Source organism: Medicago sativa, chromosome 2 (genome assembly GCF_051527215.1).
Source record: "Medicago sativa cultivar Bolivia chromosome 2, Bolivia_mono, whole genome shotgun sequence".
NCBI lineage: Eukaryota > Viridiplantae > Streptophyta > Magnoliopsida > Fabales > Fabaceae > Medicago > Medicago sativa.
Window position 1 is genome coordinate 62,310,534 of NC_140750.1, and position 72,089 is coordinate 62,382,622.

A 72,089-nucleotide genomic window follows, 5' to 3' on the forward strand; every position below is an offset into this window, starting at 1 on the left:
GTCAGAAGAATTTTAAGACTTAGCACAACATCTCCACTCAAAATTTTAAGACTCTGTTTATGAAATTGGAGCATATATTATAAACTGATTTGAAATTTAGATATTACATGCATATAAATATAAAAAACCATGATCCATAACATATCAAATCCTAGATAGGTCTACCATAAACGAAACCAAAACAGAAGTTATACAACATAGATTCTAAAGTAATTGTGTTTGATGGAAAACAAACAAAAATCTAAAATTAGAAAATATAACGGGTTGAATAACGTATTTTGTAAAAAAATTGTTCTAAAGGAAAAATGAGCAAATTAAGGAAGATAGTTGCATTTTTCTAAGAGATTGTTGTTAATTATAAATGTGAGAATTAAGTAAGCATATTGCACAGACATTAGAAATGTGCACCTTTTTAAAATATTTATCAAAGCATTAAAAGAGCATATACTACAATCAACATTCGAGGTAGTAGTCAGGTCTATCTATTTAGATACAACACTAATTATCTCAAATAGCTAAAATAGACCCGTATATATACATTAAAGACATTGAAGAGATCTAAAGACAATCGAATTTTTAATAAGAGTACTTAAAAAATGCATAATAATTGTATTTTTAGTGGACAAAAGATAGAATACTATCACAAAGTGCTTATTCGTTATTAGTAAGAAAATATAAATGGGATCTGCGGTGTCCTGCGTAACAAAAAAAAGTAAACTGATTCCAAAGTGCTTATTTTTCATTAACCTTTCCTGTAAATATTTATCATACACGGGTTGTCCACATGAAATTAACCTTAGTAACTTCATAACCTTAAGTGATGCACGGGTTGAATTACTTTTCCTGCAAAAAAATTGTTCCAAAGGAAAAATGAGCAAATTAAGGAATATTGCACAAACATTAGAAATATTTATCAAAGCCTTACCAAGTCTTGATTCATGAAAAGAGCATATATTTTGTTGATGAAATCAGGAAAACAACATAATAATTAAGATTAAACTAATTGGAACCAATGAAGGAACCAATGATGTGCAAAGCTAAAATTATAAAATCGAGCGCTACTGTCGTAGAGTTACCAAAAAGGGATTAACACCAATATTCACATCACACAAAATGAACCAAAGAAACAACATTCCCAAGTTAATATAGCTCTCAATTTTGTAAAATAATTTGAATGAAGTTAAGACTTAAAACAACTACTTTTCTAATTCATATTCAGAATCAACAGCAGCAAACAAATTAACATAAGTAACTGTTAAAACACATAGTAATCAGTACTCCATTGAACCCCAAAAGAGTACACCTCCAAGTTGGTTATAGCTCTCAATTTTTGTCTAAACCGTATTAATCATTTAAAGCTTTGAGAGATTTGGTAAGAAAAAGCCAAGAATGGAGAGGAATGGAGGTTTCAATGATATTTCTAAAATTAAACTGAAGTTATTTATATATATTTAGATGTTTTACCTGTGTCATAAAAAAAAAATCCTAAGCAAACCAAAAGAGATAACTTGTAAAAGAGGTCAAGCGCATGCTACAAAGTACGACACTCACATTTAAAATTTCATATCAAATAACTACAACACTCATATTACGAATCTCTGTCATGATAAAAGATGGACTGGAACATAGCTTATAAACTAAAGTTTCTGGAACCTCTTGCGCAGTGTGCCCTTTGCTTAACCAGTATGATGGCCTATTGTCCGTTCTATCTCCAGGCTCCAATGTATTTTGAATGCTTTCTTCTGGATCAATATTAGTGCTTGATGCAACAACGGCTTCTGAGATGCAGTTTTTCACATAAAGAGATAAATCAAAAGCCAATACAGCATAGGCTTTGTTACTTCTTTTAAGACACTCCGAATTTCTATAACCTTGAAGCATGTTGCTAACAGGTTCAATCATGTCGTCCACCTCAATGCTATGAATAACATCAGATATTGCAGGAAACATTTTGAAGCAAAGTTGCTTGCAGAGGCCATTTTCAATAACTGCAAATATATTACGTGTGCAGATTAATATCATTAGAAAAATAAACTAAAGCCGAAGAGCATCGAGCTGCTCAAGAAAGAACCTGATGAAGTCAAATTTACAGGACAACATAGCATCAACATAAGTTCAACTATACATCATGTAATTTTCTTCCTCATGAATTTAGCTTATGTGTTAACAAAAGAGAAACCTCATGAAAGATGAAACAACATAAACCTCATGAATCTCAACTTTCACTGCCATCTAAAATTTTAGCAAATTGATTATAAAGATATGTTATATGATCCAAAGATATCAAACCAATTTAAAAAGCACAAACAATGTTGGCCTCTAATAAACTATAGCCTATAGCAAGTGCCAACATTATACATCCCACTAATAATAGCAAATGTCAACATTATAGTCTACCAAATCTTTCCACAACCCTAACATCAAATTAAGTATGCTTGTACATATTTGAGCATAAACAAAGTGTATCTAATGTCCTGATTTATAGAAGACTTCACTAAAAAAGATTGCAAAGGACATATTCAAACTAAAAAGAATTACAGATGCAGTTGCATGTAAGAAAACAGGTTCTTATTCATGCACCCCATCATAACAGTAGCAGTTTTGTATCATGTTTTTCTCTTCATCTTGATAGTAAGAATAACGTAAAATAATCCAACATACCCACACCCCACCAAAATAGCTGCATAACAAAATCCTGTGATATTTACATGTATTATATGTTGTCTGTCGCTACAATTTATATACCAAGTTAAGATTGATAAATGCCTAAATGAATACAATTCAAAATTCTATATAATAAACTAATCTAATCATGTAAACAGAATCTGTGTAATCTAAATACCTTCAATGTGCCATGGAACTCTACAACGTGCACAATGGACTGCATCAAATACTCTCCCAGGGAAGGGAAGCCTCTTTGTGCAGCAGATATAGCAGGAATCCTCCTCTCAAGTGCAAAATGAACCTGAGCTTCATGTTCATCCTTTGGTGCAAGTGACATTGCAAGTACATCTCTATCAAAGAGAAAGCCTCCGAAGCTGGCAACTCCACATCCAACATCTAGTATAACACGTGTGCGTTTGCCCCAAGCAATGTCAGGCAGAGTCTGCATCATCAAAGCTCTGTTAGGTAAAATGCTTGACTGCTCGTCCACAAAGAGTAAACACTGTAAATTCTAGAAATCTAAAAAATGTTTAGGATGAAAGTATGTAGATTTTACATAACTTCTTCTGATAAAGAAGTTGGTTTGTAGTAGATCATTTAATGAAGCTAAATCAATATTATGGTAAGTTTTGGTTGTCATCTAGTGCCTAACAGATGTGCAGTTCATAATGTATTAGGATTTGTATGCACTTACACCCCATAAAATTAATATTATTTAAAAGGATCTTCACAAAATTCATTTTTAGAAGGATGATTATATGAAAATCCAGACACAATCCAGACACAATCGAAAAAATAACATAATCAAAACCCAGAAAATCAAAACAACTTCATTTTAGAAACATCCAATTCAAAATAAAACCATAAAACAAAAATCCAATTCAAAATAAAACCATAACCTAAAAATGAAAAAACACAGAAAATTCTGGAACAATAAAACAGAAAATGCAGAAAATGCATTCGATCATGATTTGGAATACTACCGCAAAACTTCATCATGCCGCCGGAACAACTCGACGTCGGCGACCCAGTTTCCTGCAAACCAACTCCAGCCCAGTTCACGATTCCCGTAATCGACCTTAAAACCACCGCGCCGACAATCATGCGGCACTGAAAAAAAATATGAAATTACAATCAAATATGAAATTACAATAAAAGCAAAGATATCAACATTCATTAAAAAAAAAAAAGAACAAAATCACAGAAAAATTAAAAAAATCTAACAAAAAAGGGACATGCAAAGCAATCAAAAGCAAAACACAAACCTTTATGCTTAATGGAAAAGAAACCTGAAGAAGAAGATGAAAAACACAATTAGAACAAAACCAAAACACAAAGAAATGAAAAAAAAACCACAAAACAGAGACATGCAAACGATCAAACAACAACAACCTTTGAACAACAGAGAACCGGTGGTGAAATGGAAAAGAACCGGACTGAAGTGAGAAGAAGGAGGTAGTGGGAATGAGGAAGAGAATTGAAATCATATGCCTCGATATATATAGGGAAACACTCCCCTAATTACCAAATGACAAAAATACCCCACAGGGGCAAAATGGTCAAAAAAACAGACATGTATTTTTCTAAATAGTTTAGTAGATAAGTAGATTGATCCATGTAATTATTTCTTGTACAAGACTTTTTTCTGAAGGGTTGTACAAAGGCTTATAGAAGATGATTTTCCCTATGGCAACAACAAAGGGTGGCTTTACACCATGCATCTGAACTATAACCCTTCTTTATACAGTATTGAGAGCAATATTCCCAGACATGGTCATCAGTAGCATTACAATATCCACTACAAATTCCGTCTGCTCCACCTGCAATCAATAGAGGGTTGTTAAAATTTTTGGGTGCATCAAAATTTCAAATACTATGATTAACTCATTCAAATTTGAAAAGATTAGTTAGTGACAATTCTACATGTGCCTATAGTTATGTCTAGAAATTATAACAAAAGGAATTTCGAACAAAACTATTGATTTATATACATTTATATATTAAGTGATTCTTAAAAAAAATATATAAAATTGAAATAAGTTAAGAATGTATTAAATTTGTTACCGGGAGTCATAATAGAAGCAATGCACAAAATTGCAATCAAACAAAGTAAACAATTGATTCTTGTAGCCATATTCTCTTCAAAGATAAACAAACAATATATGTTACAAACTATTTATAGAGCCAGGAAAACTAATTGCTCCCTCCCTCTCTTTGACACAGGGAAGGTATAACAATAAATTGAGTCAAAAATTAAACTACAATAAATATTTTCAAATAATATTTGGGTAATTTTTCTTCTTAATTTTAAAGTGTAATAATAAATGCATTCATTCCATTCAATATATTTATATACTTTTTCACTACTAAAAAATATATATACTTTTTATAATTTTATTTCCAAGGGATATTTTATATTTTTTTTGAATCCGAGGGATATTTTATATTTAGAATGTCCTACATAGATAATAATTAATTTATTAAGATAAACGTTAAACTAATTTTTTAAAGCATAAAGTATATTTCCCTAAAAAAAAGCATAAAGTATATTAAAATAAAGAAAAAGTAACAAAAACGACGGTGACATAAATCTACCGTAGAAAAAGAAAAATCTAACAAAAATATAAATAAACAAAAGGGCAATAGCTAAATCAAAGATTTTTTTAGTTTCGAAAAAACTTCAATGAAATCCAAAGAATGTTAAGAGACTATTATATGTTTCTTAAAAAAAAAACAGAGACTATTATATGTATTAGGGGTGGGAATGAGACGAGCCGAGCCGAGCTTTGTTTAAATAGGCTAGGTCTAGTGGAAAAACCTAAGGCCTAAGCTTTGCCCTTTTACCTGTCAAAGCTTTATTTTAAGCCTAGTCTGACCTTTTTAAAAGTCTGGCCTAGCCTATTAGCCGGTCTAAAAGCCTAGTTTGTGTTACAAATTTCAAACATAGTTGGTTCATTAATTTTTTTCCTTTAAAAATAATCATGTCTGATAACAACAAGGATTTCAAACTGATCTACTAACCATACTTGACCTTAGGCATATTAGTAGCAAGCCTTAACAGTTCAAACAAATCAAATAATCATAGGAGTCTTAAATGATAACTTAACAAGCTTCCAAACAGTACGAAATTAAAAACAAAATCAGCAATTTAACAAAAAAAAAATGCATAAAATCTTCAATGTGATAACAAAATCAGCATATACGGGCTTCTATATAATTAAAATGCATAAATATAAATAATAATATATGTGGAAAAATATAATATACTCATATACGTGCCGGCCTAATAGGCTTGATATGTTTTTTTATAAGCCTAAGCCCGGCCGATTTAAATTAATAGGCTTTTTAAAAAGTTCAAGCTTGACCCATTTATTAAATGAGCTAGGCTGAGCCGAGCTTTTGCCATAGGCCCCTGACGAGTGGCCTGGCCTATTCCCATCCCTAATATGTATGTTATGTGTAGTGGTGCAATCTAGCCTACTTGAAAAAACTTCGGAAGTACTCCTAGTGGGACACAATTAGATTGAGATAGTTTGTGTCAAGCTTTTAAATTGTAAATTAATAACAACAAAATTTATAATAAAATGGATAACTTTTCAAGAAGAAGAAATGCCAACCAAAATAATAACAATGAGAATAATGATTCGAATGAGGATGATCAACAGATAAGCTTGTGTCAAAAAATTTATTCAATACCTTTGGAGAACTACCTTCAACCATTTAATAAGTCAAATTATAACTAATTTTGTGACAAGTACATTAGTTTAAAGGAAAAATGTCATTGTTTACCTTTAAGGACTCCCACCAGGGTATGTCCCTAAGAATATTTTGTTGAACTTATTCAAATTGTTGATGAATTTTTAAGCATTAAATGATGTGTTTGAATGTTCAAGTACCAAATAATGTATTCATTGAATTATTATTTTTAATTTTTCTTGGAATTTTTATTTTGGTTAAGGAATTCAATATACTTATCAATAATTATACGATTTATTTTTCCTTTTCACTAAAACATTCACGGGTGAAAAGTCTAGTTGTTATCTAATAGAAGAGTCGACACAGGTGGTGTGAAGCAACTATTGGAGCATATTATTCACAACTACGGGGGTTGTAACTACGAACACACTTTAACTCTCAAGTTAGTGATGATTCAATGAACTTTTATGAGACTCCTTAGAATGAAAGAGTGTACCTTGTTATAAGTGTCCCACACCCTATTTATAGACTTTGTGTGTAGATATGTTGAATTTACCATTGTAGTAAAATGGTAGGGCGATCCTTAGATCAAATTATGGGCTCAGCGGTGCTCTGAGCATATGATTTTGTGTAATGCAACTCTTCATTAGTGAATGTATATTATAACAGTGTGTGGACGCTGTATTGGGTGTTGCGTGTAGTAATGGATTCAGGTTCCATAGGATTGATCACTGGCCTAGTTAGAAGTAGCGCTCCAAGTCGTTGGCTCGTGAATCTATATGACGAATTTGTTGCATTCGGATATCCAGATGGCCTTGGTTCACATTTTCCGTTTCTAACTTCTTTAACCGATCACTTATAGCGTATTTTGGTGCCTCTTTGATTTCAAAAAAAAAATCCCTTCCTGTTTGATCGTATACCTTTCTCTGACTTCATTATTTTTTGTACTATGATGTATTCTCTTAACGAAGAATTACAGGACTCCGGTAGAGGAGATACCCCTAGTTCCGACTCTTGAGATTTGGGTGTCGGATGGAGTCCTGTTTGTGGCCCTTTGATCCTTATACCTCTTTGCCTTGTTCCTTCCCTCTTCCAGTCCTAAGAGGTGAAGGTTGTGTTCTGCTTCCAGCACCTTTGAGGAAATTTTCCCTAAGGAGTGTTTCAAATCAGGAACCCAACAAAGTGGAGGTGGGTCAATGGCATGTGTACGAGAGTGAAATTTCAACTTTTGTTTTTTCTTATGATTGAAACGATTCCATGTGGAAGAAATGAAAGATCTCCATCAATGGTGACGAGTGATACCACTGCAAGTAATGATATTTTTTAGATTTATACTTTACGGCTATGAGTTTAAATTAGAATTAAGTAACAAGGGGATTGCATTAGCAATGGTTAGTTGACGAAAATACAGAGAAAAAATGATTAGGTCATGCTTGATTCCCCTATATTTCACTGCTTGGTAACTATGTCATTTTCCTGCAATCCTCTAGTTGGTTTCAAGACATTTGAAAAAATTTAACTGCCTCTTTCTCTAGTTACAACACCCTAATTTCTTAGGTCTTCCTATAACCTTTGATAGGTATGAATGAGCGTCAAACTATTGTCAGCTCTATAAGAAGGTATTCCTGACCACTAAACTTTGACCAATTACTATATAGTCCAAGTCTATACAGCCAGGGTTAGTGGTTAGCGATATTAGATCATGTTATGGACTTCCATAGACGGATGAGAAGAATTAAAATTATAGTATAATTAAAAGATGAATGATTAGTAACTAGTGAAAATCCCCATTGACAGGGTTAATCCTTAGTGAGATTGGATCATTTTATAACATCCGTAAATGGTGTTAGTGAGCTGCATCCCACCCTTGTGTTCAGGGGCGGAGGGTAGTGTATACATGGGGTAGCTTTGGCTACCCCAATTTTTTTTATTTTGTTTAATTAAGTGGGTATGTTTTATGTCTTGCCACCCCAATAATATTTATTTTGCTACTGCAAATAAATTTATTTGTCAAAAACTGATAGGAACATTAAAATTAAAAGAATATCACATAATTGATTTATTTATTTCGTGTTATCTTGGCACTTCTAGTCTATTCAATAATTATAAAGATAGTTTTGTTATCATTGAATTTCTTACAAATGACACTCCTAAATAAATTTGACTCTTTAACGCATAGCTGAACTCTAACATTTTTAAATAGTTATTGTAATTTTTTGTTTTTTTAGTGTTGTTTTAATTTACATTTATATAAGCAAAATTATATATATTAATTTTTCTTCAAAGTTAATTTGATATATTAATTTTTAATAATTAAATTTTTTTCCTATATATTTGGCCCCTTTGTGAATTTATTGCTAGCTTCGCCGCTGCTTGTGTTATTGTTGATCACCATGTCTGACTACCCATAACCACCACTACAAAAAACGCGCATGGATTGCGGCGGTTTTTTCACTATTTTGCGGCGGTTTTTAACCTCCACAACATGTTTTGCGGCCGTTTTCAAAACCGCTTATTCTAATCCCACAAATTATTTGCGGGAGTTTTGGCGAACCGCTGGTATTGCATCCAAACAACCCCCGCAGTATGTCAACCATTTTGTGGGGGTTATTAACCTCCTCAAATACGATAATATTTTTTTTAATTTAACTGAGCATTTTTATACTTTTGTGGTTCTTTATTTTTTTTATTCTTTTTTCTTCTAATTTATTGGAATTGTAAATATCTAATAAATTATATCATTACACTCAAAATTCCAAAATAAATATATAACCATTATAACACATATGTAGTTAAACATATTCATATATAATGAAATATCAAATGTAACAATACAACACATAATTTATAATAGCATAAAAGATGTCTTCCTCTAAAAGGGATATCATCACAACTAAACTTGCAACTAATATTACTCTTGTTCAACTTCCCAAATAACTACTTGAACATCTAATTACCAAGTGTGATTTGATGTTTGATATAAACTATAAAACTCTAACATATAATCTTAATTATACTCTAAAAACATCAGATGTTGCCTCCACCAAACGATCTTCTTGCGTTCAAAGATGAATTAAGCTCGACTGAAATTAAAAAAGAAAACACTTCATTAGTTAAAAACAAAACAAAATTACAGCAGTAAACAAACACAATTACGAACCATATGATAATCATGTTCCACATTAAAAAACTTGATAGACCATATTAAAATACTTCATAGAACCCTGCTAAACAACAGTTCTCAATTCTAAAACGTCTTCGCTTGAAATAACAAGTGTAGAGTACCAAAGAATGTCTAACGCATATGTCGGAATATATATTATAACTCAGAAGATATGTACATTCTCTAAAAGATGAAGGCAATCTTGATTTCCTTCAAATTCAACTTAGGCCCAATCAATGTCGTCTTGAATATACAGCTGAAAACACTCAACAAACACAAAGAATATATATTATAATAACAATCAACATACAAATATGTGTCATTAAAAAAATGCAAAAACACCGTCGTGGTGGTGATAGCATAGGACCGGAGTATAATCACCATTCAGACCATGTGAAATGAATGATAACAAACAAATAGGAAAAAATAAAATAGAAAAAAATACACCAACTTTTTGAGCCGGTAAACAAGTGGTAGGTTGAGAAAGTTTGACAATGTGGCACCACATATAGAGAGTGTGTTGATGACCGAGCATCGAGACATTTGATACTAGTGTTTCTCTAGATCGTAAGTTCATATCATAAAAATTGTTTATGTAAAATTTTACACAAACCTAAAATGATTTATATGTTGTCGAGACCCATCATTAAGGGCTTATGCGCTTTCATTGAATATCGTTATTTTATTATCATTTTATAATTTTTTTATTTGTGTCGTAGGTTTTTGGTCTGTGATCGATGATTGAACATGACATTGTTTGCGGATCACGATTAGCTTCGTATATGATAGGTACACCGTGATAATAAATTGTGAGTTAAAAACAATATTTTTCAACAAAAAATAGTACTTAGACAATGCATGTAAATTTTAAAAACTGAATTTATCCATGTAATTATTTCTTGTTTATTTGATGGATGTCACAAAGATAGTCTTCTTTGTACATAAACTTGTACAAAGACTTTTTTCTGAAGGGTTGTACAAAGACTTATAGAAGATGCTTTTCCTTATGGCAACAACAATAGGTGTTTTTACAATAGGCATCTGAACTAAAACCCCTTTCTTTACAATATTGAGAGCAAAATTCTTCGGCATGGGGATCAGTACCATTGCAATATCCACTACAAATCCCGTCTGCTCCACCTGCAATCAATAGAGGGTTGTTAGAAATTTTGGGTGCATCAAAATTTCAAATACGATGATTAACTCATTCAAATTTGACAAGATTATTAGTTAGTGACCATTCTACATGTGCCTACAGTTATGTCTAGAAATTAGAACAAGAGGAATTTGGAACAAACCTATTGATTTAATGAAAGTGATTAAATTATTATAGTCTTATTATTAAAATTAGTTATTCATACCTACTTTATTTATATAAAAAAAAAAAAGGTTAAACAAGTATCTGGACTTTTAAATATATTTATATTATAAGTGATTTTGAAAAAAAAAATTGAAATAAGTTACGAATGTAGTAAATTTGTTACCGGGAGTCATAACAGAAGCAATGCACAAAATTGCAATGAAAAAAAGTAAACAGTTGATTCTTGTAGCCATATTCACTTGAAAGATAAACAAACAATATCTATTGCAAACTATTTATAGAGACATGTAGACTAGTTACTCCCTCCCTCTCTTTGACCGAGGGAAGGTATGATAATAAATTGAGTCAAAAACTACAATAAATATTTTCAAAAAAGAATCTTTTTTCTTAATTTTAAAGTGTTAATAATAAATGCATTCACTCCCTTCAATATATTTATATATATTTTTAATAATTTTATTTTCAAGGGATATTTTATATTTTTTTTTTGAAGGAAGGGATATTTTATATTTAGATTGTCCTACATAGATATTAATTAATTTATTAAGATAAACTTTAAACTAATTTTTTAAAGTATAAAGTTATTAAAATAAAGGAAAAGTAAAAAAAAAAAACCTAAGTGACATAAACCTAATGTAGAAAAAGAAAAATATGATAATTATAAATAAACAAAAGGGAAATAGCTAAATTATAGATTTTATTAGTTTTGAGAAAACTTCAATGAAATCCAGAGAATGTTAAGAGACTATTATATGTTTGTTGTGTGTAGTGCTACTCAAATTTATTGTTTGAAGCAAAATGTTTTCTGATCCAAACACAAGGACTGAAAGATTATATTCAAAGGCCGATATAGATGGATCCGAAAGGAAGTACTTATATAGACACCGCAAAATTCCAAAATAACTACCATGTTGAATAATGAAAAGGAAATTTTAAAAAGTGGTTCGGAATTTAAAATGTTAGAAGAAACATGCAAAAGAAGTTTTCTAAATTAGTTTATTCTATATAGGAGAATTTTACTCTAGGAGTTCATTTTCGTTCTAAAAAATTGTCTATTAGATAACACATCCTCCCTCCCCGGGTAATACATCTTACCGAATGTTAATTTGAACAATGTATGTAATTCATGCGTTTCTATACATTATTTATAATATTATCATATATTGTATTTGTTACTTCTATACATTTTATAGTAATTTCTTATCATCATGCGTTTCTTGCAAGAAAACTAAAACATGAGGCTTTAAACCTTTTAAATAGGAACCCCTTAAATAGGAACAGCCTAAATTAATCATTGAGTTCATTTGTTAAAGAGATAAATTTCCACGTTAAGAAATTGGTGTGCCTAGTGGGACATAAGATTGAGATAGTTTGTTTCAAGCTTCTAAATTGTAAATTTTATAAAAAAAAATTCAAATAAAAATGGATAATTCTTCAAGAAGAAGAAATGCCGACCAAAATAATAACAATGAGAGTAATGATTTGAATGAGGATGATCAAGATCTAAACTTGTCTCAAAATGTTGATCCAATACCTTATGGGGAATTACCTTCAACCCTGTAATAAGTCAAATTATAACTAATTTTTTTGACAAGTACACTAATCAAAGGAAAAAATTCATTGTTTGGCCTTATGGACTCCCACCGGGGTATGTCCATAAGAATATTTTGTTGTATTTGATTCAAATTGATGAATTTTTAAGTATTGAATGATGTGTTTGAATGTTCAAGCACCAAATGTATTCATTGAATTATTATTTTCATTTTTCTTGGAATTTATATTTTGGTCAAATGTAGGTGGTGCAAAGCAACTATTGGAGCATATCATTCACCACTATGGGGAGTGTAACTATAAAGACACAATTTAACTCTCAAGTTAGCAATGTTTTAATGAGTTTTGATGAGACTTCTCAAAATGAAAGCGTGTACCATGCTAAAAGTGTGCCACGCCCGATTTATAGATCATGCGTGTAAATATGTGGAATTTACCGTTGTAGTAAAACGGTTGGGCAATCCTTGGATCAAATTAAGGGCTCAAAGTGCATATGATTTTGTGCGATGTGACTGTTGAGATTAAGCTGTTGTGCATTCTTTACCATGTTTTCTGTCATGCTTTAATTCATGTGCTTCAAGTGTGCATTGGAGATCTTCACTCTTGATTCCAGCCAGAACCCTTGTTTCCTCAAATTGAGATGTCAAATTACGCAACACTTTCTCCATTATTGCTACTTATGACATTGTTTCTCCCTAGTTCTTCATTTGATTGGTAAGTGTTATCAATCTTGTTTCCTCTGTCCTGATTCTGAATGGGCTACTGGTTTTGTCCATATTGATTATCGACATATAATTGATTTCTTTAGGATGTGTACAAAAACAAGTTTGGTGAGATCATGACATAGTTTGGTTCTGTCCATTAGGATGAAGGGAGTATTAATGTGTTTTTCAACATTATTATAAATGGCCACTTAAAAAAACATTCTTATAAATAATGTATAAAACATTATTATAAATATAAAATAGTTTAAAAATAAATAGTATACAGTTGAAAATTATTGTAAAGTAAGATGATATTCATTTTAAAATAACTTTTCTTTGACGGTTATTATGGAATGGAACGAGTATTTGAAAACTTTTCAATTTTGTTTTATTTTTTGTTTGCCTTCTCAATTGGTTGAAGGTTTTTTTTAATGAAAATGAGTCTTTGTTAGTGGATTCAATGGTAGTTTGTGGACGCCACTTGAAAATGTATGTATGTGGCTAATGTTCATTGGTTGGATAAATTACCCACCACATTTAAATGGGTAGCCTAAGTGTCACCTTTGTTGAATGAAAACACATATTAAAGAAGCATCTCGACGACATAGCTAAACTGCTTAAAACCACCAACCCACACGGTTTTCAAGGTTGAAACGGCTGAATTGGTGGGGTTTGATTTACAATTCAATTCACTCAAAATCAATTCATGTAAAGTAGAACCAAACATACTCAATTCTAGTCAAAGTAGAACTAAACATACACTTATGTTTTTGAAAATTATTATTGGTGTCCTGTTAGATATAAATATAGTTTATGATAGAACATTATGACGTAATTTGATCCATGTAGCAGACTCCACTAAGTGAGATATTGCTTGGTTGATGTTGTATTGTTGGTGTCCTTTATGTGTTTGTTATAATTCCTGGCTGGGGCATACAAATACATGCATCTATTAGTATATCCATTTTCTGAGTTTTGTCCCCTAATCTTATCTATTATGTCATTTTCCTCATTTAAATATATATCACAACATCATTGACTAAAATACTTTGACTTCAACTTCTTTTGTATTAATGTGGACTGTTAATAACTGGTTTGATTCATCAATCACTTAACTTTATTGTATTAAAATTGTACAATCTATCCACCACTCTCATCATAATCTCTGAAAATCTATCTTCCTTGTTAATATTAAGATGAACACTTCCTCTCAATTTTTCTTCCTTTCACTCATTTCCATTTGGTTCATATCTCTTGCAGCTTTTGCTGCTACTACTATTCACCCTGATGAAAGTATGATATATATATATATTTCTACCTTACCTCCCATTTTTTACTTTATATTTTATGTTTTTTTTATCTAATGATTCATGTATTTTTTTGCTCATAATTTCTATAGAAATTCTGTATATTTATTTGTTGATATGCATCCAAAGGTGTCAACTCCATAATAAGAGTTTGACTTTATAATCTCAAAAGATATGATAGGTTTGAATTGTATGTATATTTAGAGAAAGCTCTTGAAGTTATAGCTAAATCACTTGGTAAGAAGGATTGGAACTTTGACATTGATCCATGCAGCAACCAACCTAACTGGGTTACACCTACGATACCGAATGTCGTAGAGAACAATGTAATTTGTAACTGCTCTGTTGCTGGGGACAACTTCTGCCATGTTATTGAAATGTAAGTATCTTTTCGGTCGAAATCACCCTTTTGTATCAGCATTTTTAAGCAATTTGATTGTTTTTTGTGGTATTCAAGTATTTACATTGATATAGAGGTAGGAATTTGCATTGTTTGTGTCTGTGTGTGTGTACAATATCTGTAGCAAAAACTGATATCCCTTATAATTATCAAATTAAAGTTTGAAAGTAAATTCAATATTGTCAATGTGATGAACATGCCTTCAAATCAGCCTGCCTAGGTGATTCGAATCATGTGTCATTTTGACTGTCTTGATTCGAATTATAACAATGAATTTTTATGATGTTTGGAATCATGGTACAGAAAGTCAATTGCTGGAGTTTTCTGCCTTAGGTGATTTGAATTAGCTTTCATGGTGATTTCAAACACGATGTGTGCTAGCTAGAAAGGGGGAACACGGATTTGGATTAGTGGTTTCGTGTTGAGAACTTTTTGGTGAGTGACTTGGGTTAATATGAATCATTAGGGAAAGAATTCAAGCTTTCTCTATTGAATCCTAGAGTGAAAATCATTGACGATTGAGAGGAATGAAAAAAAATGAGAAATTAGAGTTTATTCCTTTGTTGAACATTGCAGGTTAATTTCTTGTAACCTTTTTGTATCTTTTGTATAGACTTATTCATAGTGAATCAAAGAGCTTCTCTTCCCCGTAGACGTAGATCAATTTTAGGCCGAACTGTGAACAATATCAGTGTTATTCCTCTCCTCATTGGTTTGATTGTTTGAGTTTTCTTCGGCACATTGGTTCTGGACTTGATTTATATTGAATCGATATGTGCCGGACTGTTTAGTTTGGATGTCATTATTATTTGTTCCACTTTTCTTGTTGAATTCACAACAGCAGTAGTAAAATCACTTCTAAAACTCTGCAGCAGAAGAGCTCGTTACAATTTTTTTCTTAAATCTAACAGCAAAGAGATGCATCAGAATTTATTACTTAATTTTGTGTATTGTTTATGTTTAACTTTTTTTTTTATGGAAAAATGAACATATAGAAATCTGAAGGGCCAAAACCTCCAAGGTACTCTCCCCCCAGAACTGAACAGGTTGCATTACCTTCAAGTTATGTATGTAAATCCTAAACTTTCCCTCACATCCAAATTCACAATATTATTGAACTTGTTTTATATTTTCAATCACTTGTATCTATATATTATTTTGCATGACAAACTCTTACTCTCCCTCTATTACAGTGACCTAGCTCGCAATAACTTGAAAGGTCCGATTCCTAAAGAATGGGGCTCCTTGACAAATATTTATAAATTGTATGAGTTGTCTCTTACTTTTCTTATCTGGTTTTTTAACATTGATTCTTTCATATTATACGTTGTCGATCTTGACATATGGGATCTTATAGTAGTTACATGCAACAATAAGCTAATGACAACATGTTGCTTAATCATCATAGTGCTCTCCTCGGAAATCAATTAACGGGTTCAATACCAGTTGAGATTGCAAACCTATCTGCTCTTCAAATCTTGTGAGTTTCTCATTACCCACCTTATCAGAAAAAAAATCAATTTGTAAGTTTGTAAACATATATGTGTTCATCAATTCAAAGAGTTTCAGTAGAATTTGAACTTGTAATGAATAGGGAGGTATTTAACAATCAATTCTCTGGAAATCTTCCACCTGGGTTTGGACATCTAACCCAAATTCAAATACTGTAAGTACTTATTTTTTTATCCCTTTTTGATGTTCTTACTGAAATATGAAATTTAACGTTTAAAATCCGCTTTGATTTCCATTGCTTAGAATCATAATTTACTGTTATGTTTTACAATTATATACAGGCGACTTTCATCTAACAAATTTACTGGAGAACTACCTGCGACATTCGCCAAGCTCACTACATTGCAAGAGTTGTAAGTTTCAATTTTATAGTCATGTTTAATGATTACTGAATTAGGTTTTACGATGCTTCATATTTTCATATTCTTTCTCAATGCAGCCGAATTGAAGACAACCAATTCTCGGGAAAGATACCTAATTTTATTCAGAACTGGACAAGTATTAATAAACTGTACGCACTTTTTTTTTATTTTAGTTTTATTTCTAAAATTTAACTGTTTTTGTATTGCTTTAATTTTTAAATGAATTATCAATGGTTACTTTTCTTTTGACAGAATGATACAAGGAAGTGGATTAAGTGGGCCGATTCCTTCCGGAATTTCACTTTTGAGAAACTTAACTGACTTGTACGTATGATATTATATAATACTGATAAAGCATGGTTTGAAATTTAACTTTCATTTAATTAGGTTTACTAACCTCTGATTTCAATTTGATATTCCAGGAGGATTAGTGATTTGAATGGACCTGAATATTCACCTTTGCCGCAACTTAATAATATGAAATTGTTAAACAGATTGTGAGTTCATTCCTCTTCCTCTTTCTGAAATAAAAAAGAAAAAAAGAAGCAAGATTGTCACTCATAATATATCGTTGTCTATCTTATTGTTTCACAGGATTCTTAGGAATTGCAACATCAATGGAACGCTACCTGAAAATCTTAGGACTATAACAACATTAAAACACTTGTAAATGCATACTTGCTACATTATGTTATAGCAATGTTTTCTATGACGGTTTTTCTCATTGTTTTAACTCGTTTTCAATATGATATATCTTTCAGAGACCTCAGCTTTAACAATTTAAGTGGAACAATTCCGAGGACGTATGCTGACATGAACGGTTTGAAATATATGTACGAAATTCATCACAGTTTCTTAGTGCAATTTATTTTGGGGGTATATTTCAATCATGCATCTATTGGCTTCTTAATATCCCTTATTTAAGGGTTGGTCTACTTCAGTAAATATTAAGCTTTGTATATTAATATCTTGTTATTCTTTTTATGGTAGATTTTTAACCGGAAACCTTCTGACTGGACCAGTGCCTTCTTGGAGAAAGAACGTGAGCGTGTGAGTTATCTTTCTAATACTACTAGTATGATTCCTTGGAATGAACAATGTAGTTTATGTTGCAAAAATACTATAAACATATCATCCATTTCGTTTTTACCTTTCTACATTGACTTTGCTTTTTCTTTTTACTTGTTTCCTTGCTTAGCTATATAGTTTTTTTTTGCTTGCATTAAGCGTATGACCAACTACGATTAACTATTTATCACTAAATTAAAGCTTTTAAGTAATGATATGCAAATTATATCTTAAATTTTTTATCTTAAGTACTATGATAGGATCAGTAAAATCAATTCCACAAACAAGGGAATTTTATTGATGAAAGTGGAGCAATAAGGTCTAGAATAAACCCTTCATATTGGAGGTCTGTTAGTAACAGATTCAGTCATTACAATAGGGACCCTATCACCGCCACCCTCTTCAACAACAGCCTTCCCTCTTCAACAACAGCCTTGTCCACGAGGCTAATACGGGGAAATTTGCTTATCAACACAGCCTCGTGCTCCTATGTTGTATCTTAAGCATTACATTTATTCAGCCACCGCTTGATCACTTGCCCCGTTTTCAACACAGTCCTTGAGGCTAGTACCTCTTCAGGTTCTTCTAGTTCCTGCAACTCCTCTTCAAGCCTTTCAGGCAAATTAGTTTCAGCAGAGTAATTCCCAACAGCCTTCTTTAATTATGAACTATGAAACACAGGGTGAATTCTAGCTATGTCCGGCAATTTGAGCTTGTAGGATACCACACCCACGCACTCACGGATTGGAAAAGGATCGAAATACTTTCGCTATTGCAGCTACTCGAGTTTCTCCTTGAGTAAAATGAATCAAAGGAGGTGTCCTCCCACCACCTGAAAGGGTGTAGTTCTTGTGGATACATGAAATGTGGTCTCTAATCCCTATCATACTACAGTTTAATCTTTTGTTATTGTTCTCCTCATAAAAACTTTAGTGCTAGGTCCATAATCATAAGTATATCTTATATCATAAGTTCACAACCATATTAATCTCCCATCTTTGTTTAATGTCTATGGTATACTTAATATTATATCTCCAATATTCCATTCTCAAGTTTAATCGAACAGTTCTCTCATCCCTTCAATTGAAGGTTTAGTTTGCTCTTAATGAACCAATTGATGAGGAGCTTAATTATTTCTCGCCTACTTCTTAGAAAGAAAACCGTTTTGAAACATTTATGCTCTTGGAGTATGATTGTGCAATTTTTAACTATATAGGTTTAAATTATATGGTTTTGGTCCTTAAGAATGTATTATTTATTTGTTTTTTAGTCTCTGAAATAATTATTTTACAAACCCTGCAAAATTTATTCATATTGGATATAGTCCTTGTAACATGTAAAATATTTGATTTTAGTCCATCAAAATAAGAACTAAAATGAATTTTAAAGGGACCAATTACAAATAGAACTATTCTATGTTACTAAATGTTTCATCAAGTCACTGATTGTCGCATTATTATCATATTCTAAATCAAATTTAATGACTTGTATATAGAGATCTTTCATACAATAACTTCAGCATCAGCCAAGGGAGTCAGATATGTAAAGATGAAAATGTGTAAGAATATCCTTCCATTTGTGTTCACTTGTATGCCAACTTAAGAACCTTTCTGAGACACCAGTATTCTCTAATATGTCACAGGAACTTATTTTCTCCCTCATGGGCACGCAATGACACGTAAGTTTGCTATTATATAAAGCCTTTCCATTCCCCTTATTATTTGATGAATCTTATTATACTAATCAAGCTAAGTGCTAACTTCTTACATCCCTTCCATCATTCTCTCAGAGGAACAGATTCGTGTTTGAGCTTGGAATGTCCCAAACGTGAGTTTCTTTATGGTTAATTTACAATAGATAGCTAAGATCTCACTATTATTATCAAATGCTTGTTCTAACTTCTAACAGTGCTTAGAAGAGCAATTATTTAAAGTATGATTTTTCAAGGAACGTGTTTTTTGTTTGATTTTCTTCGTTGTTTCCTTAATATTTACAAAGTTGCTCACATGATCTTCTCAACCCAGACACAAACTCTCTTTATATAAATTGCGGTGGAAAGCAAGCAATAGTCGATGGAAAAAGTTATGATGGTGATTTAGATTTACCTGGACCAGCTAGATTCCATGCCAATCCAACAGGAAATTGGGCATATAGCACAACTGGTGTATTCGTTGAAAGTAACCAACTTGGAGACACTTATTCCCCAAAAAATATCACCAAACTTACGATGGTGGATGCTGAATTGTACACGAATGCACGCGTTTCTCCTACTTCTTTGACTTATTACGGGTTTTGCCTCTCAAATGGAAGCTACATAGTAAACCTACATTTTGCCGAAATAATGATCACCGATGATCAAACTTATGGTAGTCTTGGAAGGCGTGTATTTGATATCTACCTTCAGGTACATGGTTTAACAATATCCTTCCAATAGTCAAAAATGTTTCATAAAAAAAACGCCATTAGTCAAGCGATCACTAGGTTCATATATGTGTAGATTGTAATCATGGCGAAACATTAAGGTTGTGATCAAAATTTTGCAGGGAAAGCTGGTGCAAAAGGACTTCAATATTGCAAAAGAAGCAGGAGGAGTTGGTAAGAAAGTCGTAAAACAGTTCAAAGATGTTGTTGTTGCTAGTAATATTTTGGAGATCCGTTTGTATTGGGCTGGAAAAGGGACACAGTCTCTCCCAAATAAATCAGTATATGGTCCTCTTATATCAGCTATATCAGTTGAATCATCTGGTGAGTTATACTTTTAACCTTACTAATCTTATGCTATGATCTTCATATAATTATAATTTAATATTTAAAACTCTTGTATAATAATCAAGCAGATTCTCAACCTGGAAGCATATCTGCAGACTCTCCACCTGGAAGCATAACTGCAGGAGCTGTAGTTGGAATTCTGGTTGCAGCAACAATTTCAATCTTATCATTCTAGTGTTTGGTATACTAGTCTTAAAAAATTGTAAGAAAGTGATCATAATTGAAATATAAATAGAGTATGATAAAAATGAAAAAATTGTAAATTTTTAATTCAATGAAATATATTGAAATAAATCAAATTCCTGTTTTAATATAAAACAAGTGATTTACTCCTTTAATTTATTTAGATTTCATTATATATAGTTCTTAAAGATGCCATGATATTATACATTCCTCGACTGAAAATAAAAAATTAAAATAAGCTACAAAATAACTAAATTTGTTATATGGAGTCAAAATTGAAATGAAAAAATGGCCGTGATTCATGTCTGCAACAGAGGCAACAGTGTTGTTCTCTTGAAAGAAATTGAGAAACAATCCGGGGTTGGTAGTTCAACTAGTTTGGGCGAAAGTATTAAAGGAGTTGAAGAGTTAAAGATCTAGGGTTCAAGTAATGGCGAAGAGAAGTGATTGTAAAATTAAAAATTTGTAGATGTTCAAAATAATAAGTTTATATTGAAATTTGTATATTTTATATTGAATATAATTTTTTAATAAATAATTGTTGATTTTCAATAATTTTTTTTTTATATATTTTTAGTTTCTTTAACATGTTCAATATAATCCTCATGCTAAAATAAGGTGTGTTGTTATTGGGCTTGATGCTCTGATAATTTGTATAGTGGTCATATTAATTTTCAAAGAATGTTGTTCCCACATCAAAGGATGCTAAGAAACACCATTAAAATACCAAAATAACCTCATTAGCAGTAAACTGTCGATAGATTTTAACCGGCGATAGTTAAGTGCCGAAGGTTAATTTTATCATTTTATTGTGTTTTTTAGCCTTCTCAAATAGTGTGTCCAGCAATTTTCTTAATTTTCAGTCAAAAAGAAAAAAGAACCATATTAATTTGTTTATTCTTTTCATTTGGTCAAAAAAAAAATATTGTTGATTCTTTGAATCATTATTAATCATTGGATCAAGCATAGATAAACAGATACGATTTAATGTCAAAATTTGATTTGACCATATATTAAATATATTGAATGCAATGTAAATGCTTTATTATTACTAATACTTTAAAAAAGAAGAAGAAGAACTTGACCAAAAAAAGTCACTTCCTTGACTCAAAATAAAAATAAGACTATTCCCTATTTGTCTCTATAAATACCGATGGTGTTTCTTCATCTTTCAAAAGAACATGACTACAAGAACCAACTATGTATTTTTTTTCGTTGCAATTTTGTGCATTGCTTCTATGATGACTCCAGGTAACAAATTTACTCATTTCTTAACTTATTTCAATTTTTTCAATTTTTATATTTTTTATAATCATTTATAATATAATTGTATCTTCTTTTGTTACAATATAATTGTATCTTTAAGAACACTTTAAAATGAAAAATAACTTTTGATTTGTTAATTTGTGTTGTACCCTTGTGCCAATAGTAATTGAACTATGTATTTGATTCATCAAAAAAAGAAGAAATTATATCAAAATTAAAACAGTCAAACTTTTGCCATTGAACTTAAGTCCCACAGAGAAAATCACTTGTGATATCGAAAGTATGTTTTCAAAAATGATTACGAGAATGCTATTTTGTTTGAAGATGTTCATATTAAAATTGTTAAAATTTAAAAGAATCCTTACATAGCACCAACAATTGTTTTTTTTTTTGGTGGTTGTGTCAGGGTTCGAATCTCAGACCTTGCATATATTATACTCCCTACCAACTGAGGTAAGCTCGAGACAATTGTTTCTTCCTTTGATACCGATATATAAATCTTAAAAATATTTAATACTCCAGATACTTGTTTAATTTTTTCCAAAAATAGTTATCAAAAATAAATTTTAAAACAAATATTATCTCTTTGATTTTTTTATAGTTTTAAACATAAGATAATAATATAATTTTCAATAAATCAATATAAATTTGTAAAATGATCACTAACCGATCTTGTCAAATTTTGAATGAGTGAATAATAGTATTCAACATTATGATATGATGTTCTCAAAAAAAAAAAAACATTATGATATGATGATGTACCCAAAATTTCTAATGACCCTATGTTGTTTGCAGGTGGAGCAAAGCTTGAATACCGTTGTTATGGAATTTGCAGCTATAATGACGATTGTGCTCAATTTTGTAAAAAAATTGATAATCGTTTAGATGGCTTTTGTGAAAAAGGCACTTGTTGCTGCGCTCCCCCGCCTCCGCCACCTCGAATGTAGCTTCTAAAAATTTATGGACATTGTCATTTATTGTAGTAAATGGAGATGATCTTAACTCTTATACGAGTTTATGTACTTCCTCTTTAATTTTCAATAAATAAAAAATGAATACATGGATTTTAGTTTTAAAACCAAAAGTTTTTGTTGGAAAATATTTTCCATCAACTCTACAATTTATATTCGCCACGAACCTCTTGTATATATCGATCATGATCCATGAAACATGTCACGTGCAATCATCAATCACATATCATAAATTTATAATACAAATTACAAACAACAAAAATTAAAAGAAATCATAAAGTAACTATAGGTCTGAAATTTATTTGTCTAAGTCAATGTATTTGGAGTAATATAAAATGATTTAATTTAAAGAAGGACTAATATCAAATAAATAAGTTTCTTGATAATGATTTTCAAGTATTTTTTTCTGAGTTAGCCTTCTCATACTACGGCGAAAGGGGCTTAATAATCAAAAGTTCAGCTTGTAGGTCAGTAAAACATGACCAAGAGTTGAATTCGAGTTTTCACGAATGATTGGTCCTTAAAGGAAGTTCATTAACTTGAACTGAATGAATTGATTCAAGTGAGTGCAGTAATAAATTTAAATGGTTGAGATTTGGGGTTAAAGACTTATGTGTGATGTTAATAGATCATAACTTTTATATATGCATAGAGAAATTGAAATTGATTTATATTAGTGATTGGAGGATGCATACAAAAATTAAAACGGAACTCATTGGATAAATAAATGGAGGGAGCCTGTGCAATTTGATATGTTTGCTGAGAGAGAGAGTTTAGAAGTAACCTGTTTTTGATTGCAGAATGTTAGTAGTGGTTATGATTTTTTGAAACCTCTCTATTCATTTGTTAGAGTTAAGTAACAGTCAAGTTATTCAGGGATTCGTTAAATGGTACCCAAGTTGCAACCATTTCACCTAAGGTTATACGCACGTCAAAGGCATAGGGTCGCAAATCCCAGAGGCACAATGCACCTTCGTACGGAGTTTTAAGTGGGGTCCTTACTCTCTCAGAGATAATTGAAGCATAGATTTAAATTAGAGTTCCTAAACTTTCAATGGTCCTAAAGGTTCCCTCATATATGAATCTTAAAAGTACATCATCATATTCTCAGTCTTGGTAGTTTTACAAACGGGCAACCATATCTTGTCTACCTTACCAAGGATGTAAGAAGAGTAAAATTATTATGCTAGTTCCTAGGTTCTTTTACCATTGTTATAACACTTTCCCTAATTCAGGTGGTTAACACTGTTATCTTAATTACTTTCTGATTCGAGTAGGCTTTCACTGAACATTAGGCATGACATTTCCCTAATTACCGTTATCTCAAGGTTGCTTTACTTCAGGTGAAATCGTTAAGAATTCGCATAATAAAAATAAACATGACTCATGAAATAACTGAATAAAAATACTTAAATTAAATAGATCCAACAAATAGAATAGAGGTTCATCTTAAAACCCTATCCTAATAGGGTTTAGTTACTCATGGTAACTAAAGACAAATTACAAAAGAAATAAAACATACTCTAGAGACTTGGAGTGAGGAGAAAGACCTCCCTTGAAGCTCTTAGTACTTGACATCCTCTTGAACCGCTTCGTTTTGAATAAAAAATTATTAATAAGATGAGTTGTATTTATAGTCTATGTTTCCACCTGGATTTGAGCCTTAAAACTGCATTTTTTCCACCAAAAAGTAGCAAAAGACAGTTATTTCCCAAAATATCACACCATGGGACGAGCAAACCACACTCTGTGGGGAACATGAAAAAACCCTAGAGAGCACAAGTGTATTTTTGTGAACTCGGAGGCCCATGGCTCACACCTGGGGGCGCATCAGTGCATTTTGTTCGCGCATAATCGCTTGTTTCTTCGTTTTTTGTGTGTTTTCTTCAATATAAGCTGTCTTGGGACTTGAAATAGAATTTCTACTTCTTGTAATGTCTTTATAGGCCTCTTGAATTTTCATTCATTGTCTTTTCAACTCTTCACAAGATGCTTTGCTTTGCTTTCGCCTCACGGGGACGTTTTACCTCTTTTTCTTTTCATTGTTCGCGTTAATAGTATGTCAAACACAACAGACATTCAAACATTAATATATGTTGTTAATTTCTAGAAAAAATGTTGATTGATGATTCCTAAAAGCACTTTGAAATCTTAAAAGTCTTGAGTTAAGGATTGATCTATCGTTGATTGATGATTCCTAAAAGCACTTTGAAATCTTAAAAGTCTTGAGTTAAGAATTTCTCAAAATTCAAATTATAAAATACTCATAGTAAAAAGTCTTTTGAGAAAATCTTAAAAGTCAATAGATTTCTATAGTCTTTTAGAATCTTGAAGATTTTTTTTTTGTTGAAATTCTTTTAAAATCTCAATTCAATACATTCCTTAAATAATTGATATGTTTACCCTATAGTATTTCTATAGAAAATAAATCTATACACAAAACCATGCATATACCATATATTTTTTTGGTCAAATAGACTAATGGTTGTAGGTCACACATTTTTAATGTGAATAATGCAGAGTCCAAAATTTGAATCAGAACCTATACATACAATTGTCCTTGCAACTACTAGCTGAGTCGTGCATATAGGACTGCACGTACCATATTAATTTGCTGTAAAAAAAGAACTATATTAATTTATTGATTCTTTGAAATAAATGGCGTACGAATCTCCCTTGAATTAAGTGAATTATTATTAGTCATTGCATCAAGCGTAGATAAATGGATGAGATTTGATGTCAAATTTAATTTGAACATATATTAAATATATTTAATGCAATGTAAATGTTTTTATATTAATACTTTAAAAATAACAAGAAGAATTTGACCAAAACAAAAATAAGAAGAAAATATGAATTTCACCAATAAAAAAAAAGAAAGAAAATTAATAAGATATTTTATGCACGTTTATAGTAGTTATTTATTCTCTTCCTTGAGTCAAAATACAGATAATAAAATTTCCCTCCTATTTGTCTCTATAAATATCCAGTAACTGATGGTGCATATTCATCTTTCAAGAAAACATGACTACAAGAATCAAGTATCTATTTTTTTTCATTGCAATTTTTTGCATTGCTTCTGTCATAACTCCAGGTAAGAAGTTTACTAGTTTCGTAACTTATTTCAATTTTTATATTTTTTTATATCATTTATAATACGATTGTCATTTTTTTTGTTACAATGTAATTATATCGTTAAGAACACTTTAAAATGAAAAATCACTTTTGAGTTATTAACTTCAGTTGTACCAATGGTATTTGAACTATATCTTTGATTCATCAAATGAAGAAAACATTATGTCTTTAAAATTAAAAAGTCAAACTCAATTACCTCTCCGATGAGATACTTGTTTATTTTTTTCGAAAAACATTTTTATAAAATAGTTATGAAAAATAATTTAAAAAATATATATAATAATTTAATCATTTTCAATAAATCAATAAGTTTGTCCCAAATAACTCTTTTTTATAATTTCTAAACATAACTGTAGGCATATGTAGAATCTTGAATGAGTGAATAATAGTATTCAACATTATGATGTACCCAAAATTTCTAATAACCCTCTGTTTGTTGAAGGTGGAGCAGTGCCTGATTGTTATGGATGGTGCAAGAATGGTCCAACAAACCCTGATGACGGTTGCGTTCAATTGTGTAAAAGGTTTAATCAAGACGCCGTTTGTAAAAATGGAATGTGCTGCTGCGATCTCCCGCCTCCGCGAATGTAGCTTCTAAAAGTCTGCTGCTGCGCTCTCCCGCCTCCGCGAATGTAGCTTGTACGAGTTTATGTACTTCCATAAAAAATAAATAAAAATTGAATACTGTTGTAAATATTAATAGTGGATGTCCAGATAGCAAATGAGTTAATGGACCACGCTACTAGATTATTGAGCTTAATTCATAAGCTATTCTATTTTTCTATAAATAAAGTTCATTTGTAACATTCAGGTGTACTTCGAAGAATAATAATAGTACTTCCCTCTATTCTCTCTTTCCCTCCTTCTCTTTATCACTGTTTCTTAATGAATTCCTGAAGAGTTCAACACTAGAGCATCCCTGAAGGATCGCTTAAAAATTAAATTTTTTTTCTAATGAATTACTGATGAATTCAGCAGTGATGCATCCCTGAAAGATAGCACAAATTATTTATCGGATTTAGTACATAGTTCTCGCAAGACTCAAGAATTTAATAGGTATACATCCCTATAGGATTGCAAAAGTACTACAATTTTCATTATTATCATCGTATGTTTGTCCTTGATGTTATTTTAATATTTGTGCATTTATTTTATGATGAATAACATTTGGATATGCATAAATAATCAGGGTCGGCCCTTTAAATTTGAATGTCTTGGGCGAATCAAGAGAGTGGTGCGCCTCTAAAAAAAATCCACAAAAAATGATAAGATTAAGGGAAATGAATGGAAAGACTATTAAACATTTCATTTGATATTGTGCAAGAAGAACACAAGTATGAATCTTTGAAATGTGAACCAATTAGCTCTAAGTTTGGATCCATGTTCCAAAGTCTAGGCTTTACTCGAAAGGTTTATTTAACTAAAGACAACATATTTATCAAAACAACAAAGGGATCATAATTCAATACTAATATCATCACAACATTTCATAATTCAATGTTGATTTCTCAAAAGTGAAAATTCGTTTGACTATTAAATAATAAATAAATTGTTGGAAAATGTTAACCAGTGTCCCCGGGGTACAGGTTAAGGAAACCAAATATAGTATAAGTACCTTGAAACTTGTGTAGTCAAAGTTTAAAAAGTGTAAAGAATGATGTTTTCAATGCAAATATTTCTTTTTTTGTTTTCTTAACTAGTGTCCCGGGGGCACCGGTTAACAAGACCCTAAATTGTTTGGCAATTGCAATTGGCACCTACTCCTATCGTATGAAGTTATGATCAATGGTATACAACACTTATGCTTTTGGCAATTGATTGTTCTTGTGTTAATAGTTGCATAATTGAGATGGAGAGATGTTTTTTGTTTACAAATTGAGATAGATAAGTTAGTCATAAAGAATAATAATTAGAAAGAAAAGAGACTCATAAACTAGGTAAAATATTGTGATTTTTAATATGCAAAAGCAAAATATATTTTTATGGGAGTAACTAGCATATTTATAGTAAAAATATATTTTTTGGTGCCCCTAAAATTATGGTGCCCTGGGTTGCCGCCCCCTCGACCCGTGCTCAGGACCACCCCTGTAAATAATTACCATTTTAAATATAATGATTATTATTAAAGTATGCCGGTTGCAGGAGTAATTGAAAGCTTGATTGTTCCATCTGTTCCTTAATTGTCAAGGAACAATGTCTTGATTTTTGAAAACTTGAATTGCTAACATTGAATTAGTTTCTAACCAAAAGCTTCTCCAATTCCTTGACTTAGCAAACTCAATTGATCTCATGGCACCACTAAGCTCAGCAAAGAGAGAGTTTCTAAAGTTCAGACATTCAGCAAAAGCTCCCATAAAATGACCAAACTTGTTTCTAAAGATTGCACCACATGCAGCCTTACCAGATGCAAATGCTTCATCACAATTACCCTTTATCCAACCAGCAATTAGAGGTACCCAAATAACCTCTTTCACCAAAAGCATCCTTGGGGGATGAATTGTAAGATTGAAAGCCTTGCAGAACTTATTGACAGGTTAGAATTGCTTGCAGACAAAGAAACATTTGCAATAATTTGGGATATTGGCACTTCTCCAGTGAATGTTCTTATTTTGGAACCTATAAAAGTTCCTAGCATGCCAAATAGCATAAAAAATGTTGATAATTGCAGAAGTAATGGATAATCTGCATTGAGGCGCCCAACCTCTTTCACCTAGGCTCCAAATATCCTCCAAAGCTGAAAAGTGAAGGGGTTGATTGAGCATAGAAGCAAACCAGCACCAAAGATGAATAGCATAAGAACATTCAAAGAATAGATGAAATGCAGTTTCCTCAGATATTATGCATAGGCTGCAGATAGAAGGCGAGGCACAACCTCTTTCTTTCAATTTTTCATCAATAGGGACCTTATCATTCATAATCCTCCAAGCCAACAAAGACTTTGAGGGAGGGATGTTGGGGGACCAAATACATTTGTCCCATTTCAAAGTCTGAGAAGGAGTGTCTTTGAAAACATAAGCATTTTTAAAGGATAGCCTACAATTTGGTGTAGCTGTCCAAACGAGTTCATCTTTTTCTCACGCACTGGAATAATAGCTTGATGAAAAAGATTCCAAATATCAGAATTGTTGTTTAGTAATTTTTGTATGAGAGAAGAGATTAATTGTTATTAATAAATATAAGAATTGTTGTTTAGTAATTTTTGTTATTGACTTTGAAGAATATGTGAATTTTGATAATTATAGTATGATTGATTAGTTGTGAAATTGGTAATTTGTTGATTAATGTATATGATTGTTGATATGTGAAATTATGAATTTTATTGATTTAAGGTGACTCTGTTGATTTTGTCTCTGGAGGTTTTGAGAAATTTTATTAAATTCGAGGTGTGATGATTTTGCGGAATTGATAAGCTATGTGGCTTGAGAATATAAAACTATAAAGATTTGAAGAAAAATACATTGCATTCATAGCATGACATAGAATGGTGTCATAATAGTCAAATGGGGTGATTCTTATACGTGTGGGGTGATTAAAACTATTTTGCTACATGGGGCGATTAAAATCATTTTGCCAAATGGAGCGATTAATATTGTTATGTCAATTGGGGTGATATCCGGATCAGGGTCTAGTTGCATTGCATGCATCTGCATTAACATTGAGTCTTGTGTCTCCTTTAAAAAGAAAAGAAAAAAAATACATTGAGCTTGTGGTTTTTTCTTTTAGTATATTTTGGAGTGATGAATATTTTAAACATTTAAAATGAAAAAGAAATATCTTAGCACAATTCCTTGATAATGGTTGTATATTCTTATTCGATTTTGTAATTTATTATTGATTTTATTCATGGGTGTTGAAGACTGGCCCTTACAACCAACATTTTAGGTACCAAAGGAGATATTCATGTGTGATTGATGTTTTGCTTGAAGCGTGTACGCGGGGAAACAAATTTGGGTTTCTGAATTGTAATTAGATTAGTCCTAATTTTCTAAAAAGAAAGAATTATACGTAATGTCTTGGATAAAAAATCCGGGGCGTTACACAGTATTTCTATCACCTTCTAAATGCCACTTCACTTTGGATTTCTCTTGCCAGAAGATTTTTTCTTTGTTCAGGGCTTCTTCTAAGTTGTGTTGGGCTTGTTTTTCTTGTTGTAGGATGGTTTCATTATGGCCATTGGTTTGAATTTGTTGTTGGATATCTTGAAGTTTAGCTTCAACTTCCCTGACAAGATGGTTTATGTTACCAAATACTTCATTGTTCCAAGTTCTCAGTCCGACTTTATGCATTTGAAGTTTCTTGTTTAGGATAAACATTGGACAACCTACTACATTAGAGTTTCGGATTGAGGCTACAACATTTCTACAATCAGCATGTAGGGTCCACATTTTATGAAATTTAAATTGGGAAACAAATCTATTTTGTCTTGCTTCAAACTCAAGTAAGATGGGGTGGTGGTCGATCTGGTCCTTAAAAGAGTACAAAAATATATAGAAGAGAACATATCTAACCAAAGTTTATTACATATGCACCTATCTAACCTTCTTTCAGTGAGTCTTCTTCCATTTCTTTCATTTTGCCAGGTAAAAGCAGCACCAATAGTGGGGAGGTGAATGAAGTGATCACTATCAGTGCAAGACTGAAAATCTTCCATAGCAATCCTAGATGGGGAAAAGTGACCCATGTTCTCATAGGCACCCCAAATAGAATTAAAGTCACCTATAAAGCTCCAAGGGATATGGTTGTTTTGGTGGATGGATTGAAGAGAAGACCAAAGATGTCTTCTTTTCAAATAACAAGTAGAAGCATATACTGCACCAATGCCACATATGATATTGTTATAGTCAAAGGTAAATGAAACAAGTTGATCAGTTATCAATCTTAGATTGAAAATGCAAATACGCCATATATTTGGTTGTAAGTTATCTCTATTGTTCAAAGCAAACAATTTGTAACCTAAGTCAGAAACCAACCTCTAGGGAGAGATTCAAAATCCATCCAAGGTTCACTTTCAAAGCAAAAATCAGGTTTATTTACAATAAGTAACCTTTTAAGAGCTAATCTTGTAGGGGCATTACCCAAACCCCTTGCATTCTAGAATAGACTCTTCATTGCCAAGGCTTTGATTTACCAGCCTTTGATCTGGTTGCATATGCAATTTTGTTAAGTAGCTCTTTGTTTTTTCTTCTTCTGCTTGGTGATCACAATCTCAAAATCAGCAGCATTCTCAGGAGCTTCATCTTCCATATCATGTTCTCTTTCACTTTCAGCAAGAAGTCTTGCATCCGCTTCCTCATCTTCAACCATATTTGCCCAGGATTGTTTCAGAAATTTCTTGTCTTCCTCTACCTGAGCAGTAGCATCTTTCTTACTAACTTATTCATATGAATTCACTTCATTGACTTCATCTTCCTTCTGTGTATCCTCCACAAGTTCAGATGCTTCTGAATTTGAGTCATCTGCTTCTTCTATATCAGAGATTTCTTTTTGTGGAGGTCTCAAACCTCTATTGGCATCTTCATTTTCCACATTCATTGGAGCCTTCCCTTTGTTTTGATCTCTGACCAAGGAAGTTGTCTCAATCTCTTCTACAATCTCAATGGGATTCTTTGGATTTTCCCCTTGCTCCTTTACAACGTAGTACCATAAGTAGGTTTCTTTTTCTTCACAGGATCTTTTACTTGTTCTCCATTCTCATATTTCCTGACATTCATGCAAATTTCTAAATAGTGACCAATTTTATTGCAATGAGAGCAAAAATCTGGCAAATTCTCGTAACTTAATTAAACAAAAAAGGCAAACCTTTTCTTTCAACTAAGACCTTATTTCTCGAAGGCTGGGAAACATCCATATCAACCAATATTCTAACATACTGACCAAAAGTTCTCTCCCACATAGGTTTGGAAGCAGCAACATCAGTGCAAATTGGAGTACCAATAGCAATAGCAAATAGGATCTTTTTGTGTCAGTATTTTGGTGGAATGCCATAAAATCTTACCCAAACCTGAGTTGAGGTATTATGTTGAGTGTTAGGGATAAAATCATAGGACTAAGCAAAGAACTTGGTGAACCCTGGGTTCAAATTCCATGATATGATAGATCTTACCCTTTTTAGGTCTTTTAAGCTAGAAAAGTTAAATTCAAAGAACCCCTTTCCTAAGTTATGAACACTCTATCTCCCCAGATCCTTCCATTGAACATAAAGCTTAGAACGCAAGGCAAACACAGTGAGTGGCGTGGAGACTTTGGGATAGATGATTCTTGCATGCAATTTGTGCTTGCATGCCTCTATTCCATGCAGATATACATCTTCAGGAATTTTAATAGAAACCCTGTCACCTTTGATGACCGGTTATGGAAGTTGTGAGGTGGGAATGTATCAAACATTGTTTAAAGTCTGGACTAAGGATTTGGGAGGTTGTGGTGCAGTATTTGTAGCATCAAACTTTGGATTTGTATTCGGTTGTGTTTGATAAAGGCATGGCCAAGGAATTAGGACAATATTTGGGACGGGGATGGTGGATTGAGGTATGTCAATGGTGGTTTCCTAGGTTAGAAGTAAGCTTTTAGAAGGTGGTAGATCAAAAGTGCAAAATCTCCTCTAAAATCGCCAGAGAAATCCTTTCAAGATAAGAACTTACCATGGTGTATTATTGGAGATTTTAACGACATCTTGATGAATGATGAAAAGAGAAGCAAGATTGCTCATCCTCCTTGGAGAATAAAAACTTTTTGTGAAGTTGTTATGGATAGTCATCGATATGACCTACCTTTGACAGGGTACCAATACACATGGTTTAGAGGTCATAGTGTGCAATGTAGGAAGGAAGAGCGGCTGGACCATTCCATGGCCACTCAAGATTGGTTAGATTTGTTTCTGAATGCAACATTAACCAATCTCATTGTGAATAGATCTAATCATTCACCAATCCTACTAAATCTTATCGAAAAGTAAAGAAATGTTGTCAAACGAACCTTCAAGTTTGAAAATGACTAGTTAGAGGAGGAAGATTTATAGCTAGTGGAAACCGATGGATGGAAGGCGGTGGAAGGAGGAGAGGTGTTTGACAAAATTCATAATTGCACGAAGGAGCTGGAGAAGTGGGGAACGACTATAAGATTGTGTTTCAAAAAAAACCATTGAGAAATGCACAAAGGAGGTGGAGGTGTTATGTGAGGGAGGGAGAGAGAGAGAGAGAGAGAGAGAGAGAGAGAGAGAGAGAGAGAGGATGATGATGGGATACATATCTATAAAGAAGCGATATATTGAATGAGATACCTCCTTGCACAAGAGAACGCATATTGGAGGTAGAGGGCAAAAGATTATTTAAATGATCTCTTCATGAGAGAAACAAGTAGCATTCAACGCATTTTAGACCTGGTTCAACCGCGCTTAATTCAGCGAGATAATGATATCTTATCGGCGCTGTTTACTATGGAAGAATTTTGGAAATCATTGTTTTCAAATGCACACGGATAAGGCACGAGGCTCGGATGGATTGAATCTGGCTTTTTATAAACTACGCGTGATTCTATGTGTGGCAACAAAAAATTCATAAATCACGGTGCGATGAAAACATAAAAAATCATAAAATAATCTCATACAAAATTCACAAATCACGGTGCGATTAAAACATAAAACATCATAATCGAAGCATCTCATATATTAAGTTGCTACAGGTCTAGAAAAAAAATTCCAATTATCGGTGGGATCTCACAATTACTCCAATGGCTTGAATTCTTCACAATCGATCGAACCAACCGTGAGCATGTCACAACTCAAAATAATCCATCGAATTCTTCCTCTCCACACTTTTTCTTTATGAATCACAAATCAGTTTTTCTCTCCCAAATCGATTGAATTCAAAATTGATTCACAGTCAAAGAAATTAAGGTTTTCAAATCACAACTCAAGTCAAAATCGCTTTCACAACCGCTTTCAACCACCGGTACATGTTAATCTCGATTCAGAGGGATATATGGAGACATAAATCTAAGTCGGGTTATGTTCTACAATTGGGGGAAGAAGGGGATGAAAATTGGCCTTTGTATGCATCAAGTTGGTGGAAAGAGTTGATGTCCATAGAAGGATATGTGGGATCAATTTTTTTTTTAAACTAGACTCTAACCCGTGCGATGCACGGGTTTTGTATATAAATATTATATTGATTGTACATTCAATACTATCCTATGAAACGACTGCAAAAAACAACAACAAAAAATGCAAAAATTACACTAATTTAAATTATTAAATTTATTTTCTTACCAAATAATATTACCAGGTTGTGTTCTTGAATTTCTTTTTTCTCAATCTTCATATTCGATTACATTCATGTTAAAAGAACAACTAAAATAAACAAATTGAAAATAGTAAACATTTTTGAAAAGTCAGAGGGAGAAATCAAAGTAATGTTATAATCTAGTGTAGTGATTTTTGCAAATAAAAAGTCAGAATAAATAACTTCAAGTAATAATATATGAGAAACAAAGAGGCTGACAAAATTATCATCGAAATCAGTCAAATTATCAACAATTTTAAAAATACAACTTTAATATCGTAACACGTAGTAAGCTTACACCAAGAAACTGATCCTAACCGCAAGGGCCGTTAATACTATAAAAATGAAAAGGAAAATGAACTTTTATGTGGTAACTGAAATAAGAAGAAATATGAAAAGGAACTTTTATGTGGTAAACGGCAGAAAATAACAACAACAACAACAACAACAACAACAACAATAATAATAATAATAATAAATACTGCCATCAATAAAGGAACCATTAAAAATGAAAAGAAATTGTTATGAGAAAAGGAACCGCTAGGGCGTTTGCGTCTTTAAAAAATGTTTTAGTACTATGGTATATCAATTTTGGAAGCAACAATATTTCAATAAAAAAGAAAGTGACTTTGTGGGGAGAGTTGTAAAGTGTAGCCATAGCCAAGAGGTATCCGGTTCGAATCCTTGAAAAACCTATTTTTTCATAAAAAAATATTCAGATCCGCCAAAAAGGGCGGGATTAGGGTTAGGTCAGACTGTCTAACATTTATATATATAAGATAAGATAAGATGGGGTGGTGAGGAAGATTGGTAATGGCGATAGGACTAGTTTTAGAAAAGACAATTGTTGGAACAAAATAAGTTTTAAAGAATGCCTCTTGAAATAAGTGGCATACAAATCTCCCTTGAATTAAGTGAATAAGATAAGATGGGGTGGTGAGGAAGATTGGTAATGGCGATAGGACTAGTTTTAGAAAAGACAATTGTTGGAACAAAATAAGTTTTAAAGAATGCCTCTTGAAATAAGTGGCATACAAATCTCCCTTGAATTAAGTGAATTATTATTAATCATTGCATCAAGCGTAGATAAATGGATGAGATTTGATGTTAAATTTAATTTGACCATGTATTAAATATATTTAATGCAATTTAAATGTTTTTTTGTATTAATACTTTAAAAATAAGAAGAAGACCTTGACCGAAAAAAGAAGAAGAAAGAAAATTAATAAGATATGTCAAAATAAAGATAATAAAACTTCCTTATTTGTCTCCTTCAAAAAACAAAAAACTTCCTTATTTGTCTCTATAAATAGCCTCTAACTGATGGTGCATCTTCATCTTTCAAGAAAACATGACTACAAGTATCAACCATCTAGTTTTTTTAATTGCAATTTTGTGCATTGCTTCTGTCATGACTCCAGGTAACAAGTTTACTAGTTTCGTAACATATTTCAATTTGTATAATCATTTATAATTTATAATATGATTGTGTCTTTTTATTTTTTTACAATGTAATTATATCTTTAACAACACTTTTTTTTTTTTTGAGTAAATTTTGATTTATTAACTTCAGCTGTACCAATGGTATTTGAACTATGTCTTTGATTCATCAAATGAAGAAAACATTATGTCTTTAAAATTAAAAAGTCAAACTCAATAATCTCTTACCGATGAGCTTAAGCTCCACGGAGAAAATCACTTGTGATATGGAGTGTATGTTTTCAAAAATGTTTATGAGAATACTATTTTGTTTTAAGATGTTCATGTTGAAATTGTTAAAATTTGAAAGAATGCTTACAAAACACCATCAGTCGTTTCTTCCTTTGAAACGATAAACAAATCTTAAAAAATATCAACACTCGAGATACTTGTTTAATTTTTTACAAAAATAAATTTATAAAATAGTTATGAAAAATAAATTTCAAAACAAATAATATAATTTAATCATTTTCAATAAATCAATAAGTTTGTCCCAAATAACTCTGTTTTATAATTTCTAAACATAACTGTAGGCACATGTAGAATTTTGAATGAGTGAATAATAGTATTCAACATTATGATGTACCCAAAATTTCTAATAACCTTATGTTGTTTGAAGGTGGAGCATTGCATGAATACAGTTCAGTGCCTACATGTTATAGATGGTGCAAGGTGGGTCCAGACGCTGATGCTGATTGTGTTCAATTTTGTAAAAAAAATGGATAATTCTTTAGAGGGCTTTTGTAAAAAAGGAGCATGTTGCTGCGTCAAAAATTAAATAATATGGAGGTCTTTGTATGAGTTCATGTACTTCCATCAAAAATAAATAAAAATTGAATACATGAATTTTGTTATAAAAATATAGATTAATGAAGAACAAAGAGAAAAAAGTGAGAGAAGTTGTATATTATTACTTTGATCATCTCTGTATTTTTCTCTTCACTAAAGCCTTCTATTTATAAGGGTGATAATCCATTGCCTCACCCACTACCATTTAAGGCACCATGCATATTTTCAACTTTACATACATAGTATAGTGGACATCCATTATAATATATTTACAACACTCCCCCTTGGATGTCCACCGAAAATATGCCTCATTAAAACCTTACTAAAATAAAACCCAGTAAAAAAAAATTCTAGTGAAGGAAAAAGAGTACAATATCCTTTTGAGTGTGAACTGCCTCATTAAAAACCTTACCAGGAAAACCCAATGGGATAAAACCTAGGTGAAGGAAAAAAGAGTGCAGAATACATTTATTTCTCCCCCTATGAAGGCAAATATCTCTTAGACGACGAAGACCAACTTTTAGTACAAGTTTATCAAAAACTTTACTTGGGAGTGACTTTGTAAAAACATCTGCAAGATTATCACACGAACGAATTTGTTGAATGTTGACCTCACCATTCTTTTGAAGATCATGAGTGAAAAAGTATTTTGGAGAAATATGTTTTGTTCGGTCTCCTTTAATGTATCCTTCTTTCAACTGAGCGATGCATGCTGTATTATCTTCGTAAATTATTGTTGCATCCATTCTTCCGGAAGATAAAACCACAATTCTTTTGGATGTGCTTAATCATGGATCTTAACCAAACACATTCTCTACTTGCCTCATGTAATGCTAAAAGTTCTGCATGATTTGATGATGTTGCTGTTATTGTCTGTTTCACAGATCTCCATGAAATTGCTGTATCTCCACTTGTAAATAAATAACCTGTTTGTGATCTACCATGATGAGGATCTGACAAATAACCTGCATCTGCATAACCAATTAATTCTAGTTTGGGTACTTTAGGATAAAACAAACCCATATCCATTGTACCTCGAAGATAACGAAATACATGCTTGACCCCTTTCCAATGTCTTTGTGTTGGTGAAGAACTGTATCTTGATAATAGGTTGACAGAAAAAGCTATATCTGGACGCGTATAATTAGCAAGATACATTAATGCTCCTATTGCACTAAGATATGGTACTTCAGGACCAAGTAGTTCTTCACCTTCTTCTCGAGGTCTGAAAGGGTCTTTCTTTACATCCAGGGATCTAACAACCATTGGGGTAGATAATGGATGAGATTTGTCCATGTAAAAACGCTTTAACACTCTTATAATGTAAGCTTCTTGATGCACAAGAATCCCACCATTTAGGTACTAAATTTGTAATCCAAGACAAAACTTTGTCTTTCCTAAGTCTTTCATCTCGAACTCTTTCTTTAAGCAATCTATGGCTTTTGGAAGCTCTTTAGGAGTTCCAATAATGTTTATGTCATCAACATAGACAGCAATTATAGCAAATTCATTTCCAGATCTTTTCATAAAAATGCATGGACAAACAGAGTCATTTTTGTATCCCTCCTTTAGCAAATATTCACTGAGGCGATTATACCACATGCGTCCAGATTGTTTTAGCCCATAGAAAGACTTATTTAATTTTATGGAGTAGTCTTCCCTAGATCCTAAACTATTTGCATCAGGCAAGTTAAATCCTTCAGGGATCTTCATGTAGATGTCACTGTCAAGTGAGCCATACAAGTAGGCTGTAACAACATCCAACATGTGCAAATTGAGCCCTTCATGAGCTATAAGGCTAATTAAGTATCTAAAAGTAGTTGCATCAACTACAGGTGAGTATGTCTCATCAAAATCAATTCCGGGTCTTTGGGAAAACCCTTGAGCAACAAGTCTTGCTTTATATCTTGCAATTTCACCATTCTCATTGCGTTTTCGGACAAACACCCATTTATATCCAACTGGTTTCACATCTTTAGGTGTTCGGACAACAGGTCCAAATACTTTTCTCTTATTAAGAGAATTTAATTCTGCTTCAATTGCATCTTTCCATTTTGGCCAATTTTTGCTTTGTCTACATTCTTTAATAGACCTTGGTTCTTGATCCTCGTTATCATTTATTACATTTAGCGCTATATTATATGCGAAAATATTGTCAACATTGACTTCATATCGGTTCCATTGTATTCCATTGGTGACATAATTTATTGAGATCTCTTGATTTTCATGTATTTCAGATATCTGATTAGGTTCTTCTGGAACTGAAATATTGATTATGTCAGAAGGCTCTTTTAAAGTTTCTATATCCTCGTTTGGACCATCTTTACTTTTAGCTCCTTTTCTTGCTCGAGGATTTTTATCTTTGGAACCGACTGGTCTACCACGCTTTATGCGTGGTTCAGACTCATTTGCAATTTTAAATTGTCCAACAGGGACATCCATTTTTATTGGAGCATTAGCAGCTGGTATATATGATTTAGTCACACTTTTAGGATCAGTGAATGCATTTGGTAATTGATTTGCTAAACTTTGCAAATGAATTATCTTTTGAACTTCCAGTTCACATTGTTTAGTTCGAGGATCAAAATGAGATAATGAAAATTCATTCCAACTGATCTCTTTCTTTAGCTGCATTTTCTCTCCCCCTAATATTGGGAAATTTGATTCATCAAAATGACAATCAGCAAATCGGGCTGTAAATAAATCTCCTGTTGTTGGTTCGAGATATTTTATAATAGATGGAGATTCATATCCAACATATATTCCCAACCTTCTTTGAGGACCCTCTTAGTGCGTTGTGGTGGAGGAATTGGAACATACACCGCACATCCAAAAATTCTTAGATGGGAAATATTAGGTTCTCGACCAAGAACCATTTCTAAAGGGGAGGAGTTATGATAACTTGTTGGCCTGATGCGAATCAATGATGCAGCATGCAAAATTGCATGTCCCCAAGTGGAAATGGGCAATTTGCATCTCATGAGAAGTGGTCTTGCAATTAATTGTATACACTTGATAAATGATTCCGCAAGTCCATTTTGTGTATGAACATGTGCTACAGGATGTTCAATGTCAATCCCAATGGACATACAATATTCATTAAATGATTGAGATGAGAACTCAGCGGCATTATCAAGCCGTATTTTCTTGACAGGATAATCAGGGAAATGAGCTCTTATTCGAGTCAGTTGAGCTAGCAACCTCGCAAATGCCTGATTGCGAGTTGACAACAAACAAACATGTGACCATCTAGTTGATGCATCAATTAAAACCATAAAATATCTAAATAGTCCACATGGTGGGTGTATTGGCCCACAAATATCACCATGTATTCGCTCTAAAAAATTTAGAGATTCACTTCCAATTTTTGTTGGTGATGGCCTGATTATTAACTTCCCATGTGAACAAGAGGTACATGATAACTTATCAAATTGAAGATTCTCCTGGCTCTTCAATTGATGACCACAAGAATTATTAATTATTTTTCGCATCATTATAGATCCGGGATGGCCCAACCGGTCATGCCAAACAATAAATTTATTATGATTTGTAAACTTCTGGTTTACAATCACATGTGCTTCAATTGCACTTATATAAGTGTAGTATAAACCAGATGAAAAGGCAGGTAACTTTTCCACTACACTTATTTTATCCAAATTATGTCTCGTTATATAAAGATATTCAATATTTCCTTCATTTCTTGTTTCAATATGATATCCATTTAGACGAATATCCTTGAATCTTAATAAATTCCTATGAGACTTGGGAGAATATAATGCATTCTCAATGTTTAAATTCGTTCCTCCACACAATATTACATTAGCTTTTCCGGAGCCTTCAATTATTTTTGAACTTCCAGATATAGTACTAACACGGTTTGTTGCTTTAGAAAAGAAGAGAAATATTTTTTATCCTTGAAAATTGTATGAGTTGTTCCACTATCAGCGAGACACATATCTCCATTATTGGGGTTAATGTTAATACTCATTCTATTTAAAAATGAACAAATAAGAGATAAGTATGAATATAAGAATTACTATAAAACATTTATTATCATTAGATAAAAACATAACATAAAACAAATAAATACAACATAAAACTGTAAAACTTTTATTATCATCAGATAAAAACATAACATAAAATCCTTTTATTATAGGAAAATAAAAGGTACTCTTAAACATTTTATTGGTGGGGTTCTATTCCTGGATATTTTCATCTCTAGTTAGATGATTAATCTTTTCATCAGGATCAGCAAAGAAATCAGCAGCGTCTAAGTGGGTAATATCGATATTACCATAATCATCTTCATCATTTTCACATGCAAAATGAGTTTCAGCCTTTTTATCTTTATTCTTAAGTGATTGTTGGTAAAGATCAACAAGATGTTTTGGCGTACGACAGGTACGACTCCAATGACCTTTACCTCCACAACGATAGCAAATACTCTCATTACTTTTGCTGCTTTGACCAATCTCATTCCTTCCAACATTTTTCATCTTCTGGTGAGAAAATGTGTTTTTGTAATCTCCATTGTGATTACGATTAAAACCATGACCACGTCCCCATCCACGACTATGACCACGTCCACGACCATGTCCACGGCCACGACCACGAGTTTGTCCATGGTGATCATGCGTTGCTACATTCACTTCTGGGAATGGAGCACTACCAGTGGGACGGGCCGCGTGATTTTTCATTAAAAGCTCGTTATTTTGTTCTGCCACAAGCAGGCACGATATCAACTCAGAATACCTTTTAAAACCTTTTTCGCGGTATTGTTGCTGCAGGATCACATTAGATGCATGAAAAGTGGAGAATGTTTTTTCTAACATCTCCGCATCAGTCACTTTTTCTCCACACAATGTCAATAGAAAAGTGATTTTAAATACAGCCGAGTTATATTCGATTACAGACTTAAAGTCCTGTAAATGCAAATGCATCCATTCGTGACGAGCATTAGGAAGGATGACGGTTTTTTGATGGTCAAACCTTTCTTTTAAATTGTCCCAAAGAACTTTTGGATCTTCTATGGTAAGGTATTCATTTTTTAGATCCTAATGAAGGTGGTGACGAAGGAATATCATGGCCTTAGCCTTTTGTTGATCAGTTGTTACTTTTCCTTCTTTAATAGTATCTTCATGCCCTTCGGCATTTAAATGAATTTTGGCATCAAGGGCCCAAGCCAGATAATTTTTTCCAGAAATATTAAGAGCCTCAAAATCAAGTTTTGCAAGGTTCGACATGATTCAATCTATAATACAGAAGAGCATAATCATCATTCAATACACACACACACACACACACACACACACACACACACACACACATATATATATATATATATATATATATATATATATATATATATACTATGACAAAAATAAAAATACCATTTTATTTAATAGCAACGATTACAAAATATAATGATAATATAATATTTTAATCTAAGCCTCCACGAAAATAAAAAGTAATAATACAAGCAAAGACTAATAATGGTAAAACGAAAATTATAGCTAATAGTACAAAATCTTCTCCTAATTCTTCAATATGAGTGAAAAAGAAGAAGAACACAATAACCACAAATAGAGTGATGCATAGGAAAAGGATTTTAGCCATTTTGTAAGTATGGGTAAATATTTTGAGATGTAAAAAATATGAATGAAGGTGGGATATTTATAGAGTGAATTTTATAAAAATGACCGTTATTGTTACCGTTAAATCCACTGTACATAGCCGTTAAAAAAAATTGTTCATGACCGTTGAATTTACTGTTCATGACCGTTGAAATCACTGTTCATGAACGTTAACATCACTGTTCATGACCGTTGATTTCACTGTTCATGACCGTTGAATAATGAGAAAAATATTTTAAGTGTTAAATATCATCTAAGTTAAGACATGATTTTGTTTTTTCAAATGGTACAAAGAACTACACGCGGGAAAAAAATAACACATGAGTTTTTCAATACCATTTTTCAAATGCATTTATTACAGGTTGCATTTTTCTTTCAAATAGTAAGCATGTTATAGTTTGTCAAAGATTACAGAACTTATTGAAATTCTTGTATTCACTTACAAGTTTCACACTTTGGTTAGATGACTTTGGTGTGAATGGATCGTATAGCTTTGGTTAGTATCACTACTCGAAATTATCTTTCGTGATAATATAGTATATATGGGGTTTTAGACCTCCATTAAATATAAAAGTTAGTATCACTACTCGAAATTATCTTTCGAAATTATCTTTCGTGATAATATAGTATATATGGGGTTTTAGACCTCCATTAAATATAAAAGTTAGTATCACTACTCGAAATTATCTTTCGTGATAAAATAGTATATATGGGGTAAAATAATAATAATAATAATAGCCACTCTAATTATAAATCACTTGACAGATTGTCAGTTTTCTATAACCGGGGCAGATAATAATAATATTGAGATGATAAAGATAAATGATATACATAGCAATATTAAGCAATAATATTAAAGTGATGAGTATAGGTAACATACTTAGCAGTACTGTAAAACTTCCGGTAGAAACAATCGTGCTGATAACGTGTTATAAAAATATAGATTAATGAAGAACAAAGAGAAAAAAGTGAGAGAAGTTGTATATTATTACTTTGATCATCTCTGTATTTTTCTCTTCACTGAAGCCTTCTATTTATAAGGGTGATAATCCATTGCCTCACCCACTACCATTTATGGCACCATGCATATTTTCAACTTTACATACATAGTATAGTGGACATCCATTATAATATATTTACACCAAATTTCAGTTTTAAAAATCTACGTGCTTTGTTCAACCAATTTTTTTTGTTGAAAAATCTACGCACTTCTAAAGAATTATGTTCAAAATTGATTCACAATTAGGGTTTTTAAATTGACAACTCAAGTCAAATTCGTATTCACAATCGCTCTGAAATCACAACTAGATTCAGAGGGATATATGAAGACATAAATCCAAGTGGGGTTATGTCCTACATCAATCTTGTCGACAAGTTACTACTTAGAGGTTCGTATATATCTTTAATCTTTGTTGTTCGGAATTTGAGCTCTATCAATATCACGTTGCTCAATTCCAACAATTATTTTCACTTGGTTTCATCTCTTGGGTTTAGTTAATCGAACATTTTACCCTATACCCCTACAATTATACCTCTACCCCTACAAATCATAAAAAATACCAAATTTAACCCTCTATAAGTCATTCATTCACCCTCCATTCAGTTACCCACGAATACCCCCACCATCATCATCATCGTTTTTCTTTCTTAACAATCATGCTACCAATTCTCTCATTTCCTTTTCTCTTTCCATAACCATAAAAAACATTTCATTTCAAATTATTACTCATATCGCAAATTCCGTAATAAAATTGCATTGCATTGTTTATTTTTCTTCAATGCAAAAACAATCCGTAACTACTTTGAATCCCAATTTCTCCAATACCGCTAAAAGGGATGCAAAAAGTTTCATTCTTGATGACAGAATTTAAAATTCAAATGATAAACTTGAAATTGAAGGTGGTGAACATGAATTAAGGGATTCACATGTTCAATTGGGTTTAAATTTCACTACTTTTTAAGAGGACCCATTGTGGATCAACATAGAAATCAATTGGTGGCGAATATCCATCGCCTTCTAAAATTGCTCAAACCTAATGAAGATTTTTAGAAAAATTTACATATATGAATTGTAATGTGGGAGTGAACTTTTGTTTGTTCTGGTGAATGTGGGGTGAACTCATGCCAAATAAAAAATAGAAGTGTAAAAAGTTAACTAATAAAAGGGTAAAATTGACATTTTCAAAGGTTTGTTGGGGTGAAGGTAAAGTTGTAGGGGTATAAGGTAAAATTTCCTAGTTAATTCATTAATGTTTTCTCTCTTCATTGCGAGAGCTTGGTTTTTCTCTCCCTTTAGGTTAATTCATGAAAACTGTTTTTTTTTTTGAAAAATAAAATTAAAAAATTAGAACAAAATTAAAATAAAGCTATGTCACGTGTTAACCCATTTCATTTTGCTTGTTTGTACGTGAATCAAGTTCCTCCTGGTTATCTCTATCACATTGAAAGAAATATAACGCAAAAATGGCACAAAGAAAAAGATAGTTTGAATTAAAAAATGAGAGGGAGAGAAAGAGAAGAGAAAAAAATTAAAGGGAGAGAGAAACAAGAGAATAGGAAAAAAACGAATAAAGAAAAAGGATAATGATTGAAAATTTGGAAGAATTAAGGACATTTTTGTCTATTTGGGGGTGTAAACAGGAAATGGTTAGGGTGTAACTAGAAAAAATCTTACCAAAAAAGCATTTGTTGCTGCGATCCGCTTGTACAAATTTATGTACAAACACTATCTTTAAAATTCTGCTCTTTACCTATCCAAAATTGCTCATTCTCAACTGAAATTTTCATAATGTCCTTGCATGAGTTAACTCACGCTGCGTGAATTAACTCACGTTTCTCACGCACCCCATGTAGGGGCGGATCTACATTGTGAATTAACAATGTTGTCATTTTAGCTCATTTTCAACAAATGAATAGGAGACGATTTTCATTGTAATGTATTGTATCAAACAATGTTATTTCTTATTTTTAATATAGTTTGCATTATTATTATTTTTTTTTATTTTAGCCCCACATATATTTAAAGTCTGGATCCGCTCCTGACCCCATGCATGCAACACGATTTAACTCACGCGCCTTTGGACGGTGGCGTGAGTTAAGTCACACACCTTTGGCCGGTTGCGTGAGTTAACTCAAGTAATGTTGACCGGTGGTCTAACTCAAAGAACATGTTTTTTGGACGGTGGTCAGTTATTCTTATTTGATTTTACATGTTTTTTTACACCTTTCTACACGTTTTTGACTGCATTTCGTGTAGTTAAAACCTATGTTACCCTAAACCTCCCTATAAATACCCTTCCAACCTTCACCATTTCTTACATCATCATCTCACATTCTCTCCTCCTCTTCCTTCTACAACAACAATGTTGTTTTTCCATCCTTGGTCTTTCATAGAAAGAGACATCTTTGAAAATTTCAAGAGGTTGCTTTGAACTTAAGATGATTGGTGACCAGTCTTCTTGGGGTAAAAAGAAACAGATTTAGTTTTACCCCATTGTAAATGTATCAATTATATTAATAAAATGAGATTTTATGTCTATTATTTCTGTTCCTTTATATTTGTTTATATTTGCATTTATTTTATGATTGCGTATTGAATAAATAAATTCGAATAAATGTTGCATATTAAATAAATAAATTCGAATAAAGACTAATTAAACCTAACGTGAATTCGAATAAAAATTGCGTTTTGAATAAATATATTCGAATAAAATGACACAATTACACAAAATAAATTAAAAAAAAATACATAATTTTATTTAGTTTTAATTTCATCTACATTACATTACATTCTCCCTAAATATAAAGTATCATCATGATGTTGGATTTAAATTTAATTTTTGAAAGATTTCCGAAAATGTCGAAATTGAAGTGTCGTATATTTATCTTCTTGATTTACAACACCCTATGAAAACTCAAAAGAATTAAGCGAACACAACGCATGTATTCTATAAAATAAACTCTATAGGTGATCACATCAAATTCCCTCATATAAGATGAGTCATCACATAAATGAATGAATTCCAAGAGGTTGCTTTGAATTGAATCTTACTGCCCTGCCAACTAACAAGTTTCAATTGACAAAGGAGCACGATCCAATTCAAAGAAACATCTTAGATGTGCATTCCCGTCATCACATAAAGGAATGCATTCAAAGAGGTTGCCTTGAGTTTAATCTTACTGCCCTGCCAACTTACAAGTTTCATTTGACAGAGAACCACGATCAAACTCAAAGGAACCTCTTAGAGGTGCACTCCCTTCCGTGACACTTATCTTATACAGGAATTCGATGTGATAACCTATATAGCTGATTCTGCAGAATACATGTTGTGTTCTCTTAATCTTTTGACTTTTCACAGGGGCTTGCAAACCATTACATTCAGTATAAGACACTGCAATACCAACATCTTCAGCAAACTAACAAAAATTAGATTTAAATTCCAACAAAATAAAGACACTATCTAAACATAATTTTCTGGCAGAATCAAACTGTTGAGAATATATTCAGGCGATCTCAGCAATGTAGCTTCAAACTCAATTACCGGACCTTGAGTGAATGACGAGTTCCATCGTTGAAACGTACTTGAGCTTTGAACAAATGACAATCCATTGTTTAAGATCTACACCATAAGAAATTAAACAATCAATGAAAAACTCATTCATACATTTCATCAAACACTTGGAGTGCAAATTATACGTACATAAACCCTAAAACTCATAACTACAACATAAACATGCAAACATCTAAACAATTAAGAAATATAAGTCATTAACATGTAACATTGTATCATTTCTTGTCAAAAAAATCAAAATTTAAACAAACCCTAAAACTAAAAAAAATTCTAATTTAAGAGGAAAAATCTAACATATAAACATAAAAAGGTTATTGGAGTGCTGTTTGATTTGAAGTTGAAGGAATTTTGGATTTGGGTGATTTGAGAGAGATTTTAGGATTTTAGATGGGAAATGAGGTTCTATATGCCTTTAAAACAGCACGCAGCGTGAGTTAACTCACGCAGCGTGACTTAAGTCACGCAGAATTAACACTAGCATGAGTTAATTCACGTAGGGGTGATATTAGAATTTCAATTGGGAATGAGCAAATTGTGTTGGGTAAAGAGCAAATTTCCTATCTTTATGACTTCAATCAAAGAAAATTGTTTTTCTCACAAGTGTTTTTCCCTAAAAACACTTGAAAAATACATTTTTTGCCATCAACGGTACTTAACTACCGTTTAGTCTTTTCGGCTGCAGTTAATTACCACTGGCTCAGCTGCAATTAACTACCATTGGCTCAGCTGCAGTTTCTGGCAGAGCATCAATTGTGATTTTGCTTGTTTTGGTTGAAAAATCAAAACAAATTGAGGCTTATTCAAAATGCTACAAAACTTTACCGATCGTCTATATATTTTTATAGAGGTGTATGCAAAAAATGAGTTCAAAATTCGATTTCTAGGTCGATTATTTGATGTTTTGGTTTCTTGAGTTTTTGGCACATTAAAAATTCGTATTTAATTCGTCCCTTGTTGGAAAATTCTAATTTTGTGGGAGATGTTGTTTTTATGTCCTAAATATGCATGCAAAAACTAATGAAATTTTTTAACATCTAGGTCACTTTTCCGAACGCACACTTGGTAAAAAATTGCAATTTAACGCGGTTCAGTCAAAAAAGCAAAATAAATTGAGGCTTAGTCGGAATACTACAAAACTTTTTAGATCCTGTATATGTATTTTTATGGAGGTGTCTGCAAAAAAAAAAAAGCTAAAAATTCGATACCTCGATCGATGTTTGATGTCTTAAGTTTTAAGCGCGTTAAAAATTCATATTCAATCCGTCCTTTGTCAGAAAAGTCAATTTCTTTGTGGGAGATGTTGTTTTTTGTCCTAAACATTAATGCTCTGTCAGGAACTGCAGCTGAGCCAACGGTAGTTAACTGCAACCGGAAAGACTTAACGATAGTTAATTATCGTTGGAGGCAAAAACGTATTTTACATGTGTTTTTAGAAAAAAGCACATGTTAGAAAAGCAATTTTCTCAATCAAAATATATGGAAAAAATTTACTTGCGTTGTCCAAGCCAATTTTTTTGTTGAAAAATATTTTCCATCGACCATTCAATTTTAAATCACCACGAACCTATCATATCATATTTTTATCCATCTATTTATCCTATTATGTGTTTATCATATGTACACCAAACATGCCTTTAATATTTTGTCAAAAAAAAAAAAAGCCTTTAATATACCTCCGATCATGATCCATGCACCATCTCATGTGCAATCATTAACCACATATATCATAAATTTATTTACAAATAACAAAATTAAAAACTTATCATAAAATAAAGATTTGTCTAAAACGTGTGAAGATAAGATGTCCTCAAGAATTTATTTGTCTAAAACAATGTATTTGAATTATTATAAAATGATTAATTTGAAAGACGGACAAATCTAAAATAATTAAGTTTCTTTATAGTGTCATTTTAATTATAATACGCATCAATTTGTCAAAAAAAAAAAAAAATTAAAATACTTATCAACTTATTTTCAACTACTCTTTTGGTGCATAATTATTTTCAAGTGTTTTTTTTAGACTTAACCCTCTCATACTTCATGAAAGGTGGTGCCCAAGAGTTTATTTACCTAAAAAATTGAACTCTAGTTTTAATGAACGGTTAGTAGTACTTACGGGAAGTTCATTGACTTGAGCTCAGTCAATTGATTCATCTAACTTGGTGTTAAAGACTTGCACCTGGATCATAACTTTTATGTGTGCAAATCGAACAAAGATAAAAATATATTTAACATATGCATAGCGAAATTGAAATTGCTTTATATTAATGTATTTATTTTTAACATTTATTGATTTTTTTTTTGTTGAGGAATTTAACATTTATTGATCAAAGCCACAAAGATATTGTGGTTGTACATAAACTTTTACTAATAGACTTAGAGATGCTTTACTCCACCGCAGCAACATTGTTCTCCTATACAATGGCCAACATTCATACCCAACTTTGCACATCTCTCTAAGCACCCAATTGGACACTTCTCATGCTCAAAACATTGCACACCATTGATACTGGGAATGGAATTGTCTTCATTTATTGCTCCACCTACAATCAATAGAAAATGGTGTTCTTATAAATTGTTTTTAAAATATAATTTTCAGATCAAAAGTGATTTATCATGTTAAAGTGTTCACAGGGACACAATTACATTATCAACAATTATACTCAAAATATAATAATTGAAATAATCGTGAAAACTTGTATATTCGTTACCTGAAGTCAAAGCAAAAGCGACAAACAAAATTGCAATGAAAAAAACAACACGATTGATGCATGTAGTCATTGCTCTCTTGGAAGATGACCAAACAATATTTTTTGTTTTTGTTTTTGTTTTTGTTTTGGTGATCTATGAGCAAACTATATCTCCATTAGAGAATATTTAAATAGTCAAGTATGGAAGTTTCTTCATAAAAAGAAAAGTAAAGTACAGACGTTTCTAGTTACTATAATAAATTTTCAAAAAAAAAATAATAATAAATGGGAAAATAATATCTTATTAATTAATTTTGTCAAAAAAAATCATATTAATTAATTATTTTTTTTTCATATTTTTAATCAATAGTATATATTTATGTCACTTCCATAATTATACACAAAATTTTCTAGTTTTTTTCTTTTTAAAATTTACTTTTTAATTGGCATAAACATCTCGACAAACTACATATATCAACCACTTTTTTTCGTAAGTTTTTTAAAAATAAATCTGTTCATTTTTAAAGTCAATATATGCGATGAAAAAATTCTCTTTATTTACTGTGGTTTCAACTAAATGTTTGTGAAGGAGTCAAAGGATGGAGTTTGGAGAAAAAAGATTAAGGGAGAAAAAAGTGAATTGGGTCAGGATGTGAAAGGGACTATCAGTAGGAAGGAAGAGTTGAAGAAGGTTACAAAAGAATCTTGTTGAATTCATGAGGAGAGAGAGAAAAAAAGTGCATGCACATTTGGTTAAAAAAAATCTTGTCGAATTCTAGTGTTTTGTTGTGAGTCTTTCGTGAAATATAAACAATTTCATTTCTAGGTACCCACATTTTTATGGATCCTTTCTTTTTCGTCATGAAGGGTTTTCTCTTCATTTGTGCCTTAGACTTGAAGCTTTGTTACTGAGAACTATCCAAGACTTCGGGTTTAAAAGTTTTTTGGTCTTAATTGTTCTTAGTTTCAAATCTTGAGTTATTCAAAACTCGAGGCTTATGAGTCTTTGATTTAGACTTCATCAGAGTCTTTGACTTCTCAGTCTTAGACTCTGACTTACTCTGAGACTATAGGCTCTGAATTACTCAAACTTTGTGCTTTTACAGCTTCTGGCACAAACTGTGAGTATAACTCTTCCATTTTGCACTCAGAGCATGAAGGTTTCTTTGATTTTTCAGGAGTCCGCATCCTATGAATGGGTGTTTCTGAAAAACCAATTCCTTCTTCATTGTTTTTATTACACCACAAATCATAGAAGCTAGCTTGCTTCTTCCAATGAAACTATTTAGAAATTTTTGAAGAACTAGTTCATGCTCAGTCAGATCTTTAATAATTATCAGAGTCCTTTTTGACTTTGGTGACAGAAACTTCTTCTAAAACCTTTGTTTTATCTTGGTTTTCGGGTGTCAAACATTGATTACGTTTGAACCTTTTAAACCGGTGATATCTTATTTTTTCTTGGGAAGGGAAAAAGTAAGCAAAACCCTTGAGAATCGAGGTCCGGGAGTTGTTTTCGCTACGGGAAGGTGTTAGGCACCCATAACGACTATAGTAACCTATAGGAACCGTCTTTAATTTCTACGCGCGCGCTTTATTTTTAAATGCTATTTTGAAAGATGTTATTGAACCTAAGAGTTACTAAATGAAGAATTGGAGGGAGAAGAATGTTTTTGGATTTTTATTTTAGTTGAATTGAAGGAATTTTGATTCCTTGCCTACGTACCCGTTTAAGGGATCAAATCCACCGTAGTTCTTTCTCAAAAATGTTTTTGTTTTTGTTGGTTGATTTTAAGTTTGAAAATGGATTTTGGAAGAATAGAAAGAGGCCTCGAGGGCATGAGATTAGGAAATAGTGAGGTTGGATTAGTGAATTGCAAAAGAAGTCAAAGCTTGATTATTTTCATTGAAATTTGATTAAGAAAATGGAAAAGAAAATACAATGGGATATTGGATCCCAAGGTTTATTTGGAAAAGGTTTGAGTGAAGTTGTTCACATTTATTTGGAAAGTTGATTTTTTCTAAGTATGAATCCTAGGCATTCATCTAAACATACAATCCTAAACATACATCTAAACATGCATATTCTAGCTATATAGTGATGTGTGTGCATGTGTCGGTGCTTGTGTCGGTGTACATCATTAGAGTCCATTGTCCTTTACATCATACCCTAGATACATTCTATGGCCTCTTTGCCAAGGAATTAAAAGCATGAAAGTAAAATATTACAAAACTCCTAAGTGTTTACATTCTAACTTTGGTACAAATCATATTGCAAGAAGAATAGAGGTGAAAATGGGATGAAATGATGATGCTTATGGTGAATATGAAATATGAAAGGAAAAGGTTAGTAGCATAAGGCAATATCAAAGAAGTAAAGTAAGAGCAATACTAGAATATAAGGGATAGAAAATAGTGCAAATATAGCTAAAATTTGCTTATGAACTGCAAGAACCAAGTGATCCATAATCCTCACATTTCCAATTACATTTTAAAGGTTTAGAAACAAGTCTTGGAATGGGAATTAAGGCTACATGATTTACTTGACATTTTAAAACAAGTTTGAAGCATATTTGCATTATTTGACTACTTAATGACTTGTAAGCTAAGTAACCTACCAAAATTCACAATTATGCGACAAAATTAAACACAAACAGTAGCTAAAGTCCTATGAACTCAAGTAGCTAAAACACCAACATTCATCAAGCCATTTGGATCAAAATCAAGCAAAAATCCACTTATTTTTAGCACAAAATATGACAAAAATAGCAAGAAAATTGACACCTAATTTTTTAACCAATTTTACATGTGAAAATTATCACAAAATACTACAAAAGTATCAAGAAACCTACATGAATTTTTTTAGGAATTTTTTAAAGGTTTTTTGGACTAAAAAGTGCAAGAAAATTATTAATTCTAACAAAAATAAGAAAAAAAATGCTTCAAATATTTTCCACAGGCTTTAGCACAAAAAAAATACCATAAAAATGTTAAAGAAAATATCAAGAACACATAGAGAAAGATTTAGGAATTTTTTAAAGGATTTTAGGCAAGGCAGTGGTGTAAAAATCAAAACACAGTGTGAAAATAGCAAAAAAAGTGAAAGAATACGAAATCAACAGCAACAATAGGCCCAGGCCCAACACTATTGCTGGATCTGGACCATCCAGATGCCTCAGGGGCCATTGGATTGATCCAGATCTAGCAAACCCTAGATCCAACGGTGAAAAACCACACAGCACGTGATAGGCTTAAACAGGCATAAATCAGGGCCGTACACGAGATCAGGCAGCGAGATCAACGGTCATAAAGGCGAGGGAGTAGGGGAGTATAGCGCACGCGCGCGCGTGTGATCAAGAAGAGGTATATAAACGAAAATACAAAGGAAAACCACACAATTCATACCACTTTCTCTCTCTAAACTGAGTTTAGAGAGAGAGGCTCTGCGCAAGCTCTTCTTCTCCGACGAGATTCCGGCGAGAACTCAAGGAGGATTCCGGCGACGTCGCCGGAAAGTTTTTTTGTCGTTTCAAAATTTTTTCACAGTTTTGGAAAGATCTCCTCGTGTTCTTGCCGAACCCACTATTATCTTTGAAGAAAAACTCGTACAGAATCGTGGATCTACATTTTATTTCGAATCTAATTCCAAACAAACATACACTAGGTTTTGTGAAGTGAAAAGAGGCAAGAATTACCTCTTTTGTGCGTTACGGCCTTGTTCCTTCTCTTGCTTGGATCTGCAGTTCGTCCTTCCTCTTCGTTCACCGTTTGCGAATTCGTTGAGCTTGCAATCGTAAGGTTGCAGCGAACGTTTTCCAGTACCGTTCCTCTTTATGGTTTTGATTCTGATTTCTGGCTTTGATTTGAATCCGTTGCGAACAGTGACGAATTCGAATTGAATCTTGTGATGTTGAGTTCTGGTGATGAATTCGGCTTGAATTGCTGTTCTTGATTCTTTGATGGATTTGCTTCGGTTCAGTGATGAATCTGAACTGATGATGATGAATTCGTGAGAAACAGCGTTGGATTTTGGAATTGGAATTGGTTATGGTGATTACGGTTTCTGGAATTTTCTTGCAGGTGAAGATGAATATTCATGCGATATTCATCTTGTTCTTGAGCTTTTTGGTTCTTTGATCTGAAAAAATGTGGAGAGAGAATGAAAATTCTGTTGCTGAGTTGTGATGAGTTGGACTGTGTTGAATGGATCTTTGACTGTGACTGGACTTATATAGCTGACACATGTAACTGCTGGACCAATTGGGCGCTGCCATGTGGACATTGACTGTAACTGACTGGACCCATGCAGAATTGACACGTGGACTGAACTTGTGATTAATTGGACCAATGAAAAATTGACACATGGCACTAAACTAATGATTTGGACAAAAAATGGACTAAAAATGCAAATTTAGAAATTTAGGACTAAAAAATAAAATGAAATAAAATTGGTAATTGGAAAATAACGTAAAGTGAAACGTCTAAAATTTGACAAAACGGACTAAAACGAACCAATGGCCTAAATGAGGTACTTTAAAGTACCTCTCTGCCGAAATTTCGTGTGAAATGACCAAAATGCCCCTGGGGCTGAAAATGACTCAGATGCAATTGAAAAAAGGATTTTTAACAAAAATTGAATCAAAGACTCATACAAGCAAAATTAAAAGACTCAGAGACAATTTTTAGGATTTAAACAGTAACTTGACACTTGAAATGACCAAAATGCCCCTAGGGGCAAAACTGACCCAAAATGGCTTCAAATGCAATTTTAAAAATGGATTTTGATGTAGAATGATACAGAGACTTATTCACACTACTTGAAAGGACTTCAAACAAAATTTTGAAAGACTGAGAGACACTTGACATAGGAAATGACTAAAATACCCTTGCATGTAACTTTTGCAAATAAAATTGAAATAAAATGCAGAGAAAGATGCAACTGATCAGAGATAGTTCAAATAGCTTGTAATGCAAGAAAAGAAAAATTGACTAGTATTTTTAGGTCCAAAATTAGGGTATAACAGCTGCCCCTATTTAAGTTTCTTTGTCCGGAGAGTCAAGAGACGAAGTCTTAGAGTTGACGGGACGAAGATACTTAAATATTAACATTTGCACTGTTTTTGGACGTAAAAATACGCCTTCAGACCTTCAAAATTATGAATGCTATGCAATATTTGATTATGAATGCAAGACAAGCAACTGGAGTCTATGGAACCTATCATGTCACTGGGGATTCAGGTGGACATTGACGGGGTAGACAAACCAGGGAGTAGAAAACAGGGTACAAGTTGTTCTTTGGGTCGAACTAGTCACTTGACCAGGGGATACAAAACAAGAGATAGGTGCAAGCTGTTCTTGGGATTGAACTTGGCACTTGACCGGAAACATAGACATATAGGCAGATACAAGCGGTTCTTTGGATCGAACTTGACACTTGGTTGAAGATACAAACAGATAGGCAGACACAAACTGTTCTTTTTGGATTGAACTGGCCGTTTGGCTGGAGACATAGACAAAAGGGTTGATACAAGCCGTTTCTTTGGATCGAACTTGCTTGTTGGATTATCACCACATCATGTGGGAAAGTGCAGACTGTTCTCTTAGAACGAACTTGTCGTTTGACCGAATCAAAGCATAAGCTGGGTACAAACTGTTCTTCAGATTTGAACTTGCCGTCTGACTGATAACACAGCATAAGCTGGGTACAAACTGTTCTATCGAACCTGCCGTTTGTCCGGAAGCATAGGTATATAAGCAGGTACAAGTGGTTCTTTTTGGATCGAACCTGGCACTTGACCAGTAACAAGATACAAATTGAGAGTCTGGCTTAACAAGATACCAATTGAGGGTAAATTGTTATTGACTTGATTTGGAAATGGACATGACCATTTTTGTTTGGCCCAAGAGTAAATTGACATTGATTTGGATTGAATTGAAAGTTGAAATTGACATTGAAAGTTGAGATTGAAAGTTGAGATTGGAAATTGGAATTGGATTGAGACATAGACATTGACATTGGATTGGAGAATTGCAATTGACATTGAAATTGGATTTGAAATTGGATTGAAAATTGACATTGACATTGGATATTGACATTGACATTGAAATTGACATTTGACATTGGAAATTGACATTGGAATTGACATTGGAATTGGAAGTTGGCATTGGAATTGGAATTGGAGATTGACATTGAAATTGGATTGAAATTGGAATTTGACATTGGAATTGGAAATTGGCATTGGAATTGGAATTGGAGTTGGAATTGGAATTGGAATTGGAGTTGGAATTGGAATTGGAATTTGGAGGTTGACATTGACATTGTCATTGGATGTCAACATTGGAATTGGAGATTGACATTGACGTTGTCATTGGATGTCAACATTGAAATTGTTATTGGAGTTGAGATTGCTTCGAATTCGACATTTGACACGGTTTGGAATTGAGATTGGAAGGTTGAGATTGCATCGAATTTGACATTTGACATGGTTTGGAATTGAGATTGGAAGGTTGAGATTGCATCGAATTTGACAATTGACATTGAGTTGAATCTGACAGTTTGACATTGAAATTGAGATTGGAATTGACATTGGAGATTGGAAATTGCTTCGAATTTGACATTTGAAGTTGAAATTGAGATTGGAAATTGCTTCGAATTTGACAGTTGACATGATTTGGAATTGAAGTTGTCATTGGAATTTGGAATTGAAATTGGTTTGAATTCGGGGATTGACAGTTGGATATACAATATGTATGTATGGTATAGCAAGATTATTGGATGTATGAGCACATAAAATGCATGATTATGCATGTATGAATGCTTGGAATGCATGATTGATTGGCAGTTTGACAGAGAAGTTTCACAAAGATAGACAAAACATTGGAAGATTGGGCACGTAGTGGCTCGTGCTGCAACATATTCACAGGGGAAAAAACCTCTTTGGAGAGACCGTCGTTGAAAGGACGTATCAAAACCATGGCTGAGGGCAATAAAACTTGTAAAGGAGGGACCCTTGGAAGGTCCTTGGACACAGTTCGCCGTTGCTAGGCGTGTCAGTGCTGGGTAAACATTGGATGTTCGCATCTGTGGTCAATGCTTTTTCAATATTTCATTCTTTCATTTTTCATTTTTGAACCCCACTTTTGCCTGAACCGCCCTTTCGGGTTTTCGATTCACCGGGGAATAACTTCTCTTCATTGCCCCATTTTTGCCTGAATTGCCTTCATAGGTTGTCAATCCAGCGGGGTGCTCATTTTTGCCTAAGCCGCCCTTTCGGGTTTTCAACTTAGCGAGCTTTTTTCAATTTTTTCATTTTCATTCTGTTTTTTCATTCTTGCCATTGACCACAGATCATCTTGGGGAGTAACCTGCTTGTAACAAGTATTGAAATAGACATTGATATTCACTCATTCATGCATGTTTCATTGAAATGTACCCTATTGCTCAGGTTTGCTTTCAAAATAGACAGAAAAAGATTTTTAGTTTTTTTTTAAAAAATGTTTGTTTCAGACATTGTCATTATCAAATAGAAGGAAAATATTTTGTATATAGCATTGAAAATAGAAAGAAAATAGAGTTTCAAACAATAGAAAAGCTCAAATTGATGTAGAAGAGTGAGAGTCAGCCAAAGGCATGACTTCACGGATTTACAAAGCTTGGAAAATGGTAATTTTATTGGTTGGTGATACATTGAACACGATGACCGCTACATTTCATAGAAATTTTGAATTCACAAGTACAGAAGCTTCTGATGAAGATGATCACTGACAGTTGCAGATGCCCCAAGGGGTGATGGTGATTTGCCAGATATAGCTACTTGTCTTTTATCAACCTCATTTTTGCATGAACCGCCCTTTCGGGTTTTCGGCTCATCGAGGCGCTCATTCTTGCCTGAGTTGCGTACAATCTCAGCGAGCTTTTTCATATTCATTTTTTTTGTCCCTAACTTTTGCCTGGATCGCCCTTTCGGGTTTTCGATCCACCGGGAAGCGCATTTTTGCCTAGGCTGCCCTTTCGGGTTTTCGACCTACCACGCTGTTCTTTTCTTTCTAGACAAAGTATTTCTTGACTATATCGGCATTAACAGGATTTGGGAGTTCAACACCATCCATGTGTGTAAGAATCAAAGCACCACCAGAGAAAGCCTTCTTGACAACATAAGGACCTTCATAGTTAGGTGTCCACTTGCCCCTTGGGTCGGGTTGCTGACTTATTCTTCTTTTCAATACAAGTTCTCCTTCCTTGAATTCTCGAGGTCGGACTTTCTTGTCAAAAGCATTCTTCATTCGCACTTGATACAACTGTCCATGAGTCATAGCATCCATACGTTTCTCTTCAATCAGATTCAATTGATCATACCGACTTTGACACCATTCAGCCTCAGTTAATTTTGCTTCCATGATTACTCGAAGAGATGGAATCTCCACTTCCAGAGGGAGAACTGCTTCCATACCATATACCAAAGAGAAAGGGGTTGCCCCGGTTGAACTGCGCACCGTAGTACGGTAACCATGCAAGGCAAAAGGTAGCATTTCATGCCAGTCTTTGTAAGTAGTGACCATCTTCTGAACAATCTTCTTGATGTTCTTGTTAGCGGCCTCAACTGCACCATTCATCTGAGGTCTATAAGGAGAAGAGTTGTGATGTTCAATCTTGAATTCTTCACATAAGGCTTGCATCATGCTATTGTTCAGATTGGATCCATTGTCAGTGATGATCTTGTTGGGAACACCATATCGACAGATGATGTTATTCTTGATAAACTTTGCAACCACTTGCTTGGTCACATTGGCATAGGAGGCAGCTTCAACCCGCTTGGTGAAGTAATCAATAGCCACTAGAATGAAACGATGTCCATTGGAAGCCTTCGGTTCAATCCTTCCGATCATGTCAATACCCCACATAGAGAAAGGCCATGGGGAAGATATAACATTGAGAGCATGTGGAGGCACATGAATCTTGTCAGCATAGATTTGACACTTGTGGCATCTTTTAGCATGTTTGTGGCAATCACGCTCCATAGTTATCCAGTAATAGCCGGCTCTTAACAGTTTTCTTGACATGGTGTGGCCCGAAGCATGGGTCCCAAAGGTACCATCATGTACATCATGCATCAATTTCTCAGCTTCTTGTTTGTCAACACATCTCAACAAGACCATGTCATAGTTCCTCTTGTATAGGATTTCTCCGTCCAGAAAGAATTTGCTAGCCCATCTTCTCAAGGTCTTTTTATCCCTGTTGGAAGCACCAGGTGGATATTCATGATTCTGCAAGAATTGTTTGATGTTGTAATACCAAGGCTTTTTATCATTCACATCTCTATCAGCTTGATCTGGCATATTTTCAATAGTAAATACATGAGCGGGTCTATCAAGACGCTGCACTTTGATTACAGGCACATCATTCCAGTGATTGACACGAAACATAGAAGACAAAGTAGCAAGAGCGTCAGCCATCTGATTTTCATCCCGAGGGATATGGTGCAGCTCAACCTTCGTAAAGTATGTCAACAGACGTCTTGCATAGTCACGGTAAGGGATCAGCTTCTCATGATGAGTCTCCCATTCACCCTTTATCTGGTTAATAACAAGTGCAGAATCTCCATAGATATCAAGGTGTTTGATTCTCAGGTCGAGGGCTTCTTCAATGCCCAAGATGCATGCTTCATACTCAGCTATGTTGTTTGTGCAGTCAAAGGTTATTCGAGCGGTGAAAGGAATGTGGTGCCCCTGTGGAGTTACAATGATGGCCCCAATTCCTTTACCATAAGCATTAACAGCACCATCAAACACCAATCCCCACTTGCTATTGGGATCTGGCCCTTCATTGATCAGTGGTTCTTCACAGTCTTTTGCTTTCAAATACATGATCTCTTCATCAGGGAAATCAAACTTAATTGGCTGGTAATCATCAAGAGGTTGACAAGCAAGATGCTCAGCAAGGACACTTCCTTTGATTGCTTTCTGAGCTTTGTACACAATGTCATATTCAGACAACAACATTTGCCAACGTGCAATCTTTCCAGTAACAGCAGGCTTTTCAAAGATGTACTTGATTGGATCCATTCGGGATATCAACCAAGTTGTATGATTCACCATGTAATGACGCAGGCGTTTGGCAGCCCAAGCTAAAGCACAACAAGTCTTTTCAAGCATTGTATACCGAGTCTCACAGTCGGTGAACTTCTTGCTCAGATAGTAAATAGCATGCTCTTTCTTACCAGTCTCATCTTGTTGACCGAGAACACAACCCACTGAATCATCTAACACTGACAGATACATAATCAAAGGCCTTCCTTCCACTGGCGGGACAAGGATAGGTGGCTCCAACAGGTATTCTTTGATGCTATCAAAAGCTTCCTGACATTCATCATTCCATACAATAGGCTGATTTTTCTGAGCAATTTGAAGATTGGACCACAAGTAGTAGTCATGTGGGATATAAATCTTGAAATATAATTCAGACGTCCGAGGAAACCTCTGACTTGCTTCTCAGTTTGAGGGGCCGGCATCTCTCTGATGGCTCGGGCTTTGTCAGGATCAACTTCAATGCCTCTCTGACTGACGATGAAGCCTAGCAACTTTCCAGATCTTACACCGAATGTGCACTTGTTAGGATTCAACCGCAGCTTGTACTTTCTCAATCTTTCGAACATCTTTTTCAAATATACAACATGCTGCTCTTTATCACTTGACTTCACAATCATATCGTCAACATATACTTCAATCTCTTTGTGAATCATATCATGAAACAGAGTAGTCATACCCCTTTGATAGGTAGCACCAGCATTTATCAGGCCAAATGGCATCACTTTATAACAAAACGTTCCCCACGGAGTGATGAAGGACGTCTTTTCTCTATCTTCAGGAGACATTCGTATCTGATTATAACCAGAGAAACCATCCATGAAAGAGAACACTTTGGATTGAGCAGTACTGTCAACAAGCACATCAATATGAGGCAATGGGAAGTTATCTTTTGGGCTGGCTTTATTCAGATCTCTGTAATCAACACACATTCGAACTTTCCCATCTTTCTTTGGTACTGGTACGATGTTGGCAATCCACTCAGGATATTCAGCTGTCATGAGGAAACCCGCATCAATTTGCTTCTGTACCTCAGCCTTGATCTTAAGAGCCATGTCTGGACGAGACCTTCTCAATTTCTGTTTGACAGGAGGACATTCAGGTCTTGTCGGTATTCGGTGTTCCACAATCTTGGGATCTAGACCCGGCATATCTTCATAGGACCATGCAAAGACATCTGGATAATCATGGAGAAGCTGAATGATTTTCTTTTTCACCTCTGGCTCAAGTGCAGCACCAATCTTGATCTCTCGCTTGTTCTCTTCAGTACCCAGGTTGATGAGTTCAATCTCTTCCTGGTGAGGCTGAATGGCTCTTCTTTCTTGCTCAAGCAGTCGAGTGATCTCATACGGTATCTCTTCATCATCCTCATCTTCAGCTTCATATACAGGGAATTCAAAATTTGGAGGAACCATAGGGTCACTGTGTTCAACGGGTTTATTATGGTTCAATCTGCATAATATGATTGGGATGATTTTTAGAAAAATGTTTTCATGCAGATTTTTAAAATTAATAAGAAAATAACAAATGTTTTGGTTTTTTCTGGCATTACCATTATTTCCAAGAAAAAGGCACTAAAAAGTAAAAAAACAAAGAGTCGTGAGAAAGACGACAACTTTTTATTGATTAACGGCAATGCCGAAACAAACACGCCCTTACAAAGATATCACTTTCGCCTTGGGCAGAGCGAAAGGATTGTTATTTTGAAAACAGAAAACATGAGCAACAAAACACATTACATGGAAGCATGCATGACTAAAGGAACATCAATGGCTTCCCAATTTCTCACAGTGCCTCCTGGTATAACAAATGCAGGCACGTGACTACTTCCAGCAGCGTCTTCAGCAATAGCATTGATGAACCCAGCACTGTAGAAGGTTCCCTTTGAAACAGCAGATGTCGGGGAGAATCCAAGGCCCTCTTTACGCTTGTTTTCCAAGATCTGGATCACCTTGCCCCAACCAGCAGCTTGCCCTGCTTGAACAGCCTTCTGGGCATCTTTCAGTGAAGCCATGCTAGCACCAGCCCTCCGGGGCTCTGCACCCTCAACAGTCAAGCCTTGGAATGACGTCCCTTCTGCGGACCCTGCTTCAACACAAGAGAACGATGATACCTGGCTAACTAGATATGCTTCCTCACCATGCACAGTGACAATCTTACCATTCCTCATGAACTTGAGCTTCTGATGCAAAGTGGATGTGACTGCTCCAGCGTCATGGATCCATGGTCTTCCGAGGAGACAGCTGTAAGAGGCGTTGATATCCATGACTTGGAAAGTAATTTGAAAGGTCTCAGGACCAATGGTAATGGGCAAGTCCACTTCCCCGAGAACATCTTTGCGGGATCCATCAAAAGCTTTAACCAGATAACTGCTACCCCTCAGAGAAATTCCATGATGGCTCAATTGCCTTAGTGTGGACTCAGGCATTACATTCAATGATGATCCAGTGTCTACCAACACATTGGATATCATGTCAGATCCACAATGTACTGAGATATGTAGAGCCAAGTTGTGGCGTTTCCCTGCTTCGGGGAGCTCATCGTCACCAAACCCCAAGTTGTTGCAGGCAGTAATATTGCTCACTATCCCATCAAATTGATCTACAGAGACTTCTTGGTCAACATAAGCTTGCTCCAGTATCTTCATTAACACTTTCCTATGAGCCTCAGAGCTCATGAGCAGAGACAGGATGGATATCTTTGAAGGAGTTTGTAGCAGCTGGTCAACAATCTTATAGTCACTTTTCTTGATAAGCCTCAGGATTTCGTCCAGATTGGACTCTTCAATAGATTGGCCTGCTGGGCCGGTGTTCTTGTCAACAGGAGGAGCGACCGGTGGAGCCACCGTAGCAATGGGTGTGACCACCTGCCTTTGGAACAAGGGTGGACGGACTTTTCCACTTCTCAGAGTTGTAATTTCACCGGCAACATTATCAACTGTAGCTGGGGATACCAGAGGTACTTCCGCCCCATTTTCAACCATGGTTGCGTTGTATTTGTAGGGAATTGCTTTGGTAGAGGTATAAGGTACAGGACCAGGTAGCCTGATCACCAGAGGCTCAACATTCTTTGCACTTCCAACAGGAGAATCATGGAACACTGGTACAATCACACATACATCACTGGCAATCAAGTACTTGTCATCCATCAGGCTCTGGATATCATTTTGCACAACACAACAACCCATAGGATTCTGCAGACATTCCGAACAAGAATCATGATCATGTTTGAACAGATAAGCCTGGCAAAGTTTGACATGTAATGGCACCAAAGGAGTAACGACATTGCGGACATCCAACATGGGATCCTCTTGAGGAACGGGAATCCTTTCAAAGGCCTCAATCATATTGACAGCAGCATGGTTTGGAAGCGGGTTGTCAAGGACGTGAGGAACGCTATTCTCAAAAGTCAACCGTCCCTTTTCTATCAGATCTTTCACAATATATTTCAGAGCAAAGCAACCTTCGACATCATGGCCTTGAGCACCCTGATGGAATTCACATGTTAGGTCCTGACGGAACCTGGGAGGCAATGGATTAGGCGGAGGCTTGCCTGGTCTGGTGACACAGTGCCCCTTAGCAAGTAGAGTTGGGAGCAGCTCACCATAAAGCATTGGTATTGTTGGAAAAGAAGGTTTGGGTCGGGGACCCTGTTGTTGCTGCCGTTGCTGTTGAGCGGGAGGCTGTTGTTGTACTTGCTGGGGGATGGCGTTGACGGGCATTGGTGGTTGACCCGGTGGTAGAGGATATTGCTGATAGAATGGTGGGAAGAAAGGATGTTGAGAGTATTGCATGTATTGATAGGGCAAAGGTAATTGCATGGCTGCTGCAGACGGGTTACCAGACACCATCCCTACGTCAGATTCTTTCCTCTTGTGATGTCCGTTACCGTACTTCTTTGGTGCACTGTTTGAAGATTCGCCCTTCTCAAGGACAATAATACCATCTCGGACAGCCTCTTCAAGACGGGTTCCCATTGTAACCATATCAGAGAAGTTGTTGGGAGCAGAGACTATCATTCTCTCCTTATATTCCTTCTTCAGAGTCTTCAGGAATGTCTGTGTTAACTCTTCCTCATCAAGTCGAGGAGAAACACGGGCAGCTGCCCCTCTCCACCTTTGAGCATATTCACGGAATGTTTCATCTGATTTCTGAGATAGGGCTTTAAGAGAGTCCCTGTTTGGCCTTAGACGGGTATTGAATTCATATTGACCTTCGAAAGCAGCAGCGAGTTCCTCAAAAGTATGGATGTTATCTTTGCTCAGACTAGTGTACCAATCTGCTGCATCATCTGTCAAGCTACTCTGGAAGCAGTGGATCATCAGTGCGTCATTGTCGGCATAGTTAGCCATCTTTCTGACATACCGGATAACATGGTTATGTGGGCAAGAAGTCCCATTGTACTTGTCAAATTCTGGCTCTTTGAATTTCTTAGGAACCTCGAATCGGGATACCAAGCATAGATCACGGGCTTTAGTAGGAGCTCCATTGTTTCCTCGGCTAGCCTTGACCTCACGGAGTTCTCCAGCCAACTCCCTCAACTGTTTCTTCATAGCTTCCATTGCGGGATCTTGTCCACGCGGAGTATCAACATCAATCACCTGTTGCACAGTGTGTACAATAGGGTCGGTAACAACGGTAGTCACCTGAGGCATAGCAGTAGACACAGGAATCTGTCCTTGACCAGCAAAACCAGAGACACCAGCAGCAGTATTAGGAGAATAGAATGGTGGGAGTCCATAAGGACGGCCGTTGGGCATAACAAAACGAGCATCAGTAGCCACAGTAGATAGCGGGATAGAGGGAATCACCTCAGCAGTAACTGGAATAGAAGTGGCTGGTTGTTCCTGTGAAGCCATCATAGCAGACATAGCGTCATGAGCCTTAGCCAAGTCTTCTTTCATAGCAGCCAATTCGGCACGGAGCTGAGCATTCTCTTCTTCAAAATTAGCCATCATCCTTCTCTTGTGAAATCTTGTTTGATGAATTCTATCTGGTTGGTAGACTTTGCGAACACGAGCCACTTTTCAGACTGCGGCGGACAAAACCAGGAGGCAATGAGCACGAGAGAAGTTTTTTTTTTGTGGTCAATGAATGCATATGATGCATGAAATGTGTAAATGCATGCAAAAAAAAAGACTCTTTTTACGTTATCGAAGGGTTTTAGACAAATTATAAACTCGTAAACATTACTAAACAACAATTAACATAAACGGGAAACACACAATCAACATATGGTTTTACAAGACAATTTCAACATGAACAAATGGAAATAACAACAGAAAATGGCAATCCTCAAGCATAGGAAGTGGAATCATCGTCCTCAGAGTCGGACTCATAGCTGCAGTATCGTGCATAGAAGTCACGGGCCCCCTAGCTCTCTTGGAGTCCCTCATAAGCAGTCTATCTTTCTCCTCAATCTCTCTCTTAGCCTTAGCTAACTCTTTCTTCAGCGTCAAGACCTCATGAGTCTGCTGCTCACCCTTTCCATCCAAAGTCATGATCAGGTTCTCAGCCTCATAGTATCTAGCCCTCCACTGATGCTTCTCCCGACTCTCCATAGCTAGATGCTCCTGATACATCTCCTGGGTAGGTGGGAGTAGAGGCAAAGGCATGGTAGGAATAGATGCAGACACGTATCTCATAGAGGGGTAAGGCATACCAATCTCCTCAGCTTGGTTTATCACCCACTGTGTATAGGCCTCATGAGCGATACCGGACCTCACACCCATATGCTTTACCTCTTTCTTCCGAAGCTTGGTCCAAGCTTGCATGAAATCTTCTCTAATGCCTGTGGGAGCATTGGAGTAGTGAAAGAAGTAAGGAGCTGTAGCAAGATTGATGGGTTTATCCTTCATCGGGAAACCGAATTGTCGCAAAGCAAGCTCCGGGTTATAGTTGATTCCACCCCGGGTACCGAGAAGAGGTACATTAAGAAACTTTCCACCACCCAAGATGATTTCCTTGACCCTAGAAGCGGGAGTGAGCCAAACCACTTCATTAGGAGTGAGAGCCATAATCCTCTGTGAAATAGACCAATTCCTCAGATTGTCGTGGAAAGACTGCGGAAGGTGCGAAATAAACCACCTATAGAGGAGAGGCACACAACAAAGAATGTATCCACGACCTTTGCTGGAACGATCGTGAATAGCATGGTATGTGTCAGCTAGTAAAGTAGGAACCGGATTCTTGGAGTGGAAGATCATAATAGCATTCATGTCCACGAAGCCATCAAGATTCGGAAAGAGAATAAGCCCATAGATGAGAAGTGCAAGAATAGCCTCAAGAGTGTCCTGACAAGTGGTATTGAGGTTGGCTTTCCCAAGAAGATACTCGGAAGTGAACCCTCGGATATGTGCCTTAGTGACAAGATTCTTGGAGACATCGGTGGTCTTGAGATAGAGATCTTTAGCAATAACCAATGGAGGAAGAGGATCTTCAGGTCCTGAGAAAGGTATCCCCTTAGCAATAGATAAACCCATCAAGGAAGAATAAGCCTCTAGAGTAGGTACCAACTGAAAGTCTGGAAAAGTGAAGCACCGATACCCTGGATCATAGAATTGCACTAGAGTGTGCACAAGCTTCTCATCCACATTAGTATGGAGAATAGGAAGTAAAGCCCCATAACGGCGTCGGAAACCAGTCGGATCCTCAATATTGAGTGCCAAATCCCTCAAACTAGCCAAATCCACTTCCTTGAACTTGTAGGACTTAGTCATCTTCATGCCTACAATGTTTACAAATTCAACTTGTCTAAGCCCTTCGATAACAATGCATGATAAAAAGGTTTATGCATGTATGCATGTATGCATGAATGCATGATTATGTTCAAATTCGGAGAAAACATGGTGGGTTTGAAGTTCAAAGTTGAGGAGTCATGGGTGGACACGGTGTCCGGTGAAACTATGGTTTTAGGATAATAGTAACCGGGTTCTAAGAAAGTTCCCAAGTTGCAACCTCTCCGACGTATCTCATGGTGTCACGAGACAACTCTCGCTCCATGATTATACGTGGAAGGTCTAACTTGAGTGTAGTATCGCGTGACAACTAAAACTCGAGACGACACTCGGTTTAGCCTCCGCACTACGTCCTAGAAAATGGCCATGGATGGGTTTGGTTATCTACGGTTCATAGCGTCATAGAACAATTAGAAGCAAAGTGCCTAAACGCGACGTACACGCGCCGACAACATCACCCCCAAAATGCCTCAGCTATGTGGGATTGATCGCATAATCCAAAACACGAGGCAACCCCCGGAATGAATTGTCGATTATATCCCTCCTAAATCCTAAGTTCACTCAGCCCGGGTGCAGGACTTTTGATATTCTCACCCCACACGTTTGCAAGAATTTAAACATTTATTCACATAAGAAAGCAAATAAAGGAAGCAAGTAAAAACACAAGCGCAAGCGTGAAAATAAAGACTAGGCGTAACTCTCGGATCCCCAGTGAAGTCGCCAGCTGTTTTATCTTGGTTTTCGGGTGTCAAACATTGATTACGTTTGAACCTTTTAAACCGGTGATATCTTATTTTTTCTTGGGAAGGGAAAAAGTAAGCAAAACCCTTGAGAATCGAGGTCCGGGAGTTGTTTTCGCTACGGGAAGGTGTTAGGCACCCATAACGACTATAGTAACCTATAGGAACCGTCTTTAATTTCTACGCGCGCGCTTTATTTTTAAATGCTATTTTGAAAGATGTTATTGAACCTAAGAGTTACTAAATGAAGAATTGGAGGGAGAAGAATGTTTTTGGATTTTTATTTTAGTTGAATTGAAGGAATTTTGATTCCTTGCCTACGTACCCGTTTAAGGGATCAAATCCACCGTAGTTCTTTCTCAAAAATGTTTTTGTTTTTGTTGGTTGATTTTAAGTTTGAAAATGGATTTTGGAAGAATAGAAAGAGGCCTCGAGGGCATGAGATTAGGAAATAGTGAGGTTGGATTAGTGAATTGCAAAAGAAGTCAAAGCTTGATTATTTTCATTGAAATTTGATTAAGAAAATGGAAAAGAAAATACAATGGGATATTGGATCCCAAGGTTTATTTGGAAAAGGTTTGAGTGAAGTTGTTCACATTTATTTGGAAAGTTGATTTTTTCTAAGTATGAATCCTAGGCATTCATCTAAACATACAATCCTAAACATACATCTAAACATGCATATTCTAGCTATATAGTGATGTGTGTGCATGTGTCGGTGCTTGTGTCGGTGTACATCATTAGAGTCCATTGTCCTTTACATCATACCCTAGATACATTCTATGGCCTCTTTGCCAAGGAATTAAAAGCATGAAAGTAAAATATTACAAAACTCCTAAGTGTTTACATTCTAACTTTGGTACAAATCATATTGCAAGAAGAATAGAGGTGAAAATGGGATGAAATGATGATGCTTATGGTGAATATGAAATATGAAAGGAAAAGGTTAGTAGCATAAGGCAATATCAAAGAAGTAAAGTAAGAGCAATACTAGAATATAAGGGATAGAAAATAGTGCAAATATAGCTAAAATTTGCTTATGAACTGCAAGAACCAAGTGATCCATAATCCTCACATTTCCAATTACATTTTAAAGGTTTAGAAACAAGTCTTGGAATGGGAATTAAGGCTACATGATTTACTTGACATTTTAAAACAAGTTTGAAGCATATTTGCATTATTTGACTACTTAATGACTTGTAAGCTAAGTAACCTACCAAAATTCACAATTATGCGACAAAATTAAACACAAACAGTAGCTAAAGTCCTATGAACTCAAGTAGCTAAAACAACAACATTCATCAAGCCATTTGGATCAAAATCAAGCAAAAATCCACTTATTTTTAGCACAAAATATGACAAAAATAGCAAGAAAATTGACACCTAATTTTTTAACCAATTTTACATGTGAAAATTATCACAAAATACTACAAAAGTATCAAGAAACCTACATGAATTTTTTTAGGAATTTTTTAAAGGTTTTTTGGACTAAAAAGTGCAAGAAAATTATTAATTCTAACAAAAATAAGAAAAAAAATGCTTCAAATATTTTCCACAGGCTTTAGCACAAAAAAAATACCATAAAAATGTTAAAGAAAATATCAAGAACACGTAGAGAAAGATTTAGGAATTTTTTAAAGGATTTTAGGCAAGGCAGTGGTGTAAAAATCAAAACACAGTGTGAAAATAGCAAAAAAAGTGAAAGAATACGAAATCAACAGCAACAATAGGCCCAGGCCCAACACTATTGCTGGATCTGGACCATCCAGATGCCTCAGGGGCCATTGGATTGATCCAGATCTAGCAAACCCTAGATCCAACGGTGAAAAACCACACAGCACGTGATAGGCTTAAACAGGCATAAATCAGGGCCGTACACGAGATCAGGCAGCGAGATCAACGGTCATAAAGGCGAGGGAGTAGGGGAGTATAGCGCACGCGCGCGCGTGTGATCAAGAAGAGGTATATAAACGAAAATACAAAGGAAAACCACACAATTCATACCACTTTCTCTCTCTAAACTGAGTTTAGAGAGAGAGGCTCTGCGCAAGCTCTTCTTCTCCGACGAGATTCCGGCGAGAACTCAAGGAGGATTCCGGCGACGTCGCCGGAAAGTTTTTTTGTCGTTTCAAAATTTTTTCACAGTTTTGGAAAGATCTCCTCGTGTTCTTGCCGAACCCACTATTATCTTTGAAGAAAAACTCGTACAGAATCGTGGATCTACATTTTATTTCGAATCTAATTCCAAACAAACATACACTAGGTTTTGTGAAGTGAAAAGAGGCAAGAATTACCTCTTTTGTGCGTTACGGCCTTGTTCCTTCTCTTGCTTGGATCTGCAGTTCGTCCTTCCTCTTCGTTCACCGTTTGCGAATTCGTTGAGCTTGCAATCGTAAGGTTGCAGCGAACGTTTTCCAGTACCGTTCCTCTTTATGGTTTTGATTCTGATTTCTGGCTTTGATTTGAATCCGTTGCGAACAGTGACGAATTCGAATTGAATCTTGTGATGTTGAGTTCTGGTGATGAATTCGGCTTGAATTGCTGTTCTTGATTCTTTGATGGATTTGCTTCGGTTCAGTGATGAATCTGAACTGATGATGATGAATTCGTGAGAAACAGCGTTGGATTTTGGAATTGGAATTGGTTATGGTGATTACGGTTTCTGGAATTTTCTTGCAGGTGAAGATGAATATTCATGCGATATTCATCTTGTTCTTGAGCTTTTTGGTTCTTTGATCTGAAAAAATGTGGAGAGAGAATGAAAATTCTGTTGCTGAGTTGTGATGAGTTGGACTGTGTTGAATGGATCTTTGACTGTGACTGGACTTATATAGCTGACACATGTAACTGCTGGACCAATTGGGCGCTGCCATGTGGACATTGACTGTAACTGACTGGACCCATGCAGAATTGACACGTGGACTGAACTTGTGATTAATTGGACCAATGAAAAATTGACACATGGCACTAAACTAATGATTTGGACAAAAAATGGACTAAAAATGCAAATTTAGAAATTTAGGACTAAAAAATAAAATGAAATAAAATTGGTAATTGGAAAATAACGTAAAGTGAAACGTCTAAAATTTGACAAAACGGACTAAAACGAACCAATGGCCTAAATGAGGTACTTTAAAGTACCTCTCTGCCGAAATTTCGTGTGAAATGACCAAAATGCCCCTGGGGCTGAAAATGACTCAGATGCAATTGAAAAAAGGATTTTTAACAAAAATTGAATCAAAGACTCATACAAGCAAAATTAAAAGACTCAGAGACAATTTTTAGGATTTAAACAGTAACTTGACACTTGAAATGACCAAAATGCCCCTAGGGGCAAAACTGACCCAAAATGGCTTCAAATGCAATTTTAAAAATGGATTTTGATGTAGAATGATACTGAGACTTATTCACACTACTTGAAAGGACTTCAAACAAAATTTTGAAAGACTGAGAGACACTTGACATAGGAAATGACTAAAATACCCTTGCATGTAACTTTTGCAAATAAAATTGAAATAAAATGCAGAGAAAGATGCAACTGATCAGAGATAGTTCAAATAGCTTGTAATGCAAGAAAAGAAAAATTGACTAGTATTTTTAGGTCCAAAATTAGGGTATAACAACCTTTATTTTGTTTTCAAGTTCATTAATGATTTCTCTCAAGATTAGGTCTTCTGCTACCACAATGTTATACTGCCTCTGCAAAGCCTGATATGCAGTACAAGGATCAGTAGGACCACCATTCTAAAGAATGTCATTTCTGACCAAAAGATGTTCATATTGTTTCTCCATGAACATACTACGGGCTTTTAACAAATCATACCTTTTCTGTAAATTTCCAAAGGCTTTTGATTTGTTCAGACATCTTCTAGCAAATTCTTTGACAGCACCAACTAACTTATCATGAGTAAGTTTGTAGAGTTCCTTATCTCCAACTTCAGAATCTTATTTAGGTTTAACATCAGAAGTTGTTGTGCCCGCTTGCTTCTGTATCTCTCCTTTTTATATCTTTCTTTCTTTGATTTTCCCTTTTGCAGTTCAGGACAGCCGGCAATAAAGTGGCCAGAGTTCTTGCAATTGAAGCATCCATTTTGATCTTCTTTCTTGTTCTTGAAACCTGATCCTGTTGAACCACTTCTCCAACTTGGAAACATTTTCTTCTTGGTCCGATAATGAAATCTCTTGGTCAAATATGTCGTCTTTTCAACATCTGAGTCATCATCATATCCCCCATCATGAGTCTCTTCTTCTGACTCAGTGACTAAATAAAAGAGCTTCGCATAATTTCCCTTAGATGTCAAAGCAATGAACTTAGACTTCTTGAAAAGTTCATCTCCAACAAGCTCAATCTCATGACTCTTGAGAGAGCTTGTCAGAATTAAAAACAATAAAGTAGTCCCTGAATGTGCACTTTCGTTATCAATTTAGATCCTGGCGTTAAAAACTTCTATTAATTGATGAAGTGGCAAATGTTTTATGTTGACAAGGTGCATAAGGTGTCACAGGGACTAAAGTGAAAGTAGAAAATGGTCACTTTGGTCCATAAACCGAAAATCAATATCCCAAAATTGAATCTCAAATCCCTAAATCCTGAATTTAATCCCTAAATTCCTAAATCTCATCTAATTTCCTCTTTTGTTCAAATTCAAATCTTCCCTTAAACACCAAAATTGAATCACACGATGATGGATGTTGGTGCAAACTCTTCCCAACGAAGTGTTGTTCATTCGTCAAGAACTGAGTTATATCTTCCTCCATGAAGTTGTCCTGAGCATATAGAATAAACAAGCTGAAAACATTAAAATGGTCATTAAGGTCCCTGACTGTGCATATTTACTATCAGTTGGATCCCTGAAAGTAAACACTTACACACACAAAGTGGCAGCATCACATGCACATATAAAAATAATCACTACTATAAAAAGTAGTGATTTTCAACCATTAATTTGCATAATTAATTTGCATTCTTCATCCTTGCATATAGCTCTGCACTATTGTTTGTCATTTTTCAACCACTTTATAT

The 72,089-nt window shown here is 34.3% G+C and overlaps 2 protein-coding genes and 6 long non-coding RNA genes across 10 annotated transcripts; 3 read left to right on the forward strand and 5 right to left on the reverse strand.

Annotated features, from left to right (window-relative positions):
- Positions 1–1,486: 1,486 nt before the first annotated feature.
- LOC146949471 (uncharacterized) lies at positions 1,487–4,130 on the reverse strand. Of its 2 annotated transcripts, XR_015027265.1 has the most exons (6): positions 4,057–4,130; positions 3,930–3,953; positions 3,648–3,774; positions 2,843–3,106; positions 1,872–1,988; positions 1,487–1,778 (listed from the first exon to the last, which is right to left on the reverse strand). It is a non-coding gene; the product is annotated as an uncharacterized LOC146949471 (long non-coding RNA). The 2 variants fall into 2 exon arrangements; XR_015027264.1 differs by lacking the exon at positions 1,487–1,778 and having other exon boundaries at positions 1,817–1,988.
- A 5,019-nt stretch (positions 4,131–9,149) lies between these two features.
- Positions 9,150–9,796, reverse strand: LOC146949472 (uncharacterized). The gene is made up of 2 exons (XR_015025415.1): positions 9,702–9,796; positions 9,150–9,443 (listed from the first exon to the last, which is right to left on the reverse strand). It is a non-coding gene; the product is annotated as an uncharacterized LOC146949472 (long non-coding RNA).
- A 588-nt stretch (positions 9,797–10,384) lies between these two features.
- Positions 10,385–11,085, reverse strand: LOC146949473 (uncharacterized). The gene is made up of 2 exons (XR_015025416.1): positions 11,008–11,085; positions 10,385–10,663 (listed from the first exon to the last, which is right to left on the reverse strand). It is a non-coding gene; the product is annotated as an uncharacterized LOC146949473 (long non-coding RNA).
- Positions 11,086–14,212: 3,127 nt separating this feature from the next.
- Positions 14,213–20,835, forward strand: LOC146949474 (putative LRR receptor-like serine/threonine-protein kinase At1g29720). Of its 2 annotated transcripts, none has more exons than XM_085745490.1 (19): positions 14,213–14,392; positions 14,611–14,785; positions 15,802–15,873; positions 16,000–16,071; positions 16,215–16,286; positions 16,401–16,472; positions 16,600–16,671; positions 16,758–16,829; positions 16,933–17,004; positions 17,103–17,177; positions 17,275–17,346; positions 17,442–17,513; positions 17,671–17,730; positions 19,244–19,306; positions 19,391–19,426; positions 19,538–19,575; positions 19,773–20,152; positions 20,292–20,493; positions 20,586–20,835. In XM_085745490.1, exons 1-19 carry the CDS (start codon positions 14,296–14,298, stop codon positions 20,690–20,692), a joined length of 1,881 nt encoding a protein of 626 aa, XP_085601616.1. In that variant the 5' UTR covers positions 14,213–14,295; the 3' UTR covers positions 20,693–20,835. The 2 variants fall into 2 exon arrangements, with proteins under 2 accessions (XP_085601616.1, XP_085601617.1); XM_085745491.1 differs by having other exon boundaries at positions 20,613–20,835.
- A 1,027-nt stretch (positions 20,836–21,862) lies between these two features.
- Positions 21,863–22,993, forward strand: LOC146949475 (uncharacterized). The gene is made up of 2 exons (XR_015027281.1): positions 21,863–21,951; positions 22,762–22,993. It is a non-coding gene; the product is annotated as an uncharacterized LOC146949475 (long non-coding RNA).
- Positions 22,994–35,668: 12,675 nt separating this feature from the next.
- LOC146949476 (uncharacterized) lies at positions 35,669–36,737 on the forward strand. The gene is made up of 2 exons (XR_015027280.1): positions 35,669–35,769; positions 36,447–36,737. It is a non-coding gene; the product is annotated as an uncharacterized LOC146949476 (long non-coding RNA).
- A 4,075-nt stretch (positions 36,738–40,812) lies between these two features.
- LOC146949477 (uncharacterized) lies at positions 40,813–41,859 on the reverse strand. The gene is made up of 2 exons (XM_085748532.1): positions 41,731–41,859; positions 40,813–41,538 (listed from the first exon to the last, which is right to left on the reverse strand). The coding sequence occupies exons 1-2, from the start codon at positions 41,857–41,859 to the stop codon at positions 40,813–40,815; spliced, it is 855 nt and encodes a 284-aa protein (XP_085604658.1).
- Positions 41,860–49,132: 7,273 nt separating this feature from the next.
- On the reverse strand, positions 49,133–49,668 carry LOC146949478 (uncharacterized). The gene is made up of 2 exons (XR_015027279.1): positions 49,532–49,668; positions 49,133–49,363 (listed from the first exon to the last, which is right to left on the reverse strand). It is a non-coding gene; the product is annotated as an uncharacterized LOC146949478 (long non-coding RNA).
- Positions 49,669–72,089: the final 22,421 nt, after the last annotated feature.

Coding starts and splice junctions, on each gene's coding strand:
- LOC146949477 (XM_085748532.1), bottom strand. CDS start 41,859: ATGTCGAACCTTGCAAAACTTGATTTTGAGGCTCTTAATATTTCTGGA. Junction 41,539..41,730: donor ATACTATTAAAGAAGGAAAA/GTAACAACTGAT, acceptor TTGCATTTACAG/GACTTTAAGTCTGTAATCGA.
- LOC146949474 (XM_085745490.1), top strand. CDS start 14,296: ATGAACACTTCCTCTCAATTTTTCTTCCTTTCACTCATTTCCATTTGG. Junction 14,786..15,801: donor TTCTGCCATGTTATTGAAAT/GTAAGTATCTTT, acceptor ATGAACATATAG/AAATCTGAAGGGCCAAAACC. Junction 19,427..19,537: donor TCATGGGCACGCAATGACAC/GTAAGTTTGCTA, acceptor TCATTCTCTCAG/AGGAACAGATTCGTGTTTGA.